Below are 72089 nucleotides of genomic sequence, written 5' to 3'. Positions count from 1 at the left end.
AATATAGAGTGCTTTCCATCCATTTGCGCGTTTTTTGTAGGTAAAAAGCTCAAAAACACTTTTTAGTAATGTTATTTTATTTCTTCATATTTGTTGGTTTGCATCCGTTTGAGCGTTTTTCTACGTAAAACACTGAAAAGACACGTTTTCAGTAATTTTGTTTTGGATTCACATATTGACTGACTTCCATATTATTTATCGTTTTGGTGCCTAACATGCTGAAAAAACCCTGAAAAGACAGGTTTCTGGTAAAGTCGTTTAACTTCCTTATATAGGTGGCATGCACTTTAGAGTTTGGTACATAAAAATCCGAAAAAGAGCTATAATTAACTTTTTTGATAATGTTCTTTTTTCCACATAAATTCCCTGAATTATGGCGGAATTTTGGCATCTTGGTACCTATGAAAATCAATATATATAAAAAAAGCTATTTTCTTTTAGTTATTTTTTTTTCTCTATAAAGAGTGTTATTTGTGGGTTTTAACGATTTGTTACTTAAGGAACTTATAAACGGTTCTAATACACGTTTCTCGTGATGTACTTTCGTTTCCCAAACATAGGGTTCTTTGCATGTATTTAAGCGTTCTTATAGGTAACATGATCAAAAGCACTTAAAACACATGTTTTTAGTAATGTTATTCTGCTTCTTCATAAAGGAGTTTTTTGCATGCGTTTTAACGTTTTGGTTTGTAAGGAGGTCAAAAACACTTCAAGGCAAGTTCTTGGTAAAAATTGATTTTATTCCCATGTAATGTGATTGCCCTGTTTTTTTTGTGTGTGTGTGATTTATTGCCTAAAAGGCTCAAAAACACTCAAAAGACACTTCTGGTAATGTCATTTTTTTTTCCAACATAGTTTCGCGTTTTATTTGGGGTTTTGCTAACTATGAATGTGAAAAACACTCAAAATACACGCATTTGGTAAGGTTGTTCTGTTTCTCAATTAATATTGTTATTCATGAATTTCAGCATTTTGGTATCTAAGAAACTTCTTTATATACACGAATTTTTGCGTTTTTTGCCTTGTAGTTTTTGTGAACTACATGTTCTTTTGCTCAAAAAAAATAAGACTCATTTTACACGTTTCTCGTAATGTCCTTTTGTTTCCCAATATGGAGTGTTTTTCATCCATTTTCGCGTTTTTTGTAGTTAACAAGCTAAAAAAAACACTCAAAATGTACCTTTTTGGTAATGTTATTTTATTTCTTCTTATTGGTTGGTTTGCATGCGTTTAAACGTTTTTCTACGTAAAACACCGAAAAGACACGTTTTCAGTAATTTTGATTTAGATTCCCATATAGAGTGACTTGCATGTTATTTACCGTTATGGTGGCTAACAAGCTGAAAAACACTCATAAGACAGTTGTCTGGCAAAGACGTTTAATTTCCCCATATAGGTGGCTTTGCATGCACTTTAGGGTTTGGTACATAACAGTACGAAAAAAAAGCTAAAATTAAATTTTTTGATAATTGACTCATAATTTCCTGAATTTTGCCCAAATTTTGCCAAAAACATGCAAAATGTATGTTTTTGGTAATGTTATTCTCTTTCTCCATAAAGTGTGTTTTGCATGCATTTTAGCGTTTTGGTATATAAGGAGCTCAAAACACTTAAAGGTGAATTCTTCGTAAAAATTGATTTTATTGCCATATAAAGTAATTCCCCTGCTTTTTAGTGCTCTATTCCCTATCATGCTCAAAACAATCAATAGACACTTTTCTGGTAATGTCACTTTTTTTCCCACATAAAGCTGGTTTCGCATGCAATTTGGGATTTTGGTAACTAAGAATGTGAAAAGCACTCAAAATACACGCATTTAGTAAAGTTGTTCTGTTTCTCAATTAAGAGTGTTATTCATGAGTTTCAGCATTTTGGTATGTAGGAAACATCTCCATATACACGAATTTTTGCGTTTTTTGCCTTGTGGTTCTTTTGAACGATAAAACATTCACTTTTCTCGCAATGTCCTTTTGTTTCCCAATATAAAGTGCTTTTTTTTCAATTTTCGCGTTTTTTTTATAGGTAACAAGCTCAAAAACACTTAAAATATACCTTTTTGGTAATGTTTTTCCACTTTTTGATATTGTTTGGTTTGCATCCGTTTTAGCGTTTTTCTACGTAAAACACTGAGAAGACACGTTTTCAGTAATTTTGTTTTGGTTTGCCATATAGAGTGAGTTCCTTATTTTTTATTGTTTAAGTGCCTAACATGCTGAACAACACTCAAAAGAGAGATTTCTGATAAGGTCGTTTAATTTCCTCATATAGGAGGCTTTGCATGCACTTTAGTGTTTGGTACATAACAGTCCGAAAAAAATAGCTAAAATTAACTTTTTTTGATAATATTCTTTTATCATATAATTGCCCTGAATTTTTACCAGAATTTTGGCATCTCGTTACCTATGAAGATAAATAAAAAAAAAAAATCCTATTTTTTTATTTTTTATTTATTTATTTATTTTTTCTCAATGAAGACTGTTATTTGTGGGATTTACCTTTTTGGTACTTAAGGATCTTAAAAACACTCATAATGCACGTTTCACGTAATGTCCTTTCGTTTCCCAAACAAAAGGTTCTTTGCATGTATTTAAGCGTTTTTATAGATAACATGATCAAAAACACTCAAAATACAAGGTTTTGGTAATGTTATTTTGTTTCTCCATAAAGTGTGTTTTGCCTACGTTTTAGCAGTTTTGTATATAAGGAGCTCAAAAACACTCATGTCAAGTTGTTGGTAAAAAATGATTTTATTCCAAAGTAATGTGATTGCCCTGCTTTTGAGTGGTTTATTACCTATCACGCTGAAAAACACTCAAAAGACACTTTTCTGGTAAATTCATTTTTTTTCCCCCACAAAGCTATTTTCGCATGTAATTTAGGGTTTTTGGTAACTAAGAATGTGAAAAGCACTCAAAATCCACGCATTTAGTAAGGTTGTTCTGTTTCTCAATTAAGAGTGTTATTCATGAGTTTCAGCATTTTGGTATCTAGGAAATCTCTCGATATAAACGAGTTTTTGCGTTGTTTGCTTTGTGGTTCTTTTGAACTATGAAACACTCATTATACACTTTTCTTGCAATGTCCTCTTCTTTCCCAATAAAGAGTGTTTTGCATCAATTTTCGCGTTTTTATAGGTAAAAAGCTCAAAAACACTCAAAATATATCTTTTTTGATACGTTTTTCTATTTCTTGATATTGGTTGGTTTGCATCCGTTTTAACATTTTTCTACGTAAAATACTGAGAAGACACGTTTTCAGTTACTTTGTTTTGGATTCCCATATAGAATGAGTTTCTTATTATTTATCGTCTCGGTGCCTAACATCCTAAAAAACCCACAAAACACAGATTTCTTTTAAGGTCGTTTAATTTCCTCATAATGGAGGCTTTGCATGCACTTTAGGGTTTGGTACATAAGTCCGAACAAAAAAACCTGAAATTAACTTTTTTGATAATATTCTTTTATCATATAATTGCCCTGAATTTTCCCAGAATTTTGGCATCTCGGTACCTATGAAAATGAATAACAAAAAAAAAAAAATCATATTTATTTTATTTTTTATTTTTTTTTATTTTCTAAATAAAGAGTGTTATTTGTGGGTTTTAGCTTTTTGGTACTTAAGGAACTTATAAAAACACATAATATACGTTTCTCGTAATGTCCTTTTCTTTCCCAACCATAATGTTCTTTGCATGTACTTAAGCGTTTTTATAGATAACATGATCAAAAACACTCAAAATACATGTTATTGGTAATGTTATTCAGTTTCTCCATAAAGTTTGTTTTCCATGCGTTTTAGCGGTTTGGTATATAAGGGTTAAAAAACATTTAAAGGCAAATTCTTCGTAAAAGTTTGTTTTATTCCCATGTAATGTGATTGTTCTGCTTTTTAGTGATTTGTTGCATATCACGCTCAAAAACATTCAAAAGACACTTTTCTGGTAGCCATATTTTTTCCCACATGATGAAAAACACTGAGAAGACAGATTTCTGGTAAAGTCGTTTAACTTTCCTATATAGGTGGCTTTGCATGCACTTTAGGTTTTGGTACATAACAATCCGAAAAAAAAAGCTATAATTAACTTTCATGATAATGTTCTTTTTTCCACATAAATTCCCTGAATTTTGACAGAATTTTGTTAAATCGGTACCTAGGAAGATGAAAAAAACAAAAAATCCTTTTTTTGTATTTTTTTATTTATTATTTTTTTTCTAAAAAAAAGTGTTATTTGTGGGTTTTAGCTTTTTGGTACTGAAGGAACTTAAAAAACACTCATAATACATGTTTCTCGTAATGTCCTTTCGTTTCCCAAATATAAGGTTCTTTGCATGTATTTAAGCGTTTTTATAAATATAATCAAAAACACTCAAAATACATGTATTTGGTAATGTTTTTCTGTTTAACCATAAAATGTATTTTGCATGCGTTTTAGCGTTTTGGTATATAAGGAGCTCAAAAACACTTAAAGGCAAGTTCTTGGTAAAATTTGGTTTTATTCCCATGTAATGTGATTGCCCTGGCTTTTAGTGCTTTATTGCATAACACGCTCAAAAAACACTGAAAAGACATGCAAAGCCTCTGATATGAGGAAATTAAAGCTCTTACCAGAAATCTTTTTTTTGAGTGTTTTTCAGCTTGTTAGGCACCAAAACAATAAATAATAAGGAACTCACTCTATGTGGGAATCCAAAAGAAAATTACTGAAAATGTGACTTCTCAGTGTTTTACGTAGAAAAACGCTAAAGATGATGCAAACCAACCAATATCAAGAAGCAGAAAAACATTACCAAAAATGTATATTTTGAGTGTTTTTGAGCTTGTTACCTACAAAAAAAAAAAACGCAAAAAATTGATACAAAGCACTCTATATTGGGAAACAAAGGGACATTGCGAGAATAGTGTATAATGAATGTTTTATAGTTCAAAAACACATAAGGCAAAAAACGCAAAAACTCGTGTATATGGAGAAGTTTCCTAGATACCAAAATGCTGAAACTCATGAATAACACTCTAAATTGAGAAACAGAAAAACCTTACTAAATGCGTGTCAAAAACACTAAAAGGCAAGTTCTTCGTAAAAGTTGGTTTTATTCCCATGTAATGTGATTTTTAGTGCTTTATTGCCTAACACGCTCACAAACACTCAAAGACACTATTCTGGTAACGTCATTTTTTTTCAAACATAAAGGTAGTTTCGCATGGAATTTGGGATTCTGGTAACTAAGAATGTAAAAAAAAACACTCAAAATACACGCATTCCGTGTATTTCTATTTCTTGATTAAGAAAGTTATTCATGAGTTTCAGCATTTTGGTATCTTGGAAACTTCTCCACAGATACGAGTTTTTGCGTTTTTTGCCTTGTGATTCTGGTGAAACTATAAAACACCCATTATACACGTTTCTCGTTATGTCCTTTTTTTTCTTAATATACAGTGCTTTGCATCCATTTTTGCTTTTTTTTTATGTAACAAATTCAAAAACACACAAAATATACTTTTCTGGTAATATTATTCTATTTTTTCATATTGGTTGGTTTGCATCCGTTTTAACGTTTTTCTACGTAAATCTTTTAAAAGACACGTTTTCAGTAATTTTGTTTTAGATTTACATATAGAGTGACTTTCATATTACCTATCGTTTTGGTGCCTAACATGCGAAAAAACACTCAAAAGACAGGTCTCTTGTAAACTCTTTAAATTTTCCCAAATAGGTGGCTTTGCATACACTTTATGGTTTGGTACATAACTCCGAAAAAAGGTAAAATTATCTTTTTCGATAATGTTCTTTTTTCCACATAATTTCCCTGAATTTTGGCAGAATTTTGGCATCTTGGTACCTATGAACATCAATAACAAAAAAATAAAAATGCTATTTTTTTATTTATATTTTTTTCTCTATAAAGAGTGTTATTTGTAGGTTTTAACGTTTTGGTACTTAAGGAACTTAAAAACATTCCTAATACACATTTCTCGTAATGTCCTTTCGTTTCCCAAATATAGGGATCTTTGCATGTATTTAAGTGTTTTTATAGGTAATATGATAAAAAACACTCAAAAACACTTGTTTTTGGTAATGTTATTCTGCTTCTACATAAAGGAGTGTTTTGCATGCGTTTTAGCGATTTATTATGTAAGGAACTGAAAAACACCTCAAGGCAAGTTCTTGGTAAAAGTTGGTTTTATTCCAATATAATATGATTGCCTTGCTTTTTAGTTCATTATTGCCTAACACGCTCAAAAACACTCAAAAGACACTTCTGGTAATGTCAGTTTTTTCACACATAAAGCTAGTTTTGCATGATATTTGGGATTTTGATAAGAATGTGAAAAAACACTCAAAATACACGCATTTGGTAATGTCGTTCTGTTTCTCAATTAAGATTGTTATTCATGAGTTTCAGCATTTTGGTATCTAAGAAACTTCTTTATATACACGAGTTTTTGCATTTTTTGCCTTATGGTTCTTGTGAACCACAAGTTCTTTTGCCGGAAAATAATAAGACACTCATTATACACGTTTCTTGTAATGTCCTTTTCTTTCCCAATAGGGAGTGCTTTGCATCCATTTTCGCGTTTTTTGTAGGTAACAAGCTCAAAAACACTCAAAATATACCTTTTTGGTAATGTTATTCTATTTCTTCATATTTGTTGGTTTGCATCCGTTTTAAGCGTTTTTCTACGTAAAACAACGAAAAGACACGTTTTCAGTAATTTTATTTTCGATTCCCAAAGAATATTGCCAGAATTTTGGCATCTTACTACCTATGAAGATGAATAAAAAAAAAAAAAAAAAATTTTATTTTTTTTTTCTCTATAAAGGGTGTTATTTGTGAGTTTTAGCTTTTTAGGTACTTAAGGAACTTAAAAACACTTATAATACACGTTTCTCGTAATGTCCTTTCGTTTCCCAAACATAAGGTTCTTTGCATGTATTTAAGCGTTTTTATAAATAACATGATCAAAAACACTCTAAATACATGTTTTTCGTGATGTTTCTCCATAAAGGGTGTTTTGCATGCGTTTTAGCGTTTTGGTATGTAAGGAGTTAAAAAAAACACTTAAAGGCAAGTTCTTCGTAAAAGTTGGTTTTATTCCCATGTTATGTGATTGTTCTGCTTTTTAGTGCTTTGTTGCACATCACACTCAAAAGCACTCAAAAGACACTTTTCTGGTAATTTTTTTTTTTCCCACATAAAGCTAGTTTCGCATGTAATTTGGAATTTTCGTAACTATGAATGTGAAAAACACTCAAAATACACACATTTGGTAAGGTAGTCCTACTTCTCAATTCATGCATTTCAGCATTTTGGTATGTAAGAAACTTCTCTATATACACGAGTTTTTGCGTTTTTTGTCTTGTGGTTCCCGTGAAATTATAAAACACTCATTATACAAGTTTCTCGTAATGTTCTTTTGTTTCCTAATATAGAGTGCTTTCCATCCATTTTCGCATTTTTTGTAGGTAACAAGCTGAAAAACACTCAAAATATATCTTTTTGGTAATGTTATTCTATTTCTTCATATTGGTTGGTTTGCATCCGTTTTAGAGTTTTTCTTCGTAAATCACTGAAAAGACATGTTTTCAGTAATATTGTTGAAATTGCTGAAAAAAAAAACACTCAAAAGACAGATCTTTGGTAAAGTCGTGTAATTTCCCAATATAGGTGGCTTTGCATGCACTTCTGGGTTTGGTACATAATTCCGGAAAAAAGCTAAATTTTTTTTTTGTAATGTTTTTTTTTTTTACATAATTTCGCTGAATTTTCCCTGACTTTTGGCCTCTTTATACCTATGTAGATGAATAACAAAAGAAAAAATTATTTTTTTTTTTTTTTTTTTTTTTCTCTATTTGTGGGTTTTAGTTTTTTGGTACTTAAGGAACTTAAAAACAATCAAAATACACGATTTTCGTAATATCTTTTCGTTTCACAGACATAGGGTTCTTTGCATGCATGTATTTAAGCGTTTTTATAGGTAACATGATCAAAAACACTCAAAATACATGTTTTGGTAATGTTATTCTGTTTCTCCATAAAGGGTGTTTTGCATGCGTTTTAGCGTTTTGGTATGTAAGGAGTTAAAAACACATAAAGGCAAGTTCTTCGTAAAAATTGTTTTTATTCCTATATAATGTGATTATTCTGCTTTTTACTGCTTTGTTGCATATCACGCTCAAAAACACTCAAAAGACACTTTCCAGATAATGTCATTTTTTTCCTACATAAAGCTAGTTTCACATGTAATTTGGGATTTTCGTAACTAAGAATGTGAAAAACACTCAAAATACACACATTTGGTAAGGTAGTTCTGTTTCTCAATGAAAAGTGTTATTCATGAGTTTTATCATTTTGGTATGTAAGAAACTTCTCTATATACACGAGTTTTTGCGTTTTTTGTTTTGTGGTTCTTGTGAAACTATAAAAAAATCATTATACACGTTTCTCTAAATGTCCTTTTACTTCCCAATATAGAGTGCTTTCCATCCATTTGCGCGTTTTTTGTAAGTAAAAAGCTCAAAAACACTTTTTGGTAATGTTATTCTATTTCTTCATATTTGTTGGTTTGCATCCGTTTTAGAGTTTTTCTATGTAAAACACTGAAAAGACACGTTTTCAGTAATTTTGTTTTGGATTCACATATTGACTGACTTTCATATTATTTATTGTTTTGGTGACTAACATGCCGAAAACACTGAAAAGACAGGTTTCTGGTAAAGTCGTTTAACTTTCTTATATAGGTGGCATGCACTTTAGAGTTTGGTACATAAAAATCCGAAAAAGAGCTATAATTAACTTTTTTTGATAATGTTCTTTTTTCCAGATAAATTCCCTGAATTTTGGCAGAATATTGGCATCTTTGTACCTATGAAAATCAATATAACAAAAAACTATTTTTATTTATTTGTTTATTTTTTTCTCTATAAAGAGTGTTATTTGTGGGTTTTAACGTTTTGGTACTTAAGGAACTTAAAAACGGTCCTAATACACGTTTCTCGTAATGTCCTTTCGTTTCCCAAACATAGGGTTCTTTGCGTGTATTTAAGCGTTTTTGTAGGTAACATGATCAAAAACACTTAAAACAGATGTTTTTAGTAATGTTATTCTGCATCTCCATAAAGGAGTTTTTTGCATGAGTTTTAGCGTTTTGGTTTGTAAGGAGGTCAAAAACATTTCAAGGCAAGTTCTTGGTAAAAGTTGGTTTTATTCCCATGTAATGTGATTGCCCTGTTTTTTTTTGTGATTTATTGTCTAACACGCTCAAAAACACTCAAAAGACACTTCTGGTAATGTCATTTTTTTTTCCAACATAGTTTTGCGTGCTCTTTTGGGTTTTGCTAACTATGAATGTGAAAAACACTCAAAATACACGCATTTGGTAAGGTTGTTCTGTTTCTCGATTAATATTTTTATTCAAGAGTTTCAGCATTTTGGTATCTAAGAAACTTCTTTATATTCACGAGTTTTTGGGTTTTTTTGCCTTGTGGTTCTTGTGAACCACAAGTTCTTTTCCTCAAAAATAATAAGACACTCATTATACACGTTTCTCTAAATGTCCTTTTGTTTCCCAATAGGGAGTGCTTTGCATCCATTTTCGCGTTTTTTGTAGGTAACAAGCTCAAAAACACTCAAAATGTACCTTTTTGGTAATGTTATTTTATTTCTTCTTATTGGTTGGTTTGCATCCGTTTTAGCGTTTTTCTACGTAAAACACCGAAAAGACACGTTTTCAGTAATTTTGTTTTAGATTCCAATATAGAGTGACTTGCATGTTATTTACCGTTATGGTGCCTAACAAGTTGAAAAACAATCATAACACAGTTTTCTGGCAAAGACGTTTAATTTCCCCATATAGGTGGCTTTGCATGCACTTTAAGGTTTGTTACATAACAGTACGAAAAAAAAAGCTAAAATTAACTTTTTTGATAATTGACTCGAAATATCCTGAATTTTGCCCAAATTTTGGCATCTCGGTACCTGTTAAGATGAAAAGAAAGAAAAAAAATTCGTATTTTTTTATTTATTTATTTATTTTTTCTCAATAAAGAGTATTAATTGTGGCTTTTTGCTTTTTGGTAAATAATGATCTTAAAAACACTCGTAAGACACGTTTCTTGCAATTTCCCAAAAATATTGTTCTTTGCATGTATTTAAGCGTTTTTATTGGTAACATGATAAAAAAACACCCAAAATATATGTTTTTGGTAATGGTATTCTCTTTCTCCATAAAGTGTGTTTTGCATGCGTTTTAGCGTTTTCGTATATAAGGAGCTCAAAACACTCAAAGGCAAGTTCTTAGTAAAAATTGATTTTCTTGCCATGTAAAGTGATTCCCCTTCTTTTTAGTGCTTTATTTCCTATCACGCTCAAAAACAATTCAAAAGACACTTTTCTGGTAATGTCATATTTTTCCCACATAAAGCTGGTTTCGCAAGCAATTTGGGATTTTGGTAACTAAGAATGTGAAAAGCAGTCAAAATACACGCATTTAGTAAAGTTGTTCTGTTTCTAAATTAAGAGTGTTATTTATGAGTTTCAGCATTTTTGTATCTAGGAAACTTCTCCATATACACGAGTTTTTGCGTTTTTTGCCTTGTGGTTCTTTTGAACTATAAAACATTCATTATACACTTTTCTCGTAATGTGCCTTTGTTTCCCAATATAGAGTGCTTTGTATCAATTTTGGCGTTTTTTGTAACAAACTCAAAAACACTCAAAATATACCTTTTTGGTAATGTTTTTCTACTTCTTGATATTGATTGGTTTGCATCCGTTTTAGGGTTTTTCTACGTAGTTTTGTTTTGGTTTGCCATATAGAGTGAGTTCCATATTATTTATCGTTTTGGTGCCTAACATGCTGAAAAACACTCAAAACACAAATTTCTGGTAAGGTCGTTTAATTTCCTCATATGGGAGGCTTTGCATGCACTTTAGTGTTTGGTACATAACAGTCCGAAAAAAAGCTAATATCAATTTTTTTTTTTTTAATATTCTCTTATCATAAAATTGCCCTAATTTTTCCCAGAATTTTGGCATCTCGGTCCCTATGAAGGTGAATAACAAAAAAAAAAGAAAGGAAAATCCTTTCATTTATTTTTTTTTTAATTTTTTATTTTTTTTCTAAATAACGAGTGTTATTTGTGGGGTTTAGCTTTTTGGTAGTTAAGGAACTTTAAAACACTCATAATTTACGTTTTTCGTAATGTCCTTACGTTTCCCAAACATAAGGTTCTTTGCATGTATTTAAACGTTTTTTATAGATAACATTATAAAAAAATATTAAAAATACATGTTTTTTGTAATGTTATTCTGTTTCTCCATAAAGTTTGTTTTCCATGCGTTTTAGCGGTTTAGTATGTAAGGAGCTCAAAAACACATATTGGCAAAATCTTGGTAAAAGTTGGTTCTATTCCCATGTAATGTGATTGCCTTGCTTTTTAGTACTTCATTGCCTAACACGCTCAAAAACAATTAAGACACTTCTGGTAATGTCATTTTTTTCTCTCATAAAGCTAGTTTCGCAGGCTATTTTGGGTATTGCTAACTAGGAATATGAAAAACACTCAAAATACAGGCATTTGCTAAGGTTGTTCTGTTTCTCAATTAAGATTGTTATTCATGAGTTTCAGCATTTTGGTATCTAAAAAACTTCTTTATATACACGAGTTTTTGCGTTTTTCTACGTAAAACACTGAGAAGATACATTTTCAGTAATTTTGTTTTGGATTACCATATAGAGTGAGTTCCTTATTATTTATCGTTTTGGTGCCTAAAATGCTGAAAAACACTCAAAAGACAGATTTCTGGTAAGGTCGTTTAATTTCCTCATATATAAGGTTTTGCATGCACATTAGGGTTTTCCCAGAATTTTGGCATCTCGGTACTTATGAAGATGAATTTTTTTTTTCTAAATAAAGAGTGTTATTTGTGGATTTTAGCTTTTTTGTACTTAAGGAACTTAAAAAAAAAAAACACTCAAAATACACCTTTCTCCTAATGTCCTTTTCTTTCCCTAACATAATGTTCTTTGCATGTATTTAACCGTTTTTATAGATAAGATGATAAAAAAAAAACAGCCAAATTACATGTTTTTGGTAATGTTATTCTGTTTCTCCATAAAGTTTGTTTCGCATGCGTTTTAGCGGTTTGTTATATAAGGAGCTGAAAAACATTTAAAGGCAAGTTCTTGGTAAAAATTGGTTTTATTCCATTGAAAAGTGATTGCCCTGCTTTTTAGTGCTTTATTGCCTATCACGCTCAAAAACATTCGAAAGACATTTTTCTGGAAATGTCATGTTTTCCCACATAAATCTGGTTTCGCATGAAATTTGGGTTTTTTTGGTAACGAAGAATATGAAAAACACTCAAATTACACGAATTTGGTAAGGTTGTTCTGTCTCTCAATTAAGAGTGTTATTCATGATTTTCAGCATTTTGGTATCTAGGAAACTTCTCCATTTACACGAGTTTTTGCGTTTTTTGCCTTGTTCTTCTTTTGAACTATAATACATTCATTATACACTTTTCTCGCAATGTCCCTTTGTTTCCTAATATAGAGTGCTTTGTATCCATTTTAGCGTTTATTTTTTGTAGGTAACAAGCTCAAAAACACTCAAAGTATACTTTTATGGTAATGTTTTTTCTATTTCTTGATATTGGTTGGTTTGCATCCATTTTAGCGTTTTTCTACGTAAAACACTGGGAACACACGTTTTCAGTAATTTTGTTTTGGATTCCCATTTAAAGTGAGTTCGTTATTATTTATCATTTTGGTGCCTAACATGCTGAAAAACACTCAAAAGACAGATTTCTAGTAAGATCGTTTAATTTCCTTATATAAAAGGCTTTGCATGCAGTTTAGGGATTGGTACATAACAGTCCGAAAAAAAAGCTAAAATCAACTTTTTTTAAAATATTCTCTCATCATATAATAGTCTTCAATTTTCCAAGAATCTTGGCATTTCAGTACCTATGAAGATGAATAACAAAAAAAAAACAATTCTATTTTTTTTTTTTTTATATATATTTATAGATTTTTCTAAATAAAGTGTGGGTTTTAGGTTTTTGGTACTTAACAAACTTAAAAACACTCATAATAAACGTTTCTCGTAATGTCCTTTTGTTTCCCAAACATAAGGTTCTTTTCATGTATTTAAGCGTTTTTATAGATAACATGATCAAAAACACTCAAAATACATGTTTTTGGTAATTTTTTTCTGTTTCTCCATAAAGTTTGTTTTGCATGAGTTTTAGCGGTTTAGTATATAAAGAGCTCAAAACACTTAAAGGCAAGTTTTTGATAAAAACTGGTTTTATTGAAATGTAATGTGATTGCCCTTCTTTTTAGTGCTTTATTGCCTATCAGGCTCAAAAACACTCAAAAGACATTTTTTTTCGTAATGTCATTTTTTCTCACATAAAGCTGGTTTCGCATGCTATTTGGGGTTTTCATAACTAAGATTGTGAAAAGCTCTCAAAATACACGCATTTACTAAGGTTGTTCTGTTTCTCAATTAGGAATGTTATTCATGAGTTTCAGCATTTTGGTATCTAAGAAACTTCTCCATATCCATAAGTTTTTGCATTTTTTTGCCTTTTGGTTCTTTTGAACTATAAAACACTCATTATATACTTTTCTTGCAATGTTCTTTTATTTCCTAATATAGAGTGCTTTGCATCAATTTTTTGCGTTTTTTTTTTGTAGGTAATAAGCTCAAAAACACTCAAAATACATCTTTTTGGTAATGTTTTTCTATTTTTTTTGTATTGGTTGGTTTGCATCCGTTTTAGTGTTTTTCTACGTAAAACACTGAGAAGACACGTTTTCAGTAGTTTGTTTTGGATTCCCATATAGAGTGAGTTACTTATTTATTTATCGTTTTGGTGCATAACATTCTGAAAAACACTCAAAAGACATTTCTTTTAAGGTCGTTTAATTTCCTCATATAGGAGGCTTTGCATGCACTTTATGGTTTGGTACATAACAGATCGAAAAAAAAAGCTGAAATTAACTTTTTTGATAATATTCTTTTATCACATAATTGCCCTGAATTTTCCCAGAGTTTTGGCATCTCGGTACCTATAAATATGAATAACAAAAAAAAAAAAAAAAAAATCCTATTTATTTTTTTTTTTTTTTATAATTTTCTAAATAAAGAGAGTCATTTGTGGGTTTTAGCTTTTTGGTACTTAAGGAACTTAAAAAAAAAAACACTCATAATACACGTTTCTCGTAATGTCCTTTTGTTTCCCAAACATAAGGTTCTTTGCATGTACTTAAGCGTTTTTATAGATAACATGATCAAAAACACTCAAAATACATGTTTTTTTGGTAATATTATTCTGTTTCTCCATAAAGTTTGTTTTGCATGCGTTTTAGCGGTTTGGTATATAAGGGGTTAATAAATACTTAAAGGGAAATTCTTCGTAAAAGTTGGTTTTATTCCCATGTAATGTGATCGTTCTGCTTTTTAGTGCTTTGTTGCATATCACGCTGAAAAACACTCAAAAGACACTTTTCTGGTAATGTCATTTTTTTTCCCAAATGATGCTAGTTTCGGATGCAATATGGCATTTTTGTAACTAAGAATGTGAAAAACACTCAAAATACATAATTTGGTAAGGTAGTTCTGTTTATTGATTAAAAGTGTTATTCATGCATTTATTAATTTTGGTATGTAAGAAATTTCTCTATATACACGAGTTTTTGCGTTTATTGCGTTGTGGTTCTTTTAAAACTTTAAAACACTCATTATACACGTTTTTCGTAATGTCCTTTTGTTTCCTAATATAGAGTGCTTTATATCCATTTTTGCATTTTTTGTAGGTAACAAGCTCAAAAACACTCAAAATATATCTTTTTGGTAATGTTATTCTATTTCTTCATATAGGATGGTTTGTATCCACTTTAGCGTTTTGCTAAGTAAAACACTGAAAAGACACGTTTTCAGTAATTTTCTTTTGGATTCACATATTGACTGACTTCCATAATATTTATCGTTTTGGTGCCTAACATGCTGAAAAACACTAAAAAAGACAGGTTTCTGGTAAAGTCCTTTAACTTCCTTATATAGGTGGCTTTGCATGCACTTTAGGGTATGGTACATAACAATCCGAAAAAAAAAGCTATAATTAACTTTTATGATAATATTCTTTTTTCCACATAAATTCCCTGTATTTTGGCAAAATTTCAGCATGTCGGTACCTATAAAGATGAATAACCAAAAAAAAAATCCCATTTTTTATTTTTTTTATTTATTATTTTTTTTTTCTAAAGAGTGTTATTTGTGGGTTTTAGCTTTTTGGTACTGAAAGAACTTAAAAAATCACTTATAATACACGTTTCTTGTAATGTTCTTTCCTTTCCTAAACATAAGGTTCTTTGCATGTATTTAAGCGTTTTTATAGTTAACATGATGAAAAACACTCAAAATACATATATTTGGTAATGTTATTTTGTTTCGCCATAAAATGTATTTTGCATGCGTTTTAGCGTTTAGGTATGTAACGAGCTCAAAAACACTTAAAGGTAAGTTTTTGGTAAAATTTGGTTTTATTCCCATGTAATGTGATTACCCTGGCTTTTAAGGCTTTATTGCGTAACACGCTCACAAACACTGAAAAGACATGCAAAGCCTCCCATATGAGGAAATTAAAGACCTTACCAGAAATCTGTCTTTTGAGTGTTTTTCAGCATGTTAGGTACCAAAACGATAAATAATAAGGAACTCACTCTATGTGGGAATCGAAAAGAAAATTACTGAAAACGTGTCTTCTCAGTGCTTTACGTAGAAAAACGCTAAAACTGATGCAAACCAACCAATATCAAGAAGCAGAAAAACATTACCAAAAATGTATATTTTGAATCTTTTTGAGCTTGTTACCTACAAAAAAAACGCGAAAATTGATACAAGGAAAGGAAAGGAAAGAGAAAAGGAAAGAAAAGAAAGAGGAAAGAAAAGGACATTGCGAGAAAAGTGTATAATAAATGTTTTATAGTTCAAAAAAACCACAAGGCAAAAAACGCAAAAACTCGTGTATATGGAGAAGTTTCCTATATACCAAAATGCTGAAACTCATGAATAACACTCTAAATTGATAAACAGAGCAACCTTACTAAATGCGTGTCAGAAACACTAAAAGGCAAGTTCTTCGTAAAAGTTGGTTTTATTCCCATGTAATGTGATTGCCCTGCTTTTTAGAACTTTATTGCCTAACACGCTCAAAAACACTCAAAGACACTTTTCTGGTAATGTCATCTTTTTCCACATAAAGCTAGTTTCGCAAGGAATTTGGGGTTTTGGTAACTAAGAATGTAAAAAAACACTCAAAATACACGCATTTATTAAGGTTGTTCTGTTTCTTGATTAAGAGTGTTATTCATGAGTTTCAGTATTTTGGTATCTTAGAAACTTCTCCATACAGTAGAGTGTTTGCGTTTTTTGCCTTATGATTCTGGTGAAACTATGAAACACTTATTATACACGTTTCTCGTTATGTTCTTTTTTTCTTATATAGAGTGTTTTGCATCCATTTTCGCGTTTATTTTTTAATGTATCAAGCTAAAAAACACACAAAATCTACGAAAATCTTTTAAAAGACACGTTTTCAGTAATTTTCTTTTGGATTTCCATATAGAGTGACTTTCATATTATTTATCGTTTTGGTTCCTAACATGCAGAAAAACACTCAAAAGACAGTTTTCTTGTAAAGTCGTTAAATTTTATCAGATAGGGGGCTTTGCATACATTTTATGGTTTGGAACATAACTCCGAAAAAAAAGGTAAAATTAACTTTTTTTATAATGTTTTTTCCACATAATTTTCCTGAATTTTGGCAGAATTTTGGCATCTTGGTACCTATAAACATCAGTAACAAAAAAATAAAAATGCTATTTTTTTATTTATTATTTTTTCTCTATAAAGAGTGTTATTTGTAGGTTTTAACGTTTTGGTACTTAAGGAACTTAAAAAAACATTCATAATACACATTTCTCGTAATGTCCTTTCGTTTCCCAAATATGGGGATCTTTGCATGTATTTAAGCGTTTTTATAGGTAACATGATAAAAAAACACTCAAAACACTTGTTTTTAGTAATGTTATTCTGCTTTTCTATAAAGAAGTGTTTTACATGCGTTTTAGCGATTTGGTATGTAAGGAGCTGAAAAACACTTCAAAGCAAGTTCTTGGTAAAAGCTGGTTTTATTCCAATGTAATATGTTTGCACTGCATTTCAGTGCTTTATTGCCTAACACGCTCAAAAACACTGAAAAGATACTTCTGGTAATGTCATTTTTTTCCCACATAAAACTAGTTTCGCATGCTATTTAGGGTTTTGGAAAGAATGTGAAAAAAACACTCAAAATACATGCATTTGGTAATGTTGTTCTGTTTCTCAATTAAGATTGTTTTTCATGAGTTTCAGCATTTTGGTATATAAGAAATTTCTTTATATACACGAATTTTTGCGTTTTTTGCCTTGCTGTTCTTGTGAACCAAAAGTTCTTTTGCCCGATAATAATAAGGCACTCATTACACATGTTTCTCGTAATGTCCTTTTCTTTCCCAATAGTTAGTGCTTTGTATCCATTTTCGCGTTTTTTGTTGGTAACAAGCTCAAAAACACTCAAAATATACCTCTTTGATAATATTATTGTATTTCTTTATATTTGATGGATTTCATCTGTTTTAGCGTTTTTCTACGTAAAACACCGAATAGACACGTTTTCAGTAATTTTATTTTCGATTCCCAAAGAATATTGCCAGAATTTTGGCATCTTAGTACCTATGAAGATGAATAACTAAAGAAAAAAAAAATTTTTTTCTTTTTTTTCTCTCTATAAAGAGTGTTATTTGTGGGTTTTAGCTTTTTTAGTACTTAAGGAACTTAAAAAATATTCAGAAAACACGTTTCTCGTAATGTCCTTTCGTTTCCCAAAAATAGGGTTCTTTGCGTGTATTTAAGCGTTTTTATTGGTAACTTGATCAAAAACACTCAAAATACATGTTTTTGGTAATGTTCTTCTGTTTCACCATAAAGTGTATTTTGCATGCGTTTTAGTGTTTTAGTGGTATATAAGGAGCTCAAAAACACTTAAAGGCAAGTTCTTTTTAAAAATTGATTTTATTCCAATGTAATGTGTTTGCCCTGCTTTTTAGTGCTTTATTGCCTAGAACGCTCAAAAACACTGAAAAGACATTTTTCTGGTAATGTATTTTTTCCCACATAAAGCTGGTTTCAAATACAATTTGGGGTTTTGGTAACTAAGAATGTGAAAAGCACTCAAAATTAACGCATTTAGTAAGATTGTTCTGTTTCTCAATTAAGAGTGTTGTTCCAGAGTTTCAGCATTTTAGAGTGTAAGAAACTTCTCTATATACACGAGATTTTTCGTTTTTTTGCCTTGTAGTTCTTGTGAAACTATAAAACACTCATTATACACGTTTCTCGTAATGTCCTTTTCCTTCCCAATATAGAGAGCTTTCCATCCATTTTCGCGTTTTTTGTAGGTAATAATTTCAAAAACACTCAAAATATACCTTTTTGGTAATGTTATTTTATTTCTTCATATTGGTTGGTTTGCATCCGTTTTAGCGTTTTTCTACGTAAAACACCGAAAAGACACGTTTTTAGTAATTTTGTTTTGGATTCCTATATAGATTGACTTCCATGTTATTTATCGTGTTGGTTCCTAAGATGCTGAAAAACACTCATAAGACCGTTTTCTGGCAAAGACGTATAATTTCCCCTTATAGGTGACTTTGCATGCACTTTAGGGGTTTTGTACATAACAGTCCGAAAAAAAGCTAAATTTAACTTTTTTGATAATGTTCTTATTTCACATAATTTCCTGAATTTTGCCCGAATTTTGGCATATCGGTACCCGTGAATATGAATAAGAAAGAAAAAAAAATATCATATCTTTTTTCATTTATTTATTGTTTCTTAATAAAGAGTGTTATTTGTGGCTTTTAGCTTTTTGGTAATTAATGAACTTAAAAACATTTATAATACACGTTTCTCGTAATCTCCCTTACGTTTCAGAAAAATAGTGTTCTTTGCATGTATTTAAGCATTTTTATTAGGAACATGATCAAAAACACTCAAAATACATGTTTTTGATAATGTTATTCTGTTTCACCATAAAGTGTGTTTTGCATGCGTTTTAGTGTTTTGGTATATAAGGACCTTAAAAACACTTAAAGGCAAATTCTTGGTAAAAATTCGTTTTACTCCAATGTAATGTGATTGCCTTCCTCTTTAGTGCTTCATTTCCTATCACGCTCAAAAACACTCAAAAGACACTAGTAAAGTTTTTTTTTACCACAATCTATTTTCGCATGCAATTTGGGGTTTTGGTAACTAAGAATGATAAAAGCACTCAAAATACATGCATTTAGTAAGGTTGTTCTGTTTCTCAATTAAGAGTGTTATACATGAGTTTTAGCATTTTGGTATCTAGGAAACAATCCGAAAAAAAGCTATAATTAACTTTTATGATAATGTTCTTTTTTCCACATAAATTCCCTGAATTTTGGCAGAATTTTGTTATCTCGGTACCTATGAATATGAATAACAAAAAAAAAAATCCCATTTTCTTATTTGTTATTCATTTTTTTCTAAATAGTTTTTTTTTTTTGTGGAGTTTAGCTTTTTGGTACTGAAGGAACTTAAAAATCAATCATAATACACGTTTCTCGTAATGTTCTTTCGTTTCCCAAACATAAGGTTCTTTGCATGTATTTAAGCGTTTTTATAGATAATATGATTAAAAACACTCAAAATACATGTATTTGGTAATGTAATTCTGTTTCTCCATAAAATGTATTTTGCATGCCTTTTAGCGTTTTGGTACGTAAGGAGCTCAAAAACACTTAAAGGCAAGTTCTTGGTAAAATTTGGTTTTATTCCCATGTGATTGCCCTGGCTTTTAGAGCTTTATTGCGTAACACGCTCAAAAACACTGAAAAGACATGCAAAGCGTCCCATATGAGGAAATTAAAGACCTTACCAGAAATCTGTCTTTGCAGTGTTTTTCAGCATGTTAGGCACCAAAACGATAAATAATAATGAACTCACTCTATGTGGGAATCCAAAAGAAAATTACTGAAAACGTGTCTTCTCAGAGTTTTACGTAGAAAAACGCTAAAACTGATACAAAACAACCTATATCAAGAAGCAGGAAAATATTACCAAAAATGTATATTTTGAGTGTCTTTGAGCTTGTTACCTGCAAAAAAAAACGCAAAAATGGATACAAAGCACTCTTTATTGGGAAACAAAGGGACATTGCGAGAAAAGTGTATAATGAATGTTTTATAGTTCAAAAAAAAAAAAAAAAAACACAAGGCAAAAAACGCAAAAACTCGTGTATATGCTGAAACTCATGAATAAGACTCTTAATTCAGACACAGAGCAACCTTAATAAATGAGTGTCAAAAACACTAAAAGGCAAGTTCTTTTTAAAAGTTGGTTTTATTCTCATGTAATGTGATTGCCCTGCTTTTTAGTGCTTTATTGCCTAACACGCTGAAAAACACTCAAAGACACTTTTCTGGTAATGTCATTTTTTTCCCACATAAAGCTAGTTTCGCATGGAATTTGGGGTTTTGGTAACTAAGAATGTAAAAAAAAAAACTCAAAATACACGCATTTAATAAGGTTGTTCTGTTTCTTGATTAAGAGTGTTATTCATGAGTTTTAGTATTTTATTATCTTTTCCATACAGTCGAGTTTTTGCGTTTTTTGCCTTGTGATTCCGGTGAAACTATAAAACACTCATTATACACGTTTCTCGTTATGTCCTTTGTGCTTTGTATCCATTTTCACGTTTTTTTTTTTAATATAACAAGCTCAAGAACACAGAAAATATAGTTTTATGGTAATGTTATTCTATTTCTTCATATTGGTTGGTTTGCATCCATTTTAGCGTTTTTGTACGTAAATCTTTTAAAACACACGTTTCCAGTAATTTTGTTTTGGATTTCCATATAGAGTGACTTTCATATTATTTATCGTTTTGGTGTCTAACATGCTTTTTGGTGCCTTTTGCTTCCCAATATAGAGTGCTTTCCATCCATTTTCGCGTTTTTTGTAGGTAACAATTTCAAAAACACTCGAAATATACCTTTTTGGTAATGTTATTCTATATCTTCATTTTGGTTGATTTGCTTTCGTTTTAGCGTTTTCTACGTAAAACACTGGAAAGACACATTTTCAGAAATTTTGTTTTGGATTCCCATATAGATTGACTTCCTTGGGTTTTATTGTGTTGGTTCCTAACATGCTGAAAAACACTCATAAGACAGTTTCCTGGCAAAGACGTTTAATTTCCCCATATAGGTGGCTTTGCATGCAATTTAGGGGTTTGGTACATAACAGTCCGAAAAAAAAGCTAAATTTAACTTTTTTGATAATGTTCTTATCTCATATAATTTCCTGAACTTTGCCCGAATTTTGGCACCTCCTTACCTGTGAAGATGAATAAGAATGAAAAAAAATATCGTATTTTTTTATTTATTTATTTATTTTTTCTCAATAAAGAGTGTAATTTGTGGCTTTTAGCTTTTTCGTACTTAATGAACTTAAAAACACTCATAATACACGTTTCTCGTAATGTCCTTTCGTTTCCCAAAAATAGGGTTCTTTGCGTGTATTTAAGCGTTTTTATTGGTAACTTGATCAAAAACACTCAAAATACATGTTTTTGGTAATGTTCTTCTGTTTCACCATTAAGTGTATTTTGCATGCATTTTAGTGTTTTGGTATATAAGGAGCTGAAATACACTTAAAGGCAAGTTCTTGTTAAAAACTGGTTTTATTTCAATGTAATGTGATTGCCCTGCTTTTTAGTGCTTTATTGTCTAACACGCTGAAAAACACTCAAAAGACATTTTTCTGGTAATGTCATTTTTTTTCTCACAAAAAGCTGGTTTCACATGCAATTTGGGGTTTTGGTAACTAAGGATGTGAAAAGCACTCAAAATACACGCATTTAGTAAGATTGTTCTGTTTCTAAATTAAGAGTGTTGTTGCAGAGTTTCAGCATTTTGGAAAAAAAAAACTTTTCTATATACACGAGTTTTTGCGTTTTTTGCCTTGTAGTTCTTGTGAAACTATAAAACACTCATTATACATGTTTGTCGTAATGTCCTTTTCCTTCCCAATATAGAGTGCTTTCCATCCATTTTCGCGTTTTTTGTAGGTAACAATTTCAAAAATACTCAAAATATACCTTTTTGGTAATATTATTTTTTTTCTTCATATTGGTTGGCTTGCATCCGTTTTAGCGTTTTTCTACGTAAAACACCGAAAAGACAGCTTTTTAGTAATTTTTTTTTTTGGATCCCCATATATATTGACTTCCATGTTATTTATCGTGTTGGTTCCTAAGCTGCTGAAAAACACTCATAAGACCGTTTTCTGGCAAAGTCGTTTTATTTCCCCATATCGGTGGCTTTGCATGCATTTTAGGGCTTTGGTACATAACAATCCAAAAAAAAAAGCTAAATTTAACTTTTTTGATAATGTTCTTATTTCACATAATTTCCTGAATTTTGCTTGAATTTTGGCATCTTGGTACCTGTGAAGATGAATAAAAAAGAAAAAAAAAATATCACATTTTTTTAATTTATTTATTAATTGTTTCTCAATAAAGAGTGTTATTTGTGGCTTTTAGCTTTTTGGTAATTAATGAACTTAAAAACACTCATAATACACGTTTCTCGTAATCTCCTATCGATTCCCAAAAATAGTGTTCTTTGCATGTATTTAAGCGTTTTCATTGGTAACATGATCAAAAACACAAAAATACATGTTTTTGGTAATATTATTCTGTTTCACCATAAAGAGTGTTTTGCATGCGTTTTAGTGTTTTGGTATGTAAGGAGCTCAAAAACACTTAAAGGCAAGTTCTTGGTAGAAATCCGTTTTCCTCAAATGTAATGTGATTGCCCTCCTTTTTAGTGCTTTATTGCCTATCACGCTCAAAAACACTCAAAAGACACTTTTCTGGTAGTCTTTTTTTTTTTTTTTCACAAATCTATTTTCGCAATTAATTTTGAGTTTTGGTAACTAAGAATGTGAAATACACTCAAAATACACGCATTTATTAAGGTTGTTCTGTTTCTCAATTAGGAGTGTTATACATGAGTTTTAGCATTTTTGTATCTAGGAAACCTCTCCATATACACGAGATTTTGCGTTTTATTCCTTGTGGTTCTTTTGAACTATAAAACACTCATTATACACTTTTCTTGCAATGTCCTTTTGTTTCCCAATATAGAGTGCTTTGCATCAATTTTCGCGTTTTTTGTAGGTAACAAGCTCAAAAACACTAAAAATATACCTTTTTAGTAACGTTTTTCTATTTCTTGATATTGGTTGCTTTGCATCCGTTTTAGCGTTTTTCTACGTAAAACACTGAGAAGACATGTTTTCAGTAACTTTGTTTTTGATTCCCATATAGAGTGAGTTCCTTATTATTTATCGTTTTGGTGTCTAACATGCTAAAAAACACTCAAAACACAGATTTCTGTTAAGGTCGTTTAATTTCCTTATATAGGAGGCTTTGCATGTACTTTAGGGTTTGGTACATAACAGTCCGAAAAAAAATGCTGAAATTAACTTTTAAGATAATATTCTTTTATCATATGATTGCCCTGAATTTTCCTAGAATTTTGTCATCTGGGTACTATGAAGATGAATAACAAAAAAAAAAAAAAATATTTCTATTTTTTATTTTTTTTATTTTTGTATTTTGTAAATAAAGAGTGTTATTTGTGGGTTTTAGCTTTTTGGTACTAAATGAACTTAAAAAACACTCATAATACACGTTTCTCGTAATCCTCGTATCCTTTTGTTTACCAAATATAATGTTCTTTGCATGTATTTAAGCGTTTTTATAGATAACATGATCAAAAACACTCAAAATACATGTTTTTGGTAATGTTATTCTGTTTCTCCATAAAGTTTGTTTTGCATGCGTTTTAGCGGTTTGTTATATAAGGAGCTCAAAAAAACTGAAAGGCAAGTTTTTGGTATAAATTGGTGTTATTCCAATGTAATATGATTACCCTGGTTTTTAGTGGTTTATTGCCTATCACGCTCAAAAACACTTAAAAGACACTTTTCTGGTAATGTCATTTTTTTCTCACATAAAGGTGATTTCGCATGCAATTTGGGGTTTTGGTAACTAAGACTGTGAAAAGCACTAAAAAAACACGCATTTAGTAACGTTGTTCTGTATCTCAATTAATAGTGTTTTTCATGAGTTTCAGCATTTTGGTACCTAGCAACCTTCTCCATATACACGAGTTTTTGTGTTTTTTGCCTTTTGGTTCGTTTGAACTATAAAAAAAAAAAACTCATTATACACTTTTCTTGTAAAGTCCTTTTGTTTTCTAAAATAGAGTGCTTTGCATCAGTTTTCCCGTTTTTTGTAGGTAACAAGCTCAAAAACACCCAAATATAACTTTTTGGTAATGTTTTTCTCTTTCTTAATATTGGATGGTTTGCATCCGTTTTAGCGTTTTTCTACGTAAAACACCGAAAAGACACGTTTTCAGCAATTTTGTTTTTGATCCTCATATAGAGTGAGTTTCTTACTATTTATCGTTTTGGTGCCTAACATGTTGATAAACACTCAAAAAACAGATTTCTGGTAAGGTCGTTTAATTTCCTCATATAGGAGTTTTTGGATGAACTTTAGGGTTTGGTATATAACAGTCCAAAAAAAAAGCTAAAATTATCTTTTTTGATAATTTTCTTTTATCGTATAATAGCCCTGAATTTTCCCAGAATTTTGGCATCTCAGTACCTATGAAGATGAATAACAAAAAAAAAATCCTATTTTTTTTATTTTCTTACTTTTTTTCTAAATAAAGAGTGTTATTTGTGGGTTTTCCTTTTTGGTACTTAAGGAACATAAAAACACTTATAATGTAATATATATATATATATAATATAATATAATGTACATGTAATGTGATTACCCTGCTTTTTATTGCTTTATTGCCTAACACGCTCAGAAACACTCAAAAGACACTTTTCTGATAATATCATTTTTTTCCCATATAAAGCTAGTTTTGCATGGAATTTGGGGTTTTGGTATCTAAAAATTTGAAAAAAAACTCAAAACACAGGCATTTAGTAAGGTTGTTCTATTTTTTTTAATTAAAAGTGTTATTCATGAGTTCCAGCATTTTGGAATATAAGAAACTTCTCTAATACACACATTTGGTAAGGTATTTATGTTTCAAAATTAAAAGTGTTATTTATGATTTTCAGCTTTTTGGTATGTAAGAAACTTCTTTATGTACACGAGTTTTTGAGCTTTTTACCTTGTGGTTCTTGTCAAACTATAAAACACTCATACAAGTTTCTCGTACTGCCCTTTTCTTTGCCAATATAAAGTGCTTTCCATCCATTTTTGCATTTTTTGTAGGTAACAAGCTCAAAAACACATCAAAATATATCTTTTTGGTAATATTATTCTTTTTCTTCATATTGGTTGGTTTTAGCGTTTTTCATCGTAAATCACTGAAAAGACACGTTTTCAGTAATGTTGAAATATCTGAAAAAAAAACACTCAAAAAACAAGTTTCTGGTAAAGTCGTGTAATTTCCCCATATAGGCTGATTTGCATACACTTCAGGGTTTGTGCATAACTTCGGAAAAAAGCTAAAATTATTTTTTTTATGCTTTTTTATAATTTCCATGAATTTTGCCAGAATTTTAGCATATCGGTACCTATAAAGATGAATAAGAAAAAAAATTTTTTTTCTATAAAGAGTGTTATTTGTGGGTTTTAGCTTTTTGGAACTTAAGTAACATAAAAACACTCATAATACACGATTTTCGTAATGTCCTTTTGTTATACAAACGTAGGGTTCTTTACATGTAATTAAGCGTTTTTATAGGTTACATGATCAAAAACACTCAAAATACATGTTTTTGGTAATGCTATTCTGTTTCTCCATAAAGGGTGTTTTGCATGCGTTTTAGATATTTGGTATGTAAGGAGTTTAAAAACACTTAAAGGCAAGTTCTTCGTAAAAGTTGGTTTTATTCCCATGTAATATGATTGTTCTGATTTTTAGTGCTTTGTTGCATATCACGCTCAAAAACACTAAAAAGACATTTTTTGGTAATGTCATTTTTTTTTTCCCACATGAAGGTAGTTTCGCAAGTAATTTGGCATTTTTGTAACTACGAATGTGAAAAACACTCAAAATACACAATTTGGTAAGGTAGTTCTGTTTATCAATTAAAAGTGTTATTCATGCATTTCATCATTTCGGTATGTAAGAAATTTCTCTATATATACGTGTTTTTGCGTTTATTGCCTTGTGGTTCTTTTAAAACTATAAAAAAAAAACTCATTATACACGTTTCTCGTAATGTCCTTTTGTTTCCTAATATAGAGTACTTTACATCCATTTCGCATTTTTTTGTTGGTAACAAGCTCAAAAACACTCAAAATATATCTTTTTGGTAATGTGATTCTATTTCATCATATAGGTTGGTTCTCCTCCGCTTTAGCGTTTTTCTACGTAAAACACTGAAAAGACTCGTTTTCAGTAATTTTGTTTTTTGATTCACATATTGACTGACTTCCATATTATTTATCGTTTTGGTGCGTAACATGCTGAAAAACACAGAAAAGACAGGTTTCTGTAAAAATCGTTTAACTTCCCTTTATAGGTGTCTTTGCATGCACTTTAGGGTTTGGTACATAACAATCCGAAAAAAAAGATATAATGAACTTTTTTGGTAATGTTCTTTTTTCCACATAAATTCCCTGAATTTTGGTAGTATTTTGGCATCTCGGTACCTATAAGAATGAATAACGAAAAAAAAAATCCCATTTTTTTATTTTTTAGTTCAATATTTTTTTTTTTTTTCCCAATAAAGTTTCCCAATAAAGTGTTATTTGTGGGTTTTAGCTTTTAGGTACTAAAGGAACTTAAAAAACACTCATAATACACGTTTCTCGTAATGTCCTTTCGTTTCCCAAACATAAGGTGCTTTGCATGTATTTAGTCGTTTTTATAGATAATATGTATATAATATGTATTTGGTAATATTATTCTGTTTCTCCATAAAATGTATTTTGCATGCGTTTTAGCGTTTTGGTATGTAAGGAATTCAAAAACACTTAAAGGCAAGTTCTTGGTAAAATTTGGTTTTATTCCCATGTAATGTGATTGCCCTTCCTTTTAGTGCTTTATTGCGTAACACGCTCAAAAACACTCAAAGGACATGCAAGGCCTCGCATATGAGGAAATTAGAGACCTTACCAGAAATCTGTGTTTTGAGTGTTTTTCAGCATGTTAGGGACCAAAACGATAAATAATAAGGAACTCACTCTATATGGGAATCCAAAAGAAAATTACTGTAAACGTGTCTTCTCAGTGTTGTACGTAGAAAAACGCTAAAACTGATGCAAACCAACCAATATCAAGAAGAAGAAAAACATTACCAAAAATGTATATTTTGAGTGTTTTTGAGCATGTTACCTACAAAGAAAAAAAAAACGCAAAAATTGATACAACACTCTATATTGGGAATTAAAGGGACATTGCGAGAAAAGAGTATAATGAATGTTTTATAGTTAAAAAAAAAAAAAAACACAAGGCAAAAAACGCGAAAACTCGTGTACTCGTATATGGAGAAGCTTCCTAGATACCAAAATGCTGAAACTCATGAATAACACTCTTAATTGAGAAACAGAACAACCTTACTGAATGCATGTCAAAAAAAAAAAAGGCAAGTTTTTTTTCGTAAAAGTTTGTTTTATTCCCATGTAATGTGATTGCCCTGCTTTTTAGTGCTTTATTGCCTAACACGCTCAAAAACACTCAAAGACACTTTTCTGGTAATGTCATTTTTTTCCCACATAAAGTTAGTTTCGCATGGAATTTGGGGTTTTTCTAACTAAGAATGTATAAAAACACTCAAAATACATGCATTTAGTAAGGTTGTTCTGTTTCTTGATTAAGAGTGTTATTCATGAGTTTCAGCATTTTGGTATCTTAGAAACTTCTCCAGACAGACGAGTTTTTGCGTTGTTTGCCTTGTGATTCTGGTGAAACTATAAAACACTCATTATACACGTTTCTCGTTGTGTCCTTATTTTTCCTAATATACAGTGCTTTGCATCCATTTTTGCGTTTTTTTTATGTAACAAGCTCAAAAACACACAAAATATACTTTTCTGGTAATATTATTCTATTTTTTCATATTGGTTGGTTTCCATCCGTTTTAGAGTTTTTCTACGTAAATCTTTTAAAATACACGTTTTCAGTAATTTTGTTTTGGATTTCCATTTAGAGTGACTTTAATATTATCTATCATTTTGGTGCCTAACATGCGTAAAAACACTCAAAAGACAGGTTTCTTGTAAATCTTTAAATTTTCCCAAATAGGTGGCTTTGCATACACTTTATGGTTTGGTGCATAACTCCGAAAAAAAGGTAAAATTAACTTTTTCGATAATGTTGTTTTTTCCACAAAATTTCCCTAAAATTTTGGCAGAATTTTGGCATCTTGGTATCTATGCACATGAATAACAAAAAAATAAAAATGTTATTTTTTTATTTATTATTTTTTTTCTCAATAAAGAGTGTTATTTGTAGGTTTTAACGTTTTGGTACTTAAGCAACTTGAAAACATTCATAATACACATTTCTCATTTTGTTTCCCAATTATAGGGATCTTTGCATGTATTTAAACGTTTTTATAGGTTACATGATAAAAAACACTCAAAACACTTGTTTTTGGTAATGCTATTCTTCTTCTCCATAAATGAGTGTTTTGCAGGTTTTTGCAGATTGTTATTCATAAGTTTTAGCATTTTGGTATCTAAGAAACTTCTTTATATACACGACTTTTTGCGTTTTTTACCTTGTGATTCTTGTGAACCACAAGTTCTTTTGCCCGAAAATAATAAGACACTCATTATAGACATTTCTCGTAATGTCCTTTTCTTTCTCAATACGGAGTGCTTTGCATTCATTTTCGCGTTTTTTCTAGGTAACAAGCTCAAAAAAAACTCAAAATATACCTTTTTGGTAATGTTATTCTATTTCTTCATATTGGTTGGTTTCCATCCGTTTTAGCGTTTTTCTACGTAAAACACAGAAAAAACACGTTTTCAGTAATTTTGTTTTCGATTCCCAAAGAATATTGCCAGAATTTTCGCATCTAAGTATCTATGAAGATGAATAAGAAAATAAAAAAAATTATATATTATTTATTTTTTTTCTCTATAAAGAGTTTTATTTGTGGGTTTTAGCTTTTTTGTACTTAAGGAACTTAAAAACACTCATAATACACGTTTCACGTAATGTCCTTTCGATTCCCAAACATAAGGTTCTTTGCATGTATTTAAGCGTTTTTATAAATAACATGATCAAATACACTCAAAGTACATGTTTTTGGTAATGTTACTCTGTTTCTCCATAAAAGGGTGTTTTTGCATGCGTCTTGGTATGTAAGGAGTTAAAAAAAAAACACAAAGGCAAGTTCTTCGCAAAAGTTGGTTTTCTTCCCATGTAATGTGATTGTTCTGCTTTTTAGTGTTTTGTTGCATATCACGCTAAAAAAACACTCATAAGACACTTTTCTGGTAAAATCTTTTTTTTCCCACATAAAGCTAGTTTCGCATGTAATTTGGGATTTTTCGTAAATAAGAATGTGAAAAACACTCAAAATACACACATTTGGTAAGGTAGTTCTGTTTCTCAATTAAAAGTGTTATTCATACATTTCAGCATTTGGGTATGTAAGAAACTTCTCTATATACACGAGTTTTTGCGTTTTTTGCCTTGTGGTTCGTGTGAAACTATAAAACACTCATTATACACGTTTCTCGTAATGTTCTTTTGTTTCCCAATATAGAGTGCTTTCCATCCATTTTCGCATTTTTTCTAGGTAACAAGCTGAAAAACACCCAAAATATATCTTTTTGGTAATGTTATTCTATTTTTTCATATTGGTTGGTTTGCATCCGTTTTAGCGTTTTTCTTCGTAAATCACTGAGAAGACATGTTTTGAGTAATATTGTTGAAATTGCTGAAAAACACTCAAAAGACAGATATCTGGTAAAGTCGTGTAATCTCCCAATATAGGTGGCATTGTATGCACTTTTGGGTTTGGTACATAATTCCGGAAAAAATCTAGTTTTTTTTTTTTTATATGTCCTTTCGTTTCACAGACATAGGGTTCTTTGCATGTATTTAAGCGTTTTTATAGGTAACATGATCAAAAACACTCAAAATACATGTTTTTGGTAATGTTATTCTGTTTCTCCATAAAGGGTCTTTTGCATGCGTTTTAGCGTTTTGGTATGTAAGGAGTTAAAAACACTTAAAGTCAAGTTCTTCGTAAAAGTTAGTTTTATTCCTATATAATGTGATTATTCTGCTTTTTAGTGCTTTGTTGCATATCACGCTGAAAAACACTCAAAAGACACTTTTCTGAAAATGTCATTTTTTTCCCACATAAAGCTAGTTTCGCATGTAATTTAGGATTTTCGTAACTAAGAATGTAAAAACTCAAAATACACACATTTGGTAAGACAGTTCTGTTTCTCAATTAAAAGTGTTATTCATGAGTTTTAGCATTTGGGTATATAAGAAACTTCTCTATATACACGAGTTTTTGCGTTTTTTGTCTTGTGTTTCTTGTGAAACTATAAAACAATCATTATACACGTTTCTCTAAATATCCTTTTGCTTCCCAATATATAGTGCTTTTACATCCATTTTCGCGTTTTTTGTAGGTAAAAAGCTCAAAAACACTTTTTGGTAATGTTACTCTATTTCTTCATATTCGTTGCTTTGCATCCGTTTTAGCGTTTTTTCTACGTGAAACACTGAAAAGACACGTTTACAGTAATTTTATTTTGGATTTACATATTAACTGATTTACATATTATTTATCGGTTTGGTGCCTATCATGCTGAAAAACACTGAAAAGACAGGTTTCTGGTAAAGTCGTTTAATTTCCTCATATAGATGGCTTTGCATGCACTTTAGGGTTTGGTAAATAAAAATCCGAAAAAAAGCTATAATTAACTTTTTTGATAATATTCTTTTTTTCACATAAATTCCCTGACTTTTGACAGAATTTTGGCATCTCGGTACTTATGAAAATCAATACAAAAAATATGCAATTTTTTTTATTTTTTTTATATTTTTTTTTCTCTTTAAATTTAGGGTGTTATTTGTGGGTTTTAACGTTTTGGTACTTAAGGAACTTAAGAACAGTCATAATACACGTTTCTCGTAATGTCCTTTCGTTTCCCAAAGATAGAGTTCTTTGCATGTATTTAAGCGTTTTTATAGGTAAAATAATCAAAAACACTTAAAACACATGTTTTTTGTAATATTTTTCTGCTTCTCCATAAAGGAGTGCATGCGTTTTGGTATGTAAGGAGCTCAAAAACACATAATGGCAAGTTCTTGGTCAAAGTTGGTTTTATTCCCATGTAATGTGATTGCCCAGCCTTTTAGTGCTTTAATGCCTAACACGCTCAAAAACACTCAAAATACACTTCTGGTAATGTCATTTTTTTCCCACATAAAGGTTGGTAAGGTTGTTCTGTTTCTCAATTAAGATTGTAATTCATGAGTTTCAGCATTTTGGTATCTAAGAAACTTCTTTATATACACGAGTTTTTGCGTTTTTTGCCTTATGGTTCTTGTGAACCACAAGTTCTCTTGCTCAAAAATAATAAGACACTCATTATACACGTTTTTCGTATTGTCCTTTTGTTTCATAATAGGGAGTGATTTGCATCCGTTTTCACCTTTTTTGTAGGTAACAAGCTCAAATACACTCAAAATATACCTTTTTGGTAATGTTATTCTAATTTTTTTTTAATATTGGTTGGTTTTGCATCCGATTTAGCGTTTTTCTACGTAAAACACCGAAAAGACACGTTTTCAGTAATTTTGTTTTAGATTCCCATATAGAGTGACATCCATGTTATTTATCGTTTTGGTGCCCAACATGCTGAAAAACACTCATAAGACAGTTTTCTGGCAAAGACGTTTGATTTCCCCATATAGGTGGTTTTGCATGCACTTTAGAGTTTGCTACATAACAGTCGAAGAAAAAAAGCTAAAATTAACTTTTTTGATAATGTTCTGATTTCACAAAATTTCATGAATTTTGCCCGAATTTTGGCATCTCGGTAACTGTGAAGATCAATAAGAAAGAAAAAAAAATAACGTGTTTTTTTATTTATTTATTTATTTTTTTCTCAATAAAGAGTGTAATTTGTGGCTTTCAACTTTTTCGTACTTAAGGAACTTAAAAACACTCATAATACACGTTTCTCGTAATGTCCTTTCGTTTCCCAAAGATAGGGTTCTTTGCATGTATTTAAGCGTTTTTATTGGTAACATGATCAAAAACATTTAAAATGTATGTTTTTGGTAATGTTATTCTGTTTCACCATCAAGTGTATTTTGCCTGCATTTTAGTGTTTTGGTATATAAGGAGCTCAAATACACTTAAAGTTAAGTTCTTGTTAAAAATTGGATTTATTCCAATGTAATGTAATTGCCTTGCTTTTTAGTGCTTTTTTGCCTAACACGCTTTGGAAGTTTCTAAATTTATAATGTACCAAAACGATAAGACATGCAAAACACCCTTCCTGTAGAAACATAAAAACATTACCAAAAACGAGCATTTTGGGCGATTTTTCAGCTTGTTATGTACAAAAGCGTCAAAATGCATATAAAGTACCCAAATAAGAAAACTAAAAGACATTAAGAGAAACCAGTATTATGAATTTTTTTTTAGCTTATTAGGTACCGAAACGATAAAACGCACGATTTGCCTTCTGTATGGAGAAAACGTGCATTTTAAGTGTATTTAGCTTTGTTAGGTATCAAAACGCCAAAATGCATGCAAAGCACCCGATATGGGGAAAATAAACGACATTTCCAGAAACATGTCTTTTGAGAGTTTATGAGTGTGTTAGGCACAAAAAGCTCTTAAAAAGCATGGAAAGTGTCGTAAATGGGAAAACATTAAGTGTTTTGAGGTATTTACATACCAAACCGCTAAAACGGTTGGAAACACACTGTATGGAGAAACTCAACAGCTTTACCAAAAACATGCATTTTGAGAGGTTTTGCGCCTGTTACGTACAAAAATGATAAATTACATGCAAATAACCCTAAAAGGGGAAAATAAAACATTAAAAGAAACGTATATTTTGAGTGGTATTGAGCTTGATAGGTACCAGAACATTAAAACGTATGAATAATACTCTATATGGAGAAACGGAACAAGATTAACCAACCCTTGTGTTTTAAGGCTTTTTTCACGTTATTAGGTACCGCAACGCGAAAATGCATGCAAAGCATACTATATGGGGAAATTAAACATTTCCAGAAACATGTCCTTTCACTGTTTACGAGCATGTTAGGTACCAAGAAGCTAAAAACCAAGGAAAGCACCCTATAAGAGAACAGAAAAAAGATTACAAAAACTTTTAATTTCACTGCTTATGAGCTACTTACATACAAAAACACTTAAACGCATCCAAAACGCTTTGAAAAAACTGAATAACATTAGCAAAAAAGCGTGTATTTTCAATGTTTTGAGCTTGTTACGCAAAAAAAAAGTAACTAACGACATTATGAGAAAGTTATATAAAGAGTGTTTTTGAGCTTCTCAGGTACCAAAACGCGAAAATGCATAAATAATACTCTCTTTAGAGAAACAAAACAATATTAGATACCAAAACGCTAAAAAGCAACGAAAGCTCCCTATTTGGAAAAGCAAAACATTACCAAAAGCGTGTCTTTTGAAAGTTTTTACAGCTACTTACGTACCAAAACGCTAAAATGCATGCAAAGCACATTTTATGGAGAAACAGAATAACATTACCAGAAACGTGCATTTGAGTTTTTTTTTTTATCTTACGTATAAAAAAAAGCAAAAATGCATGCAAAACATCCTAAATGGCGATACGAAAAGAAATAAAAGACACTTCATTTATCAGTGTTTTTGAGATTCTTAGGTAGCAAAATGCACAAACGCATGTATAACATTATATATGAAGAAATAGAAGAACATTACAGAAAACGTATATTTTGAGTGTTTTTTCACATTGTTACGTAACAAAAACGCCAAAATGCATGGAAATCACCCAATATGGATAAAATAAAGGACATTACGAGAAAGATGCCATTAGTGTTTTTGAGCGTCTTAGGTACCAAACGCGAAAACTATTTAGTACCACTGTATATGGAGAAACAGAACATTACCAAAAACGTTTATTTTGTGTTTTTCACAATTTTATGTACCAAAACGTCAAAATGACTCCAGACCACCATCTATGGGGAGATAAAACGATATTTCCAGAAACATGTCTTTTGTGTGTCGATAGTTGTTGTTAGGTACAAAAGTTATAAAAAGCATGGAAAGCTACCTATATGAAAGAAAAAGTCAACCAAAAATTTATCTTTTGGGTATTTTCAGCTACTTACGTACCATAACGCTGAGATGTATGCAAAACACCCTTTATTACCATAAACATTTTTTTTTTCTTTTTACATATAAAAAGAAACATAAATGCATGCAAAATACTTTGCATGAGGAAACGAAAAGACATTAGAAGAAACTTTTATAATAAGTGTTTTTTTTTTCTTTCTTCGGTACCAAGATCTGTTTGACGCATTGAAGAACAGTCTATATGGAGAAAAGAACAAGATTACCAAAAATGTGCTTTTTGAGTGTTTTTCACATTGTTAGGTACGAAAACACTCTATAAAGAGTGTTATTTGTGGGTTTTAGCTTTCTTATACTTAACGAACTTAAAAAAACTCATAATACACGTTTCTCGTAATGTCCTTTCAATTTCCAAACATAGGGTTCTTTCGATGTATTTTAGCTTTTTTTATAGGTAACAATGAAAAACACTCAAAATACATGTTTTTTGCTAACAATATTCTTTTTCTCCATAAAGGGTTTTCTTGCATGCATTTTAGCGTTTTGGTATGTAAGGAGCTCAAAAACACTTAAAGGCAAATTCTTCGTAAAAGTTCGTTTTATTCCCATGTAATGTGATTCCCGTGCTTTTTACTGCTTTATTGCCTATCACGCTCAAAAACTATTTGGTAATGTCATTTTTTTTTTCCCACATAAGGCTAGTTTCGCATGCATTTTGGGGTTTTGGTAACTAAGAATGTGAAAAGCACTCAAAATACACGCATTTGGTAAAGTTGTTCTGTATTCTTAATTAAGAGTGTTATTCCTGAGTTTCAGCATTTTGGTATCTAAGAAAATTCATTATATACACGAGTTTTTGCGTTTTTTGCCTTGTGGTTCTTGTGAAACTATAAAACACTCATTATATACATTTCTCGTAATGTCCTTTTGTATCCCAATATAGAGTGCTTTCTATCCATTTTCGCATTTTTTTGAAGGGAAGAAGCTCAAAAACATTAAAAATATACCTTTTTGGTAATATTATTCTATTTCTTCATATCCGTTGGTTTGCACCCTGTTTAGCGTCTTTCTTCGTAAAACACTTAAAGGACTTTTTTTTCAGTAATTTTGTGATGGATTCCCATTTTGAGTGACTTCCATATTATTTATCATTTTGGTGCCTAACATGCTAAAAAACACTCAAAAGACAGGTTTCTGGTAAAATCGTTTAATTTCCCAATATAGGAGGCTTTGGATGCACTTTAGGGCTTGGTACATAACTGTCCGATAAAAAAAAGATAAATTAACTTTTTTTCATAATGTTCTTTTTTCACATAATTTCTCTGAATTTTTCCAGAAATTTGGCATCTCGGTACCTATGAAGATGAAAAACAAAAAAAAATTCCTATTTTTTTTATTTTTTTATTTTTTTCTCTATAAAGAGTGTTATTTGTTGGTTTTAGCTTTTTGGTACTTAAGGAACTTAAAAAACACTCATAATACACGTTTCTTGAAATGTTCTTTCGTTTCTCAAATATAAGGTTCTTTGCATGTACTTCAGCGCTTTTATAGGTAACATGATCAAAAACACTCAAAATACATGTTTTTGGTAATGTTATGATGTTTCTCCATGTAGGGTGTTTTGCATGCATTTTTTTTAGCGTTTTGGTATATAAGGAGCTCAAAAACACTTAAAGGCAAGTTCTTGCTGAAAATTGGTTTTATTCCTATGTAATGTGATTACCCTGCTTTTTATTGCTTTATTGCCTATCATGCTAAAAAAAAAAAAAAACACTTAGAAGACACTTTTCTGGTAATGTCATTTTTTTCCCACATAAAGCTACTTTGACATGCAATTTGGGGTTTTGGTAACTAAAAATGTTAAAAACACTCAAAATACACGCATTTGGTAAGGTTGTTCTGTTTCTCAATTAAGAGTGTTATTCAGGAGTTTCAGCATTTTGGTATCTAAGAAACTTCTCCATATATACGAGTTTTTGCGTTTTTTGCCTTGTGGTTCTTCAGAATCTATAAAACACTCATTATACACATTTCTCGTAATGTCCTTTTGTTAACCAATATAGAGAGCTTTGCATCCATTTTCACGTTTTTTGTAAGTAAAGAGCTCAAAAACACTCAAAATGTAAATTTTTGGTAATGTTATTCTATTTCTTCATATTGGTTGGTTTGCATCCGTTTTTGCGTTTTTCTACGTAAAACACGGAAAAGACACGTTTTCAGTAATTTTGTTTTGGAGTCCCACATAGAATGACTTTCATATTAATTATTGTTTTGGTGACTAACATGCTGAAAAACACTCACAACACAGGTATCTCGTAAAGTCGTTTAATTTCCTCATATAGTTAGCTTTGCATGCACTTTAGGGTTTGGTACATAACAGTCCGAAAAAAAAGCTGAAATTAACTTTTTTGATAATGTTCTTTTTTTTATATAATTTCCCTGAAATTTTGCCAGAATTTTAGAATCTCGGTACCTATGAAGAAGAATAACAAAAAAAAATTCAATTTATTTATTTATTTATTTATTTATATTTTTTTATCTCTATAAAGAAGTTTTAGCACGAGTTTTTACGTTTTTTGCCTTGTGGTTCTTTTGAACTATAAAACTTTCGTTATACACTTTTCTCGCAATGTCCCTTTGTTTCCAAAAGACCGATTTCTGGTAAGGTCGTTTAATTTTCTCATATAGGAGGCTTTCCATTCACTTTAGTGTTTGGTACATAACAGTCCGAAAAAAAAGCTAAAATGAACTTTTTTGATAATATTCTCTTATCATATAATTGCCTTGAATTTTCCCAGAATTTTGGCATTTCGGTACCTATGAAGATAAATAAAGAAAAAAAAAATCTTATTTTCTAATTTTTTTATTTATTTATTTTTTTCTAAATAAAGAGTGGGTTTTAGGTTTTTGGTACTTAACAAACTTAAAAACACTTATAATATACGTTTCTCGTAATGTCCTTTTGTTTCTAAAACATAAGGTTTCTTTCATGTATTTAAGCGTTTTTATAGATAACATGATCAAAAACACTCAAAATAAATGTTTTTGGTAATTTTATTCTGTTTCTCCATAAAGTTTGTTTTACATGCGTTTTAGCGGTTTAGTATATAAGGAGCTCAAAAACACTTAAAGGCAAGTTCTTGATAAAAATTGGGTTTATTCAATTGTAATGTGATTGCCCTGCTTCTTAGTGCTTTATTGCCTATCAGGCTCAAAAACACTCAAAACACATTTTTCTGGTAATGTCATTTTTTTTTCACATAAAGCTGGTTTCGCATGCAATTTGGGGTTTTGGTAACCAAGAATGTGAAAAGCTCTCAAAATACACGCATTTAGTAAGGTTGTTCTGTTTCTAAATTATAAATGTTATTCATGAGTTTCAGCATTTTGGTATCTAGGAAACTTCTCCATATCCACAAGTTTTTGCGTTTTTTGCCTTTTGGTTCTTTTGAACTATAAAACACTCATTATACACTTTTCTTGTAATGTCCTTTTATTTCCTAATACAGAGTGCTTTGCATCAATTTTCGCGTTTTTTGTAGGTAACAAGCTCAAAAACACTCAAAATATACCTTTTTGGTAATGTTTTTCTATTTTTTATATATTAGTTGGTTTGCATCCGTTTTAGCGTTTTTCTACGTAAAACACTGAGAAGACACGTTTACAGTATTTTTATTTTGGATTCCCATATAGAGTGAGTTCCTTATTTATTTATCGTTTTGGTGCCTAACATTCAGAAAAACACTCAAAAGACAGATATCTTTTAAGGTCGTGTAATTTCATGCCTTTGTATGCACTTTAGGGTTTGGTATATAACAGTCCGAAAAAAAGAGCTAAAATTAACTTTTTTGATAATTTCCTTTTATCATATAATAGCCTGGAATTTTCCCAGAATTTTGGCATCTCGGTACCTATGAAGATGAATAACAAAAACAAATAAATAGTATTTTTTAATTTTTTTTATAATTTTTTTTTTTTTCCAAATAAAGAGTGTTATTTGTGGGTTTTAGCTTTTTGGTACTTAAGGAACTAAAATACACTCATAATACATATTTCTCGTAATGTCCTTTCGTTTCCCAAACATAAGGTTCTTTGCATTTATTTTAGCGTTTTTATAGATAACATGATCAAAAACACTCAAAATACATGTTTTTGGTAATGTTATTCTGTTTGTCCATAAAAGATGTTTTGTTCTTGGTAAAAGTTGGTTTTATTCAAAAGTAATGTGATTGCCCTGCTTTTTAGTGGTTTATTGCCTAACACGCTCAAAAACACTCGAAAGACATTTTCTGGTAATATTATTTTTTTTTCCCATATAAAGCTAGTTTCACATGGAATTTGGGGTTTTGGTAACTAAGAATGTGAAAAACACTCAAAATACAGGCATTTAGTAAGATTGTTCTGTTTCTTAATAAAATGTGTTATTCATGAGTTTCAGCATTTTGGTATGTAAGAAACTTCTCTAAAACACACATTCGGTAAGGTAGTTCTGTTTCTCAATTAAAAGTGTTATTCATGAGTTTCAGCATTTTGGTATGTAAGAAACTTCTTTATGTACACGAGCTTTTGAGTTTTTTGCCTTGTGGTTCTTGTGAAACTATAAAACACTCATTATACACGTTTCTCGTAATGTCCTTTTCTTTCCTAATATAGAGTGCGTTTCATCTATTTTCGCATTTTTTTGTAGGTAATAAGCTCAAAAACAAATCAAAATATATCTTTTTGGTAATGTTATTATATTTCTTCGAATTGGTTGGTTTGCATCCGTTTTAGCGTTTTTCTACGTAAATCACTGAAAAGACACGTTTTCAGTAATATTATTGAAATTGCTGAAAAAACACTCAAAAGACAGGTTTTTGGTAAAGTCAAGTAATTTCTCCATATAAGTGGCTTTGCATACACTTCAGGGTTTGGTACATAACTCCGGAAAAAAGCTAAAATTATTTTTTTATAATGATTTTTTTTACAAAATTTCCCTGAATTTTTCCAGAATTTTAGTATCTCGGTACCTATGAAGATGAATAACAATTTTTTTTTTCTATATAAAGTGTTATTTGTGAGTTTTAGCTTTTTGGTACTTAAGGAACTTAAAAACACTCATAAAACACGATTTTCGTAATGTCCTTTTCTTATAGAAACATAAGGTTCTTTACATGTTTTTATAGGTAACATGATGAAAAACACTCAAAATACATATTTTTGGTAATGTTCTTCTGTTTCACCATAAAGTGTATTTTGCATGCGTTTTAGTGTTTTGGTATATAAGGAGCTCAAAAACAATTAAAGGCATGTTTTTGGTAAAAGTTGGTTTTATTCCCATTTAATGTGATTGTTCTACTTTTTAATGCTTTGTTGCATATCACGCTCTAAAACACTCAAAAGACACTTTTCCTGTAATGTCATTTTTCCCACATAAAATTAGTTTTGCTTGTAATTTCGGATTTTCGTAACTAAGAATGTGAAAAACACTCAAAATATTCACATTTGGTAAGATAGTTCTGTTTCTCAATTAAAAGTTTTATTCATGAATTTCAGCATTTTGGAATGTAAGAAACTTCTTTATATACACGAGTTTTTGCGTTTTTTGCCTTGTGGTTCTTGGGAAACTATAAAACACTCATTATACACGTTTCTCCTAATGTCCTTTTGCTTCCCAATATAGAGTGCTTTCTATCCATCTTCGCGTTTTTTGTAGGTAACAATTTCAAAAACACTCAAAATATACCTTTTTGGTAATGTTATTCTATTTCTTCATTTTGGTTGGTTTGCATCCTTTTTAGCGTTTTTTTTAAGTAAAACACCGAAAAGACACGTTTTCAGTAATTGTGTTTTGGATGCCCATATAGATTGACTTCCTTGGGTTTTATCGTGTTGGTTCCTAACATGCTGAAAAACTTTTATAAGCCAGTTTCCTGAACTTTGCCCGAATTTTGGCACCTCGTTACCTGTGAATATGAATAAGAATGAAAAAAATATACTATTTTTTTATTTATTTATTTTTTTCTCAATAAAGAGTGCAATTTGTGGCTTTTAGCTTTTTCGTACTTAATGAACTTAAAAAACACTCATAATACACGTTTCTCGTAATGTCCTTTCGTTTCCCAAAAATAGCGTTCTTTGCATGTATTTCAGCGGTTTTATTGGTAACATGATCAAAAACACTCAAAATACATGTTTTTGGTAATGTTTTCTGGCAAAGACGTTTGATTTCCCCATATAGGTGGTTTTGCATGCACTTTAAGGTTTGCTACATAACAGTCGAAAAAAAAGCTAAAATTAAATTTTTTGATAATGTTATTTCACAAAATTTATGAATTTTGCACGAATTTTGGCATCTCGGTATCTGTGAAGATGAATAAGAAAGAAAAAAAATATCGTATTTTTTTTATTTATTTATTTATTTTATTTTTTTCAATAGAGAGTTATTTGTGGCTTTTAGCTTTTTGGTACTTAATGAATTTAAAAACACTCATAATACACGTTTCTAGTAATGTAATTTCGTTTCCCACAAATAGAATTCTTAGCATGTATTTAAGCGTTTTATTGGTAACATGATCAAAAACACTCAAAATACATGTTTTTGGTAATGTTATTGTTTCTCCATAAAGTGTGTTTTGCATGCGCTTTGGTAAATAAGGAGCTCAAAAACACTTAAAGGCAAGTTCTTGGTAAACATTGGTTTTATTCCCATGTAACGTGATTCCCCTTCTTTTTAGTGCTTTACTGCCTATCACGCTGAAAAACACTCAATAGACACTTTTCTGAAAATGTCATTTTTTTTTACCACATTAAAGCGGTTTCGCAATCAATTTGGGTTTTGGGTAACTAAGAATGTGAAAAGCACTCAAAATACACGCATTTAGTAAGGTTGTTCTGTTTCTCAATTAAGAGTGTTATTCATGAGTTTCAGCATTTTGGTATCTAGGAAACTTCTCCATATACACGATTTTTTGCGTTTTTTGCCTTATTTTTCTTTTTAACTATAAAACACTCATTATACACTTTTCTCGGAATGTCCCTTTCTTTCCCAATATAGAGTGTTTTGCATCAATTTTCGCGTTTTTTTGTAGGTAACAAGCTCAAAAACACTCAAAATGTACCTTTTTGGTAATATTTTTATATTTCTTGATATTGGTTGGTTTGCATCCGTTTTAGCGTTTTTCTACGTAAATTACTGAGAAGACACGTTTTAAGTAATTTTGTTTTGGATTCCCATATCCATTATTATTTATCGTTTTGGTGCCTAACATGCTGAAAAACACTCAAAAGACAGATTTCTGGTAAAGTCATTCAATTTCCTCATATAGGAGGCTTTGCATGCTCTTTAGGGTTTGGTACATAAGAGTCCGAAAAAAAAAAAGCTAAAATCAACTTTTTTTGATAATATTCTTTCATCATATAATTGCCCTGAATTTTCCCAGAATTTTGTCATCTTCTAAATAGTGTTATTTGTGGGTTTTAGTTTTTGGTACTTAAGGAACTTAAAAACACTCATAATACACGTTTCTCGTAATGTCCTTTCGTTTCCGAAACATAAGGTTCTTTCTATGTATTTAAGCGTTTTTATAGATAACATGATCAAAAACACTCAAAAATACATGTTTTTGGTAATGTTATTCTGTTTCTCCATAAAGTGTGTTTTGCAGGAATTTTAGCGTTTTGGTATATAAGGAGCTCAAAAACACTTAAAGGCAAGTTCTTGGTAAAAATTGGTTTTATTCGAATTTAATGTGATTCCCCTGCTTTTTAGTGTTTTATATCCTTTCACGCTCAAAAACACTCAAAAGACACTTTTTTTGATAATGTCATTTTTTCCCACATAAATCTGGTTTCCCATGCAATTTGGGGTTTTGGTAACTAAAAATGTAAAAAGCTCTCAAAATACACGCATTTAGTAAGGTTGTTCTGTTTCTATACTAAGAGTGTTATTCATGAGTTTCAGCATTTTGGTATCTAAGAAACTTATCCATATATACGAGTTTTTGCGTTTTTTGCCTTGTGGTTCTTGTGAAACCATAAAACACTCGTTATACACGTTTCTCGTAAAGTCCTTTTGTTTCCCAATATAGAGTGCTTTGCATCCATTTTCGCGTTTTTTTGTGGTAAACAGGCTCAAAAACACTGAAAATATACCTTTTTGGTAATGGTATTCTATTTCTTCATATTGGTTGGTTTGCTTCCGTTTTAGCGTTTTTTGTACGTAGAACACGGAAAAGACACGTTTTCAATACTTTTGTTTTGAATTCCCATATTGAGTGACTTCCATATTATTTATCTTTTTGATGCCTAACATGCTAAAAAAGAAAACACTGAAAAGAGAGGTTTCTGATAAAGTCGAATAATTTCCCCATACAGGTGGCTTTGGATGCACTTTAGGGTTTGGTAAATAACAGTCCGAAAAAAAAGCTTAAATTAACTTTTTAATAATAATCTTTTATCACATAATTGCCCTGAATTTTGCCAGAATTTTGGCATCTCGGTACCTATGAAGATCAATAAAAACAAATAAAAAAAATTCCTATTTTCCTATTTATTTATTTATTTTATTTTTTCTAAATAAAGAGTGTTATTTGTGGGTTTTAGCTTTTTGGTTCTTAAGGAACTTAAAAACACTCATAATACACGTTTCTCTAATATCCTTTCCTTTCCCAAACATAAGGTTCTTTGCATGTATTTAAGCGTTTTTAAAGATAACATGATTAAAAAACACTCAAAATACCTATTGTTGTTTATGTTATTTTGTTTCTATATAAAGTGTGTTTTGCATAAGTTTTAGCGCATATAAGGAGCTAAAAAAACACTTAAAGGCAAGTTCTTGGTAAACGTTCGTTTTATTCCATGTAATGTGATTGCCCTGTTTTTTAGTGCTTTATTGCCTAACACTCTCAAAAACACTCAGAAGACTCTTTTCTGGTAATGTCATTTTTTTCCCATATAAAGCTATATTTGCATAGAATTTCGTTTTTTTTTAACTAAGAATATGAAAAAAACACTCAAAATACACGCATTTAGTAAGGTTGTTCTGTTTGTCAATTAAGAGTGCTATTCATAAGTTTCAGCATTTTGGTATCTAAGAAACTTCTCCATATATATACGAGTTTTTGTTTTTTGCCTTGTGGATCTTGTGAAACTATAAAACACTCATTATTCACGTTTCTCGTAATGTCCTTTTGTTTCCCAATATAGAGTGATTGGCATGCATTTTCGCGGTTTTTGTAGGTAACAAGTTCAAAAACACTCAAAATATACGTTTTTGGTGATGTTTTTCTATTTCTTCGTATTGGTTGGTTTGCATCCGTTTTAGCGTATTTCTACGTAAAACACTTACAAGACATGTTTTCAGTAATTTTGTTTTGGATTGCCATATTGACTGATTTCAATGGTATTTATCGTTTTGGTGCCTAATATGCTAAAAAAACACTCAAAAGGTTTCTTGTAAAGTCGTTTAATTTTCATATATAGGTGGCTTTGCATGCACTTCAGGGTTTGGTACATAACAGTCCGAAAAAAATCTAAAATTAACATTTTTTGATGTTCTTTTTTCCACATAATTTCCCTGAATTTTGCCAGAATTTTGGCATCTTGGTACCTATGAAGATGAATAACAAAAAAAACAAAAAGAAATTGCTATTTTTTTATTTATTTTTTTTTCTCTATAAAGAGTGTTATTTGTGGATTTTAGCTTTTTTGGTACTTAAGGAACTTAAAAACACTCATAATACACGTTTCTCATAATGTCCTTTCATTTCCCAAATAAAGGGTTCTTTGCATGTATTTAAGCGTTTTTATAGGTAACATGATCAAAAACACTCAAAATACATGTTTTTGGTAATGTTTTTCTGTTTCTCCATAAAGGGTGTTTTGCATGCGTTTTAGTGTTTCAATATGTAAGGAGCTCAAAAACACTTAAAGGCAAGTTCTTGGTAAAATTTGGTTTTATTCCCATGTAATGTGATTGCCCTGCTTTTTAGTGCTTTATTGCCTAACACGCTCAAAAACACTCAAAAGACACTCGTCTGGTAATGTCATTTTTTTTTTTCCCACATAAATCTAGTTTCGCATGCAAATTGGGGTTTTGGTAACTAAGAATGTGAAAAACTCTCAAAATACACGCATTTGCTAAGGTTGTTCTGTATCTCAATTAAGAGTGTTATTCATGATTTTCAGCGTTTTGGTACCTAAGAATCTCAAAAACACTCATAATGCACGTTTCTCGTAATGTCGCTCTTTTTCTTCATATAAGGTGCCTTGCATGGATTTTGGCATTTTTTTCACGTAATAGTTGAAAAACACTGAAAAAACACGCTTTTGGTAATAAGAACATAAGAACATAAGAAATAAGTAAATCTGCAAGAAGGCATCAGGCCTACAAGTGGCAGTACTTGTATGAAATATTTCCACCTATCATCCCCATCCATAAATGTGTAATTTTCTCTTACTGTTCCCAAATGCCTCAGCACTAACAGTCTGTTCCAATCATCTACTACTCTATTTGAGAACCAATTCCTTCCTGTCTCCTTTTTGAACATCAAGTTTTCAGGCTTGAACCCGTTTTCTTGTTCTATCATATTTACAGATTCTAAGAATTTTCCTTATGTTCCCTTTATTATTACCCATATACCACTAAAAGACTTCTATTAGGTCCACTCTTAACCAACGTCTCTTTAAAGAATGTAAATTTAAGAGCTTGAATATCGCTTCGTAAGGAATATTCCTCATCCTCTGTATCCTTTTAGTCATTTTCCTTTGTACTGATTCTAGTAAACCTTTATCCTTCCTGTGATGTGGTAACCAGAATTGGACAGCGTAGTCTATATGAAGTCTGACCAGCGCCAAATGTAACTTTAATATTACTTCGGGAGTTCTACCTGTAGCACTCCTGAAAATGAATCATAATACACTATTTGCTTTGTTTCTGGCCTCTTTCCATTGCTTTCTTAGACGGAGTTCAGATATAACCTTAAATCTCAAATCTTTTACTTACCCTGAACCTACCAGAACTTGGTTGTTCATTATGTAACAACTGTGTGGGTTTCTTCTACTTACGCAAAGTGCTTTTCATTTGTTGACATTAAACTGCATTTGCCATCTGTCCGTCCATTCGTTCAACCTATTCAAATCTGCCTGCAAGGCGATGGTATGCGATTCTGACCTAATTAATCTACATATTCTCGTGTCATCCGCAAATTTACTAACAACACTACTAATTCCACTATCCAAGCCATTGACATATATTACAAACAACATCGGCCCTAATACTAATAATCCCTTTGTCACCCCACTAATTACTTGACCCAACTCCGATTTAGAGCCGTTTATTACAACACTCTGTCGCCTGATGCTTAGCCATGACTTTATCCAATCTAAACAACTCATATCTCTCCTGCGCCCTAACATTTCTCAGTAGCCTCTGATGGGGTACCTTGTTAAACGCTTTACTAAAGTCCTGATATAGGATGCCATAACTATCACTATTATCTGCCGCCTTCTAAACCTTACAGTATAAACTTACCATGTTTCTCATGTAACACTCCCCATTCCAGAAGCCGTGCTTTAACTGAGTAATCAAGTTATGTTTCTCTAAATGCTCTTAAATGTTCTTCGCTATTATTGACTCCATTATTTTACATTTAACAGAAGTTAAGCTGACAGGTTAGACGTTAAAGATTTATCTCCTTTCTTAAAGGTAGGTACTATATTCACCTGCCTGCAAATTACCGATACCTCACATGACTAAAGTGATTTCCTAAGGACAGAAACTAACAGATGACTTATAACCTTTTTCCTTTCCTTAAATAATGTGGAATATATTTTATCTGGTCCTGGTGACTTGAACTTTTCAACTTATCTATCTCCTGTTCCACTATCTCTTTTAGTTATGGTAATATCTGTCAGCTTCTCATCCTCTTCTACTCTAAATATCTTCTCACTATTCGGCAAATCCTGCATGTTTTCCTGGGCAAAGACAATTAAAAAATACTCGCTCACAATTTTACTAATCTCCTCTCAACAACTAATCAGGTCCCATTCTGCTGTCTTTAAGGAACTATTGTTTCTCTATTCTTCGTCTTATATGCCTGATAAAATCCTTTGAGGTCCGTCATCGCTTGGCTGGCTACCTTTAATTCATAACTATTTTTAGCTTTCCTTGTTAAACTCCTGACTTTTCTAATTCACTATATTATGGCCTTAAAACCACTTCCCTTGTCTTTAATCTCATATATACTTCTCCTTCACCCTATGTAGTGTTTTAACCTCAGTCATCCATTTAGGATCATTCTTCTGCGATCTTTTTCTTCTGTAAGGGATGTTCCCTAACTGTCCTGAATGTAATTTATCAACGAAATATTTATTTCGCTTCTCCATAAAGGGTGTTTTGCATGGGTTTTAGCGTTTCTGTAAATAAGAACCTATAAAACACGTTTTTAGTAGTGTTGTTTTGTATTCCTTTATAGAGTGCTTTCGATGCTTTTTAGCGTTCTGGTGTCTAACACGTTGAAAAACAAAACCACAATGCAAAAAACGCAAAAACTCGTGAATATGCTGAAACTCATGAATAACACTCTTAATTGAGACACAGAGCAACCTTACTAAATGCGTGTCAAAAACACTAAAAGGGAAGTTCTTCGTAAAAGTTGGTTTTATTCCCATGTAATGTGATTGCCCTGCTTTTTAGTGCTTTATTGCCTAACACGCTCAAAAATACTCAAAGAGACTTTTCTGGTAATGTCATTTTTTTCCAACATAAAGCTAGTTTCGCATGGAATTTTGGGTTTTGGTAACTAAGAATGCACGCATTTAGTAAGGTTGTTCTGTTTCTTGATTAAGAGTGTTATTCATGAATTTCAGTATTTTGGTATCTTAGAAACTTCTCCATACAGTCGAGTTTTTGCGTTTTTTGCCTTGTGATTCTGGTGAAACTATAAAACACTCATTATACACGTTTCTCGTTATGTCCTTTTTTTTCCTTATATAGAGTGCTTTGCATATATTTTCGCGTTTTTTTTTTATGTAACAAGCTCAAGAACACAAAATACATTTTTTGGTAATGTTATTCTATTTCCTCATATTGGTTGGTTTGCATCCGTTTTAGCGTTTTTCTACTTAAATCTTTTAAAAGACACGTTTCCAGTAATTTTGTTTTGGATTTCCATATAGAGTGACTTTCATATTATTTATCGTTTTCTTGCCTAACATGCTTGTTGGTGCCTTTTGCCTCCCAATATAGAGAGCTTTCCATCCATTTTTGCGTTTTTTGTAGGTAACAATTTCAAAAACACTCAAAATTATTCTATTTCTTCATTTTGGTTGGTTTCCATCCGTTTTAGCGTTTTCTACGTAAAACACCGAAAAGACACGTTTTCAGTAATTTTGTTTTGGATTCCTATATAGATTGACTTCCTTGGGTTTTATCGTGTTGGTTCCTAACATGCTGAAAAACGCTCATAAGACAGTTTTCTGACAAAGACTTTTAATTTCCCCATATAGGTGGCTTTGCATGCAATTTAGGGGTTTGGTACATAACAGTCCGAAAAAAAGCTAAATTTAACTTTTTTGATAATGTTCTTATTTCATATAATTTCCTGAACTTTGCCCGAATTTTGGCACCTCCTTACCTGTGAAGATGAATAAGAATGAAAAATAAATATCGTATTTTTTTATTTATTCATTTAATTTTTTTCTCAATAAAAGAGGCTTATAGCTTTTTCGTACTTAATGAACTTAAAAACCTTCATAATACACGTTTCTCGTAATGTTCTTTTGTTTCCCAAAAATAGGGCTCTTTGCATGTATTTAAGCGTTTTTATTGGTAACATGATCAAAAACACTCAAAATACATGTTTTTGGTAATGTTATTCTGTTCACCATAAAGTGTATTTTGCATGCAGTTTAGTGTTTTGGTATATAAGGAGATCAAATACACTTAAAGGCAAGTTCTTGTTAAAAATTGGTTTTATTCCAATGTAATGTGATTGCCCTGCTTTTTAGTGCTTTATTGCCTAAAGCTGGTTGCGCATGCAATTTAGGGTTTTGGTAACTAAGGATGTGAAAAGCACTCAAAATACACGCATTTAGTAAGATTGTTCTGTTTCTCAATTAAGAGTGTTGTTCCAGAGTTTCAGCATTTTGGAATGAAAGAAACTTCTCTATATACACGAGTTTTTCCGTTCTTGTGAAACTATAAAACACTCATTATACACGTTTCTCGTAATGTCCTTTTGCTTCCCAATATAGAGTGCTTTGCATCCATTTTTGCGTTTTTTGTAGGTAACAACTCGAAAAACACTCAAAATATACCTTTTTGGTAATGTTATTTTATTAATCCATATTGGTTGGTTTGCATCCCTTTTAGCGTTTTTCTACGTAAAACACCGAAAAGACACGTTTTTAGTAATTTTGTTTTGGATTCCCATATAGATTCATTTCCATGTTATTTATCGTGTTGGTTCCTAAGAGGCTGAAAAACACTCATAAGACCGTTTTCTGGCAAAGACGTTTAATTTCCCCATATAGGTGGCTTTGCATGCACTTTAGGGGTTTGGTACATAACAGTCCGAAAAAAAAGCTAAATTTAACTTTTTTGATAATGTTCTTATTTTACATAATTTCATGAATTTTGCCCGAATTTTGGCATCTCGGTACCTGTGAAGATGAATCAGAAAGAAAAAAAATATCGTATTTTTTTTTTTATTTATTTATTGTTTCTCAATAAAGAGTGTTATTTGTGGCTTTTAACTTTTTGGTAATTAATGAACTTAAAAACACTCATAATACACGTTTCTCGTAATCTCCTTTTGTTTCCCAAAAATAGTGTTCTTTGCATGTATTTAAGCATTTTCATTGGTAACATGATCAAAAACACTCTAAATACATGTTTTTGGTAATATTATTCTGTTTCACCATAAAGAGTGTTTTGCATGCGTTTTAGTGTTTTGGTATATAAGGAGCTCAAAAACACTTAAAGGCAAGTTCTTGGTAAAAATTCGTTTTCCTCCAATGTAAGGTGATTGCCCTCCTTTTTAGTGCTTTATTGCCTATCACGCTCAAAAAAACACTCAAAAGACATTTTTCTGGTAAAAGTCTTTTTTTCTCCCACAAATCTATTTTCGCATGCAATATGGAGTTTTGGTAACTAAGAATGTAAAAAGCACTCAAAATACACGCATTTATTAAGGTTGTTCTGTTTCTCAATTAGGAGTGCTATACATGAGTTTTAGCATTTTTGTATCTAGGAAACCTCTCCATATTCACGAGATTTTGCGTTTTTTGCCTTGTGGTTCTTTTGAGCTATAAAACAGTCATTATACAGTTTTCTTGCAATGTCCTTTTATTTCACAATATAGAGTGCTTTGCATCGCGTTTTTTGTAAGTAATAAGCTCAAAACACTCAAAATATACCTTTTTAGTAACGTTTTTCTATTTCTTGAAATAGAAAAAAATAAAAATATTCCTATTTTTTTATTTAACTATTTTTTTATTTTCTAAATAAAGAGTGTTATTTGTGGGTTTTAGCTTTTTGGTACTTAAGGAACTTAAAAAAAACACTCATAATACACGTTTCTCGTAATGTCCTTTTGTTTCCCAAACATAATGTTCTTTGCATGTATTTAAGCGTTTTTATAGATAACATGATCAAAAACACTCAAAATATATGTTTTTGGTAATGTTATTCTCTTTCTCCATAAAGTTTGTTTTGCATGCGTTTTAGCTTTTTGTTATAAAAGGAGCTCAAAAACACTTAAAGGCAAGTTTTTGGTATAAATTGGTGTTATTCCAATGTGAAATGATTGCCCTGCTTTAGCGCTTTATTGCCGATCACGCGCAAAAACACTTAAAAGACACTTTTCTGGTAATGTCATTTTTTTTTCGCACATAAAGGTGGTTTCGCATGCAATTTGGGGCTTTGGTAACTAACAATGTGAAAAGCACTCAAAATACACGCATTTAGTAAGGTTGTTCTGTTTCTCAATTAAGAGTATTATTCATGAGTTTTAGCATTTTGGTAACTAGGAACCTTCTCCATATACAAGAATTTTTGTGTTTTTTGCCTTTTGGTTCGTTTGAACTATAAAAAACTCATTATACACTTTTCTTGCAAAGTCCTTTTGTTTTCTCATATGGAGTGCTTTGCATCAATTTTCCCGTTTTTTGTAGGTAACAAGCTCAAAAACACTCTACCTTTTTGGTAATGTTTTTCTATTTCTTGATTTGCATTGAGTTGGTTTGCATCCGTTTTAGCGTTTTTCTACGTAAAACACTGAAAAGACACGTTTTCAGCAATTTTGTGTTGGATTCTCATATAGAGTGAGTTCCTTATCTTTTATCGTTTTGGCTCCTAACATGCTGAAAAACACTAAAAATAAAACAGATTTCTGGTAAGGTCGTATAATTTCATCATATAGGAGTCTTTGGATGCACTTTAGGGTTTGGTATATAACAGTGACTCCTAACATGCTGAAAAACACTAAAAAAAAAAAACAGATTTCTGGTAAGGTCGTATAATTTCATCATATAGGAGTCTTTGGATGCACTTTAGGGTTTGGTATATAACAGTCCGAAAAAAAAGCTAAAATTAACTTTTTTGATAATTTTCTTTTATCATATAATAGCCCTGAATTTTCCCAGAATTTTGGCATCTCGGTACCTATGAAGATGAATAACAAAAAAAAAATAAATAAATAAATCCTATTTTTTTATTTTCTTACTTTTTTTTTCTAAATAAAGAGTGTTATTTGTGGGTTTTAACTTTTTGGTACTTAAGGAACTTAAAAACATTTTTAATAAACATTTCTCGTAATGTCCTTTTGTATGTATTTAAGCGTTTTTATAGATAAGATGATCAAATCCCTCAAAATATATGTTTTTGGTAATTTTATTCTTTCTCCATAAAAGGTGTTTTCCATGCGTTTTAGCGTTTTGGTATGTAATGAGCTCAAAAACACTTAGAGGCAAGTTCTTGGTAAAATTTGTTTTTATTCCCATGTAATGTGATTACCCTGCTTTTTAGTGCTTTATTGCCTAACACGCTGAAAAACACTCAAAAGACACTTTTCTTGTAATATCATTTTTTTTCCCACATAAAGCTAGTTTTGCATGGAATTTGGTGTTTTGGTAACTAAGAATGTGAAAAAGAAAAATTCAAAACACAGGCATTTAGTAAGGTTGTTCTATTTCTTAATTAAAAGTGTTATTCATGAGTTCCAGCATTTTGTTATGTAAGAAACTTTTCTAATATACACATTTCGTAAGGTGTTTCTGTTTTAAAATTAAAAGTGTTATTCATGAGTTTCAGCTTTTTGGTATGAAAGAAACTTCTTTATGTACACGAGTTTTTGAGCTTTTTACCTTGTGGTTCTTGTCAAACTATAAAACACTCATACAGGTTTCTCGTAATGTCCTTTTCTTTGCCAATATGAAGTGCTTTCCATCCATTTTTGCATTTTTTGTAGGTAACAAGCTCAAAAACACATCAAAATATATATTTTTGGTAATGTTATTCTATTTCTTCATATTGGTTGGTTTACATCCGTTTTAGCGTTTTTCTACGTAAATCACTGAAAAGACACGTTTTCAGTAATATTGTTGAAATTGCTAAAAAAAACACTGAAAAGACAGGTTTCTGGTAAAGTCGTGTAATTTCCCCATATAAGTGGATTTGCATACACTTCAGGGTTTGAACATAACTCCAGAAAAAAGCTAAATTTTTTTTTATAATGTTTTTTTTTTTTTTACAAAATTTCAATGAATTTTGCCAGAATTTTGGCATCTCGGTACCTATGAAGATGAATAACAAAAAAAAAAAAAAATTTCTCTATGAAGAGTGTTATTTTTGGGTTTTAGCTTTTTGGTACTTAAGTAACTTAAAAACACTCATAATACACGATTTTTGTAATGTCCTTTTGTTATAGAAACATAGGGTTCTTTGAATGTATTTAAGCGTTTTTATAGGTTACATGATCAAAAACACTCAAAATACATGTTTTTGGAAATGTTAATCTGTTTCTCCATATAGGGTGTTTTGCATGCGTTTTAGAGATTTGGTATGTAAGGAGTTAAAAAACACTTAAAGGCAAGTTCTTCGTAAAAGTTGGTTTTATTCCCCATGGAAATATGAAACACTTTTTTTGGTAATGTCATTTTTTTTTTTTTTTTTCACATGATTGTTTCGCATGTAATTTAGCATTTTCGTAACTAAGAATATGAAAAACACTCAAAATACACAATTTGGTAAGGTAGTTCTGTTTATCGATTAAAAGTGTTATTCATGCATTTCATCATTTCGGTATGTAAGAAATATCTCTATATACACGAGTTTTTGCGTTTATTGCCTTGTGGTTCTTTTAAAACTATAAAACACTCATTATACACGTTTCTTGTAATGTCCTTTTGTTTCCTAATATAGAGTACTTTACATCCATTTTTGCATTTTTTTGTTGGTAACAAGCTCAAAAACACTTAAAATATATATTTTTGGTAATGTTATTCTATTTCATAATATAGGTTGGTTTGCATCCGCTTTAGCGTTTTTCTACGTAAAACACTGAAAAGACACATTTTCAGTAATATTGTTTTGGATTCACATATTGACTGACTTCCATATTATTTATCGTTTTGGTGCCTAACATGCTGAAAAACACTGAAAAGACAGGTTTCTGTTAAAATCGTTTTATTTTCCCTATATAGGTGTCTTTGCATGCACTTTAGGGTTTGGTACATAACAATCCGAAAAAAAAGCTATGATTAACTTTTTTGGTAATTTTCTTTTTTTCACATAAATTCCCTGAATTTTGGCAGAATTTTGGCATCTCGGTACCTATAAGGATGAATAACAAAAAAAAAAAATCCCATTTTTTTATTTTATTTTATTTTTTTCTAAATAAAGAGTTTTATTTGTGGGTTTTAGCTTTTATGTAGTGAAGGAACTTAAAAAACACTCATAATACACGTTTCTCGTAATATCCTTTCGTTTCCCAAACATAAGGTTCTTTGCATGTATTTAAGCGTTTTTATAGATAATATGATCAAAAACACTCAAAATACATGTATTTGGTAATATTATTCTGTTTCTCCATAAAATGTATTTTGCATGCGTTTTTCCAGTGTAATGTGATTCCCCTTCCATTTAGGTCTTTATTGCGTAACAAGCTCAAAAACACTCAAAATCTGTCTTTTGAGTGTTTTTCAGCATGTTATGCACCAAAACGATAAATAATAAGGAACTCACTCTATGTGGGAATCGAAAAGAAAATTACTGAAAACGTGTCTTCTCAGTGTTTTACGTAGAAAAACGCTAGAACTGATGCAAACCAACCAATATCAAGAAGCAGAAAAACATTACCAAAAATGTATATTTTGAGTGTTTTTGAGCTTGTTACCTACAAAAAAAAAAACGCAAAAATTGATACAAAGCACTCTATATTGGAAAACAAAGGGACATTTCGAGAAAAGTGTATAATGAATGTTTTATAGTTAAAAAAAAAACCACAAGGCAAAAAACGCAAAAACTCGTGAATATGGAGAAGCTTCCTACATACTAAAATGCTGAAACTCATGAATAACACTCCTAATTAAGAAACAGAACAACCTTACTAAATGCGTGTCAAAAACACTAAAAGGCAAGTTCTTCGTAAAAGTTGGTTTTATTCCTATGTAATGTGATTGCCCTGCTTTTTAATGCTTTATTGCCTAACACGCTCAAAAACACTCAAAGACACTTTTCTGGTAATATCATTTTTTTCCCACATAAATTTAGTTTCGCATGGAATTTAGGGTTTTGGTAACTAAGAATGTAAATAATACACTCAAAATACATGCATTTCGTAAGGTTGTTCTGTTTCTTGATTAAGAGTATTATTCATGAGTTTCAGCATTTTGGTATCTTAGAAAATTCTCCACACAGACGAGTTTTTCCGTTATTTGCCTTGTGATTCTGGTGAAACTATAAAACACTCATTATACACGTTTCTCGTTATGTCCTTTTTTTTCCTAATATAGAGTGCTTTGCATCCATTTTTTGCGTTTTTTTTTTTATGTAACAAGCTCAAAAACACACAAAATATACTTTTCTGGTAATATTATTCTATTTTTTCATATTGGTTGGTTTGCATCCGTTTTAGTGTTTTTCTACGTAAATCTTTTAAAAGACACGTTTTCAGTAATTTTGTTTTGGATTTCCATATAGAGTGACTTTAATATTATCTATCGTTTTGGTGCCTAACTTGCGTAGAAACACTGAAAAGACAGGTTTCTTGTAAAGACGTTAAATTTTCCCAAATAGGTGGCTTTGCATACACTTTATGGTTTGGTACATAACTTCAAAAAAAAGGTAAAATCAACATTTTCGATAATGTTCTTTTTTCCAAATAATTTCCCTGAATTTTTGCAGAATTTTGGCATCTTGGTACCTATGAACATGAATAACAAAAAAATATAAATGCTTTTTTTTATTTATTTATTTTTCTCTATAAAGAGTGTTATTTGTAGGTTTTAACGTTTTGGTACTTAAGCAACTTAAAAACATTCATAATACACATTTCTCGTATTGTCCTTTCGTTTCCCAAATATAGGGATCTTTGCATGTATTTAAGCGTTTTTATAGGTAACATGATAAAAAAACACTCAAAAACACTTGTTTTTGGTAATGTTATTCTGCTTCTCCATAAAGGAGTGTTTTGCATGCGTTTTAGCGATTTGGTATGTAAGGAGCTGAAAAACACTTCAAGGCAAGTTCTTGGTAAAAGTTGGTTTTATTCAAATGTAATATGATTGCCCTGCTTTTTAGTGCTTTATTGCCTAACAAGCTAAAAAAAACTCAAAAGACACTTTTGGTAATGTCAATTTTTTCCCACATAAAACTAGTTTCGCATGCTATTTCAGGTTTTGCTAAGAATGTGAAAAAACACTCAAAATACACGCATTTGGTAACGTTGTTCTGGTTCTGAATTAAGATTGTTATTCATAAGTTTCAGCATTTTGGTGTCTAAGAAACTTCTTTATATACACGTCTTTATGAGCCTTTTGCATTGTGGTTCTTGTGAACCACAAGTTCCTTTGCCCGAAAATAATAAGACACTCATTAGAGACGTTTCTCGTAATGTCCTTTTCTTTCCTAATAGGAATAGTGCTTTGCATTTATTTTCGCGTTTTTTCTAGGTAAGAAGCTCAAAAACACTCAAAATATACCTTTTTGGTAATATTATTCTATTTCTTCATATTGGTTGGTTTGCATCCGTTATAGCGTTCTTCTACGTAAAACACCGAAAAAACACGTTTTCAGTAAATTTGTTTTCGATTCCCAAAGAATATTGCCAGAATTTTGGCATCTTAGTACTTGTGAAGATGAATAACAAAAAAAAAATTATTTTATTTTATTTTTTCTCTATAAAGAGTTTTATTTGTGGGTTTTTTAGTACTTAAGGAACTTAAAAACACTCATAATACACGTTTCTCATAATGTCCTTTCGATTCCCAAACATAAAGTTATTTGCATGTATTTAAGCGTTTTTATAAATAACATGATCAAAAACACTCAAAATACATGTTTTTGGTAATGTTACTCTGTTTCTCCATAAAAGGGTGTTTTTGCATGCGTTTTAGCGTTTTGGTATTTAAGGAGTTAAAAAAAAAAACCCTTAAAGGAAAGTTATTCGTAAAAGTTGGTTTTATTCCCATGTAACGTGATTGTTCTGCTTTTTAGTGCTTTGTTGCATATCACGCTCGAAAACACTCAAAAGACACTTTTCTGTTAATATCTTTTTTTTCCCACATAAAGCTAGTTTTTTTGCGTTTTTTGCCTTGTGGTTCGTGTAAAACTATAAAACACTCATTGTACACGTTTCATGTAATGTTCTTTTGTTTCCCAATATTGAGTGCTTTCCATCCATTTTCGCATTTTTTTTAGGTAACAAGCTGAAAAACACTCAAAATATATCTTTTTGTTAATGTTATTCTATTTCTTCATATTGGTTGGTTTGCATTCGTTTTAGCGTTTTTCTTCGTAAATCACTGAAAAGACACGTTTTTAGTAAAATTGTTTAAATTGCTGAAAAACACTCAAAAGACAGATTTCTGGTAAAGTCGTGCAATTTTTTCATATAGGTGGCTTTGCATGCACTTCTGGTTTTGGTACATAATTCCGGAAAAAAGCTAATTTTTTTTTTTATATGTTCTTTCATTTCACAGACATAGGGTTCTCTCCATGTATTTAAGCGTTTTTATAGGTAACATGATCAAAAACACTCAAAATACATGTTTTTGTTCATGTTATTCTGTTTCTCCATGAAGGGTGTTTTGCATGCGTTTTAGCGTTTTGGTATGTAAGGAGTTAAAAACATTTAAAGGCAAGTTCTTCGTAAAAGCTAGTTTTATTCCTATATAATGTGATTATTCTGCTTTTTAGTGCTTTGTTGCATATCACGCTCAAAAACACTCTAAAGACACTTTTCTGATAGTCATTTTTTTCCCACATAAAGCTAGTTTCGCATGTAATTTGGGATTTTCGTAACTAAGAATGTGAAAAACACTCAAAATATACACATTTGGTAAGCTAGTTATGTTTCTCAATTAAAAGTGTTATTTATGAGTTTTAGCATTTTGGTATGTAAGAAACTTCTCAATAAACACAAGTTTTTGCGCTTTTTGTCTTGTGGTTCTTGTGAAACTATAAAACACTCATTATACACGTTTCTTGTAAAGTCCTTTTGCTTCCTAATATAGAGTGCTTTCCATCCATTTGCGCGTTTTTTTGTAGGTAAAAAGCTCAAAAACACTTTTTGGTAATGTTATTCTATTTCTTCATATTTGATGGTTTGCATCCGTTTTAGCGTTTTTCTACGTAAAACACTGAAAAGACACGTTTTCAGTAATTTTGTTTTGGATTCACATATTGCCTGACTTCCATGAAAATGATTAACAAAAAAAAAATAAATAAATCATATTTTTTTATTTTTTATTTATTTATTTTTCTAAATAAAGAGTGTTATTTGTGGGTTTTAGCTTTTTGCTACTTAAGGATCTTAAAAACACTCATAATACATATTTCTCGTAATGTCCTTTCGTTTCCCAAACATATGGTTCTTTGCATGTATTTAAGCGTTTTTATAGATAACATGATCAAAAACACTCAAAATACATGTTTTTAGTAATGTTATTCTTTTTTTTTTCCATAAAAAGTGTTTTGCCTGCATTTTAGCGTTTTGGTATGTAATGAGCTCAAAAACACCTAAAGGCAAGTTCTTGGTAAAAGTTGGTTTTCTTCCTATGTAATGTGATTGCCCTGCTTTTTAGTGGTTTATTGCCTAACACTCTGAAAAACACTGGAAAGACATTTTCTGGTAATATTATTTTTTTCCCACATAAAGCTAGTTTCGCATGGAATTTGGGGTTTTGGTAACTAAAAATGTGAAAAACACTCAAAATACAGGCATTTAGTAAGGTTGTTCTGTTTCTTAATTAAAAGTGATATTCATGAGCTTCAGCATTTTGGTATGTGAGAAACCTCTTTAATACACAGATTTGGTAAGTTAGTTCTATTTCTCAATTAAAAGTGTTATTCATGAGTTTCAGCATTTTGGTATGTAAGATACTTCTTTATGTACACGAGTTTTTGAGTTTTTTGCCTTGTGGTTCTTGTGAAACTATAAAACACTCATTATACACGTTTCTTGTAATGATTTTTTCTTTCCTAATATAGAGTGCGTTTCATCCATTTTCGAATTTTTTTGTAGGTAACAAGCTCAAAAACACATCAAAATATATCTTTTTGGTAATGTTATTCTATTTCTTCATATTGGTTGGTTTGCATCCGTTTTAGCGTTTTTCTACGTAAATCACTGAAAAGAAACGTTTTCAGTAATATTGTTGAAATTGCTGAAAAAAAACACTCAAAAGACAGGTTTCTGGTAAATTCGAGTAATTTCTCCATATATGTGGCTATGCATGCACTTCAGGGTTTGGTACATAATTCCGGAAAAAAGCTAAGAATATTTTTTTCATAATGATATTTTTTTTACAAAATTTCCCTGCATTTTTCCAGAATTTTTGTATCTCGGTACCTATAAAGATGAAGAACAATTTTTTTTTTTTCTGTATAAAGTATTATTTGTGAGTTTTAGCTTTTTGGTACTTAAGGAACTTAAAAACACTCATAATAGACGAATTTCGTAATGTCCTTTTCTTATACAAACATGGGGTTCTTTACATGTATTTAAGCGTTTTTATAGGTAACATGATCAAAAACACTCAAAATATATATCTTTGGTAATGTTATTCTGTTTCTCTATAAAGGGTGTTTTACATGCGTTTTAGCGTTTTGGCATGTAAGGAGTTAAAAAAACACTTAAATTTAAGTTCTTCGTAAAAGTTGGTTTTATTCCCAAGTAATGTGATTGTTCTGCTTTTTAGTGCTTTGTTGCATATCACGCTCAAAAACACTATGGTAATGTCATTTTTTTCCCACATAAAGCTAGTTTCGCATGTAATTTGGCAATTTCGTAACTATGAATGTGAAAAACACTCAAAATACACAATTTGGTAGGGTAGTTCTGTTTTTAAATTAAAAGTGTTATTGATGCATTTCATCATTTTTGTATGTAACAAACTTCTCTCTATACACGAGTTTTGCGTTTATTGCCTTGTGGTTCTTGTGAAACTATAAAACACTAATTATACACGTTTGTCGTAATGTTTTTTTGTTTCCTAATATAGAGTGTTTTCCATCCATTTTTGCATTTTTTGTAGGTAACAAGCTTAAAAACACACAAAATATATCTTTTTGGTAATGTTATTCTATTTCTTCACATTGGTTGGTTTGCATCCGTTTGAGCTTTTTTCTTCGTAAATCTCTGAAAAGACTCGTTTTCAGTAATATTGTTGAAATTAATTCTGGTACAGGTTTCTGGTAAAGTCGTGTAATTTTCCAATATAGGTGGCTTTGAATGCACTTTAGGGTTTAGTACATAACTCCGGAAAAGAGCAAAAAATTATTTTTTCTTTACCTAATTTCCCTGAATTTTGCCAGAATTTTGGCATCTCGGTACCTGTGAAGATGAATAACAAAAAAACAAAAAATTGTATTCATTTATTTATTTTTTCTCTATAAAGAATGTTATTTTTGTGTTTTAGCTTTTTGGTACTTAAGGAACCTAAAAACTTTCATAATACACAATTTTCGAAATATCCTTTCGTTTCACGAACATAGGGTTCTTTGCATGTATTTAAGCGTTTTTATAGGTAATATGATAAAAAACACTTAAAATTCATGCTTTTGGTAATGTTATTTGGTTTCTCCATAAAGGGTGTTTTGCATGCGTTTTAGCGTTTTGTTATATAAGGAGTTAAAAACACTTAAAGGCATATTTTTGGTAAAAGTTGGTTTTATTCCCACGTAATGTGATTGTTCTGCTTTTTAGTGCTTTGTTGTATATCACGCTCTAAAACACTCACAAGACACTTTTCTGGTAATGTCATTTTTTCCCACATAAAACTAATTTTACTTGTAATTTCGGATTTTCGTAACTAAGAATGTGAAAAACACTCAAAATAATCACATTTGGTAAGATAGTTCTGTTTCTCAATTAAAAGTCTTATTCATAAGTTTCAGCATTTTTGAATGTAAGAAACTTCTTTATATACACGAGTTTTTGCGTTTTTTGCCTTGTGGTTCTTGTGAAACTATAAAACACTCATTATACACGTTTCTCGTAATGTCTTTTTGCTTCCCAATATAGAGTGCTTTCCATCCATTTTCGCGTTTTTTGTAGGTAACAATTTCAAAAACACCCAAAATATACCTTTTTGTTAATGTTATTCTGTTTCTTCATTTTGGTTGGTTTGCATCCGTTTTAGCGTTATTGTACGTAAAACTCCGAAAAGACACGTTTTCAGTAATTGTGTGTTGGATTCCCATATAGATTGACTTCCTTGGGTTTTATCGTGTTGGTTCCTAACATGCTGAAAAACACTCATTAGACAGTTTTCTGGCAAAGAGGTTTAATTTCCCCATATAGGTGGCTTTGCATGCACTTTAGGGGTTTGGTACATAACAGTCCGAAAAAAAAGCTAAATTTAACTTTTTTGATAATGTTCTTATTTAATATAATTTCCTGAACTTTGACCGAATTTTGGCACCTCGTTACCTGTGAATATGAATAAGAATAAAAAAAAAATATCGTATTTTTTTTCTTTATATATTTTTTCTCAATAAAGAGTGTAATTTGTGGCTTTTAGCTTTTACGTACTTAATGAACTTAAAAACACTCATAGTATACGTTTCTCGTAATGTCCTTTCCCAAAAATAGGGTTCTTTGCATGTATTTAAGCGTTTTTATTAGTAACATGATCAAAAACACTCAAAATATATATTTTTGGTAATGTTATTCTGTTTCACAATAAAGTGTATTTCGCATGCGTTTTAGTGTTTTAGTATATAAGGAGCTCAAAAACACTTATAGGCAAGTTCTTATTAAAAATTGGTTTTATACCAATGTAATGTCATTGCCCTGCTTTTTACTGCTTTATTACCTAACACGCTCAAAAACACTCAACAGACATTTTTCTGTTAATGTTATTTTTTTCCCACATAAAGCTGGTTTCGCATGGAATTTGGGGTTTTGGTAAATAAGAATGTGAAAAGCACTCAAAATACACACATTTTGTAAGATGTTCTGTTTCTCAATTAAGATTGTTGATCATGAGTTTCAGCATTTTGGTATCTACGAAACTTCTTCATATACACTAGTTTTTGCATTTTTTGGCTTGTGGTTCTTTTGAACTATTAAACACTCATTATACACTTTTCTTGCAATGTCCTTTTCTTTCCCATTATAGAGTGCTTTGCATCAATTTTCGTGTTTTTTTTATAGGTAACAAGCTCAAAAACACTCAAAATATACCTTTTGGTAATGTTTTTCTATTTCTTTATATTGGTTTGTTTGCATCCGTTTTAGCGTTTTTCTACGTAAAACACTGAGAAGACACTTTTTCAGTAATTTTCTTTTTGAATTCCCATATAGAGTGAGTTCCTTATTATTTATTGTTTTAGTGCCTAACATGCTGAACAACACTCAAAAGAGAGATTTCTGATAAGGTCGTTTAATTTCCTCATATAGGAGGCTCTGCATGCACTTTAGTGTTTGGTACATAACAGTCCGAAAAAAAAGCTAAAATTAACTTTTTTGATAATATTCTTTCATCACATAATTGCCGTAAATTTTTACCAGAATTTTGGCATCTCGGTACCTATGAAAAATTTAAAAAAAAATCCTATTTTTTTATTTTTTATTTATTGATTTATTTTTTCTCAATGAAGAGTGTTATTTGTGGGATTTACCTTTTTGGTACTTAAGGAACTTAAAAACACTCATAATACACGTTTCTCGTAATGTCCTTTCGTTTCCCAAACAAAAGGTTCTTTGCATGTATTTAAGCGTTTTTATAGATAACATGATCAAAAGCATTCAAAATACAAGGTTTTGGTAATGTTATTCTGTTTCTTCATAAAGTGTGTTTTGCATACGTTTTAGCAGTTTTGTATATAAGGAGCTAAAAAACACTTATGGCAAGTTGTTGGTAAAAAATGATTTTATTCCAATGTAATGTGATTGCCCTGCTTTTGAGTGGTTTATTACCTATCACGCTGAAAAACACTCAAAAGACACTTTTTTTTTTTTTTTTTTTTTTTTTTTTTTCAAAAAGCTATTTTCGCATGTACTTTGGAGTTTTTGGTAACTAAGAATGTGAAAAGCACTCAAAATCCACGCATTTAGTAAGGTTGTTCTGTTTCTCAATTAAGAGTGTTATTCATGAGTTTCAGCATTTTGGTATCTAGGAAATCTCTCCATATACACGAGTTTTTGCGTTGTTTGCTTTGTGGTTCTTTTGAACTATGAAACACTCATTATACACTTTTCTTGCAATGTCCTCTTCTTTCCCAATAAAGAATGCTTTGCATCAATTTTTGCGTTTTTTTGTAGGTAAAAAGCTCAAAAACACTCAAAATATACCTTTTTGGTAACGTTTTTTTCTATTTCTTGATATTGGTTGGTTTGCTTCTGTTTTAACGTTTTTCTACGTAAAATACTGAGAAGACACGTTTTCAGTAACTTTGTTTTGGATTCCCATATAGAGTGAGTTATATATTATTTATCGTCTCGGTGACTAACATGCTAAAAAACACACAAAACACAGATTTCTGGTAAAGTCGTTTAATTTCCTCATAATGGAGGCTTTGCATGCACTTTAGGGTTTGGTACATTAGTCCGAACAAAAAAAGCTGAAATTAACTTTTTTTGATAATATTCTTTTATCACATAATTGCCCTAATTTTCCCAGAATTTTGGCATCTCGGTACCTATGAAAATGAATAACAAAAAAAAAAAAAAATCATATTTATTTTATTTTTTTATTTTTTTATTTTCTAAATAAAGAGTGTTATTTGTGGGTTTTAGCTTTTTGGTACTTAAGGAACTTATATAAACACATAATACACGTTTCTCGTAATGTCCTTTTGTTTCCCAAACATAATGTTCTTTGCATGTACTTTTTTTTTTATAGATAATATGATCAAAAACACTCAAAATACATGTTATTGGAAATGTTATTCTGTTTCTCCATAAAGTTTGTTTTGCATGCGTTTTAGCGGTTTGGTAAATAAGTGGTTAAAAAACATTTAAAGGCAAATTCTTCGTAAAAGTTGGTTTTATTCCCATGTAATGTGATTGTTCTGCTTTTTAGTGATTTGTTGCATATCACGCTCAAAAACACTCAAAAGACACTTTTCTGGTAGTCATATTTTTTCCCACATGAAGCTAGTTTCGCATGTAATTTGGCATTTTCGTAACTAAGAATGTGAAAAACACTCAAAATACACAATCTGGTAAGGTAGTTCTGTTTATCGATTAAAAGTGTTATTCATGCTTTTCATCATTTTGGTATGTAAAAATTTCTCTATATACACGAGTTTTTGCGTTTATTGCCTTGTGGTTCTTTTAAAACTATAAAACACTCATTATACACGTTTCTCGTAATGTCCTTTTGTTTCCTAATATATAATGCTTTACATCCATTTTTCCATTTTTTGTAGGTAACAAGCTCAAAAACACTCAAAATATATCTTTTTGGTAATGTTATTCTATTTCTTCGAATAGGATGGTTTGCATCCGCTTTAGCGTTTTTCTACGTAAAACACTGAAAAGACACGTTTTCAGTAATTTTGTTTTGGATTCGCATAATGACTGATTTTCATATTATTTATCGTATTGGTGCCTAACATGCTGAAAAACACTGAAAAGACAGATTTTTGGTAAAGTCGTTTAACTTTCCTATATAGGTGGCTTTGCATGCATTTTAGGTTTTGGTACATAACAATCCGAAAAAAAAGCTATAATTAACTTTCATGATAATGTTCTTTTTTCCACATAAATTCCTTGAATTTTGGCAGAATTTTGTTAAATCGGTACCTATGAAGATGAAAAAAAAACAAAAAATTCTTTTTTTTATTTTATTTTATTTTTTTCTAAAAAATTGTTATTTGTGGGTTTTAGCTCAAAATACATGTATTTGGTAATGTTTTTCTGTTTCTCCATAAAATGTATTTTGAATGCGTTTTAGCGTTTTGGTATATAAGGAGCTCAAAAACACTTAAAGGCAAGTTCTTGGTAAAATTTTGGTTTTATTCCCATGTAATGTGATTGCCCTGGCTTTTAGTGCTTTATTGCATAACACGCTCAAAAGACACTGAAAAAACATGCAAAGCTTCCCATATGAGGAAATTAAAGACCTTACCAGAAATCTGTCTTTTGAGTGTTTTTCAGCTTGTTGGGCACCAAAACGATAAATAATAAGGAACTCACTCTATGTGGGAATCCAAAAGAAAATTACTGAAACTGTGTCTTCTCAGTGTTTTGATGCAAACCAACCAATATCAAGAAGCAGAAAAACATTACCAAAAATGTATATTTTGAGTGTTTTTGAGCTTGTTACATACAAAAAAAAAAAAAAAAAAACGCAAAAAATTGATACAAAGCACTCTATATTGGGAAACAAAGGGACATTGCGAGAAAAGTGTATAATGAATGTTTTATAGTTAAAAAAAACACAAGGTAAAAAACGCAAAAACTCGTGTATATGGAGAAGTTTCCTAGATACCAAAATGCTGAAACTCATAAATAACACTCTTAATTGAGAAACAGAAAAACCTTACTAAATGCGTGTCAAAATCACTAAAAGACAAGTTCTTCGTAAAAGTTGGTTTTATTCCCATGTAATGTGATTGCCCTGCTTTTTAGTGATTTATTGCCTAACACGCTCACAAACACTCAAAGACGCTATTCTGGTAACGTCATTTTTTTCCCAAATAAATCTAGTTTCGCATGGAATTTGGGATTCTGGTAACTATGAATGTAAAAAAAACATTCAAAATACACGCATTCCGTAAGGTTGCTCTGTTTCTTCATTAAGAAAGTTATTCATGAGTTTCAGCATTTTTTTTTATCTTGGAAACTTCTCCACAAATACGAGTTTTTGCGTTTTTTGCCTTGTGATTCTGGTGAAACTATAAAACACTCATTATACACGTTTCTCGTTATGTCCTTTTTTTTTCTTAGTGCTTTGCATCCATTTTTGCGTTTTTTTTATGTAACAAGTTCAAAAACACACAAAATATACTTTTCTGGTAATATTATTCTATTTTTTCATATTGGTTGGTTTGCATCCGTTTTAACGATTTTCTACGTAAATCTTTTAAAAGACACGTTTTCAGTAATTTTGTTTTGGATTTCCATATAGAGTGACTTTCATATTACCTATTGTTTTGGTGCCTAACATGCGAAAAAAAACAATCAAAAGACAGGTTTCTTGTAAAGTCGTTAAATTTTCCCAAATAGGTGGCTTTACTTACACTTTATGGTTTGGTACATAACTCCGAAAAAAGGTAAAATTATCTTTTTCGATAATGTTCTTTTTTCCACATAATTTTCCTGAATTTTGGCAGAATTTTGGCATCTTGGTACCTATGAACATCAATGACAAAAAAATAAATGCTATTTTTTTATTTATATTTTTTTCTCTATAAAGAGTGTTATTTGTACGTTTTAACGTTTTGGTACTTAAGGAACTTAAAAACATTCCTAATACACATTTCTCGTAATGTCCTTTCGTTTCCCAAATTTAGGGATCTTTGCATGTATTTAAGTGTTTTTATAGGTAACATGATAAAAAACACTCAAAAACACTTGTTTTTGGTAGTGTTATTCTGCTTCTCCATACAGGTGTTTTGCATGCGTTTTAGCGATTTGTTATGTAAGGAGCTGAAAAACACTTCAAGGCAAGTTCTTGGTAAAAGTTGGTTTTATTCCAATATAATATGATTGCCCAGCGTTTTAGTGCATTATTGCCTAACACGCTCAAAAAAACTCAAAAGACACTTCTGGTAATGTCAGTTTTTTTCACACATAAAGCTAGTTTCGCATGCTATTTGGGGTTTTGCTAAGAATGTGAAAAAACACTCAAAATACACGCATTTGGTAATGTTGTTCTGTTTCTCAATTAAGATTGTTATTCATGAGTTTCAGCTATTTTGGTATCTAAGAAACTTCTTTATATACACGAGTTTTTGCATTTTTTGCCTTGTGGTTCTTGTGAACCACAAGTTCTTTTGCCGGAAAATAATAAGACACTCATTATACACGTTTCTCGTAATGTCCTTTTCTTTCCTAATAGGGAGTGCTTTGCATCCATTTTCACGTTTTTTTGTAGGTAACAAGCTCAAAAACACTCAAAATATACCTTTTTGGTAATGTTATTCTATTTTCTCATATTGGTTGGTTTGCATACGTTTTAGCGTTTTTCTACGTAAAACAACGAAGAGACACGTTTTCAGTAATTTTGTTTTCGATTCCCAAAGAATATTGCCAGAATTTTGGCATCTTAGTACCTATGAAGATGAATAAAAAAAAATTATTTTATTTTTTTTATTTTTTTTCTCTATAAAGAGTGTTATTTGTGAGTTTTAACTTTTTAGGTACTTAAGGAACCTAAAAACACTCATAATACACGTTTTTCGTAATGTCCTTTCGATGCCCAAACATATGGTTCTTTCCATGTATTTAAGCGTTTTAATAAATAACATGATCAAAACGCTCAAAATACATGTTTTTGGTAATGTTTCTCCATAAAGGGTGTTTTGCATGCGTTTTAGCGTTTTGGTATGTAAGGAGTTAAAAAAAACACTTAAAGGCAAGTTCTTCGTAAAATTAGGTTTTATTGCCATGTAATGTGATTGTTCTGCTTTTTAGTGCTTTGTTGCACATCACGCTCAAAAACACTCAAAAGACACTTTTCTGGTAATATCTTTTTATTTCCCACATAAAGCTAGTTTCGCATGTAATTTGGGATTTTCGTAACTAAGAATGTGAAAAACACTCAAAATACACACATTTGGTAAGGTAGTCCTGCTTCTCAATTAAAAGTTTTATTCATGCATTTCAGCATTTTGGTATGTAAGAAACTTCTGTATATACACGAGTTTTTGCATTTTTTGCCTAGTGGTTCCTGTGAAATTATAAAACACTCATTATACAAGTTTCTCGTAATGTTCTTTTGTTTCCCAATATAGAGTGCTTTCCATCCATTTTCGCATTTTTTGTAGGTAACAAGCTGAAAAACACTCAAAATATATCTTTTTGGTAATGTTATTCTATTTCTTCATATTGGTTGGTTTGCATCCGTTTTAGCGTTTTTCTTCGTAAATCACTGAAAAGACATGTTTTCAGTAATATTGTTGAAATTGCTGAAAAAAACACTCAAAAGACAAATTTTTGGTAAAGTCGTGTAATTTCCCTATATAGGTGGCTTTGCATGCACTTCTGGGTTTGATACATAATTCCGGAAAAAAGCTAAATATTTTTTTATAATGTTTTTTTTACATAATTTCGCTGAAATTTGCCTGAATTTTGGCCTCTTTATACCTATGTAGATGAGTAACAAAAAAAAAATTCTATTTTTTTAGTTATTTATATATTTTTTCTCTATTTGTGGGTTTTAGTTTTTTGTTACTTAAGGAACTTAAAAACAATCATAATACACGATTTTCGTAATATCCTTTCGTTTCACAGTTTTTGGTAATGTTATTCTGTTTCTCCATAAAGGGTGTTTTACATGCGTTTTAGCGTTTTGGTATGTAAAGAGATAAAAACACTTAAACGCAAGTTCTTCGTAAAAATTGCTTTTATTCCTATATAATGTGATTATTCTGCTTTTTACTGCTTTGTTGCATATCACGCTCAAAAACACTGAAAAGACACTTTTCAGATAATGTCATTTTTTTCCCACATAAAGCTAGTTTCACATGTAATTTGGGATTTTCGTAACTAAGAATGTGAAAAACACTCAAAATACACACATTTGGTAAGGTAGTTCTGTTTCTCAATGAAAAGTGTTATTCATGAGTTTTAGCATTTTGGTATGTAAGAAACTTCTCTATATACACGAGTTTTTGCGTTTTTTGTCTTGTGGTTCTTGTGAAACTATAAAAAAAATCATTATACATGTTTCTCTAAATGTCCTTTTACTTCCCAATATAGAGTGCTTTCCATCCATTTGCGCGTTTTTTGTAGGTAAAAAGCTCAAAAACACTTTTTGGTAATGTTATTCTATTTCTTCATATTTGTTGGTTTGCATCCAATTTAGAGTTTTTCTATGTAAAACACTGAAAAGACACGTTTTCAGTAATTTTGTTTTGGATTCACATATTGACTGACTTTCATATTATTTATCGTTTTGGTGCCTAACATGCTGAAAAACACTGAAAAGACAGGTTTCTGGTAAAGTCGTTTAACTTTCTTATATAGGTGGCATGCACTTTAGAGTTTGGTACATAAAAATCCGAAAAAAAGGTATGATTAACTTTTTTTTGATAATGTTCTTTTTTCCAGATAAATTCCCTGAATTTTGGCAGAATATTGGCATCTTGGTACCTATGAAAATCAATATAAAAAAAACTATTTTTATTTATTTATTTTTTTTTTTTTTCTCTATAAAGAGTGTTATTTGTGGGTTTTAACGTTTTGGTACTTAAGGAACTTAAAAACGGTCCTAATACACCTTTCTCGTAATGTCCTTTCGTTTCCCAAACATAGGGTTCTTTGCATGTATTTAAGCTTCTTTGTAGGTAACATGATCAAAAACACTTAAAACAGATGTTTTTAGTAATGTTATTCTGCATCTCCATAAAGGAGTTTTTTGCATGCGTTTTAGCGTTTTGGTTTGTAAGGATGTCAAAAACACTTCAAGGGAAGTTCTTGATAAAAGTTGGTTTTATTCCCATGTAAGGTGATTGCCCTGTTTTTTTTCTTTCTTGTGAATTATTGTCTAACACGCTCAAAAACACTCAAAAGACACTTCTGTTAATGTCATTTTTTTTCCAACATAGTTTTGCGTGCTCTTTGGAGTTTTGCTAACTATGAATGTGAAAAACACTCAAAATACACGCATTTGGTAAGGTTGTTCTGTTTCTCAATTAATATTGTTATTCAAGACTTTCAGCATTTTGGTATCTAAGAAACTTCTTTATATACACGAGTTTTTGCGTTTTTTACCTTGTGGTTCTTGTGAACCACAAGTTTTTTTTTGCTCAAAAATAATAAGACACTCATTATACACGTTTCTCGTAATGTCTTTTTGTTTCCCAATAGGGAGTGCTTTGCATCCATTTTCGCGTTTTTTGTAGGTAACAAGCTCAAAAACACTCAAAATGTACCTTATTGGTAATGTTATTTTATTTCTTCTTATTGGTTGGTTTGCATCCGTTTTAGTGTTTTTCTACGTAAAACACCGAAAAGACACGTTTTCAGTAATTTTGTTTTAGATTCCCATATAGAGTGACTTGCATGTTATTTACCGTTATGGTGCCTAACAAGTTGAAAAAAAACTCATAACACAGTTTTCTGGCAAAGACGTTTAATTTCTCCATATAGGTGGCTTTGCATGCACTTTATGCATGCATGGTTTGGTACATAACAGTACGAAAAAAAAGCTAATATTAACTTTTTTGATAATTCACTCATAATTTCCTGAATTTTGCCCAAATTTTGGCATCTCGGTACCTGTGAAGATGAAAAAGAAAGAAAAAAAATATCGTATTTTTTTATTTATTTATTTATTTTTTCTCAATAAAGAGTGTTAATTGTGGCTTTTTGCTTTTTAGTAAATAATGATCTTAAAAACACTCGTAATACACGTTTCTCGCAATGTCCTTTCATTTCCCAAAAATAGGGTTCTTTGCAGGTATTTAAGCGTTTTTATTGGTAACATGATCAAAAACACTCAAAATATATGTTTTTGGTAATGCTATTCTCTTTCTCCATAAAGTGTGTTTTGCATGCGTTTTAGCGTTTTGGTATATAAGGAGCTCAAAACACTTAAAGGCAAGTTCTTGGTAAAAATTGATTTTATTGCCATGTAAAGTGATTCCCTTTCTTTTTAGTGCTTTATTTCCTATCACGGTCAAAAACACTCAAAAGACACTTTTCTGGTAATGTCATATTTTTGCCACATAAAGCTGGTTTCGCATGCAATTTGGGATTTTGGTAACTAAGAATGTGAAAAGCAGTCAAAATACACGCATTTAGTAAAGTTGTTCTGTTTCTCAATTAAGAGTGTTATTCATGAGTTTCAGCATTTTGGTATCTAGGAAATTTGTCCATATACACGAGTTTTTGCGTTTTTTACCTTGTGGTTCTTTTGAACTATAAAACATTCATTATACACTTATCTCGCAATGTCCCTTTGTTTCCCAATATAGAGTGCTTTGTATCAATTGTAATCAATATACCTTTTTGGTAATGTTTTTCTACTTCTTTATATTGATTGGTTTGCATCCGTTTTAGCGTTTTTCTACGTAAAACACTGAGAAGACACGTTTTCAGTAATTTCGTTTTGGTTTGCCATATAGAGTTAGTTCCATATTATTTATCGTTTTGGTGCCTAACATGCTGAAAAACACTCAAAAGAGAGATTTCTGGTAAGGTCGTTTAATTTCCTCATATGGGAGGCTTTGCATGCACTTTAGTGTTTGGTACATAACAGTCCGAAAAAAAAAGCTAATATCAACTTTTTTATATAATATTCTCTTATCATAAAATTGCCCTAATTTTTCCCAGAATTTTGGCATCTCGGTACCTATGAAGGTGAATAATAAAAAGAAAAAAAAAAGAAAGGAAAATCCTTTCATTTATTCTTTTTTTATTTTTTATTTTTTTTCTAAATAACGAGTGTTATTTGTGGGGTTTAGCTTTTTGGTAGTTAAGGAACTTAAAAACACTCATAATTCACGTTTCTCGTAATGTCCTTACGTTTCCCAAACATAAGGTTTTTTGCATATATTTAAACGTTTTTTATAGATAACATTATCAAAAACATTCAAAATACATGTTTTTGGTATTGTTATTCTGTTTCTCCATAAAGTTTGTTTTCCATGCGTTTTAGCAGTTTGGTATGTAAGGAGCTCAAAAACACATATTGGCAAAATCTTGGCAAAAGTTGGTTTTATTCCCATGTAATGTGATTGCCCTGCATTTTAGTACATTTCCTAACACGCTCAAAAACAATTAAGACACTTCTGGTAATGTCATTTTTTTTCACTCATAAAGCTAGTTTCGCAGTCTATTTTGGGTATTGCTAACTAGGAATATGAAAAACACTCAAAATACAGGCATTTGCTAAGGTTGTTCTGTTTCTCAATTAAGATTGTTATTCATGAGTTTCAGGATTTTGGTATCTAAGAAACTTCTTTATATACACGAATTTTTGCGTTTTTCTACGTAAAACACTGAGAAGATACATTTTCAGTAATTTTGTTTTGGATTCCCATATAGAGTGAGTTCCTTATTATTTATCGTTTTGGTGCCTAACATGCTGAAAAACACTCAAAAGACAGATTTCTGGTAAGGTCGTTTAATTTCCTCATATAGGAAGTTTTGCATGCACTTTAGGGTTTGGTACATAACAGTCCGAAAAAAAAGCTAAAATTAACTTTTTAGATAATATTCTTTTGTTCATATAATTTTCTTGAATTTTCCCAGAATTTTGGCATCTCGGTGCCTATGAAGATGAAATTTTTCTTTTCTAAATAAAGAGTGTTATTTGTGGATTTTAGCTTTTTGGTACTTAAGGAACTTAAAAAAAAAACACTCAAAATACACCTTTCTCGTAATGTCCTTTTCTTTCCCAAACATAATATTCTTTGCATGTATTTAACCGTTTTTATAGATAACATGATAAAAAAAACACCCAAATTACATGTTTTTGGTAATGTTATTCTGTTTTTCCATAAAGTTTGTTTCGCATGCGTTTTAGCGGTTTGGTATATAAGGAGCTGAAAAACATTTAAAGGCAAGCTCTTGGTAAAAATTGGTTTTATTCCAATGAAAATTGATTGCCCTGTTTTTTAGTGCTTTATTACCTATCACGCTCAAAAACACTCGAAAGACATTTTTCTGGAAATGTCATGTTTTCCCACATAAATCTGGTTTCGCATGAAATTTGGGTTTCTGGTAACGAAGAATATGTAAAACACTCAAATTACACGAATTTGGTAAGGTTATTCTGTTTCTCAATAATACGA

The sequence above is a fragment of the Scylla paramamosain genome, chromosome 39 (genome assembly GCF_035594125.1).
Source record: "Scylla paramamosain isolate STU-SP2022 chromosome 39, ASM3559412v1, whole genome shotgun sequence".
In the NCBI taxonomy this organism is placed as follows: Eukaryota; Metazoa; Arthropoda; class Malacostraca; order Decapoda; family Portunidae; genus Scylla; species Scylla paramamosain.
This window is presented reverse-complemented; position numbering follows the sequence as displayed.